Source organism: Nicotiana attenuata, chromosome 3 (genome assembly GCF_001879085.1).
Source record: "Nicotiana attenuata strain UT chromosome 3, NIATTr2, whole genome shotgun sequence".
Taxonomy (NCBI): domain Eukaryota; kingdom Viridiplantae; phylum Streptophyta; class Magnoliopsida; order Solanales; family Solanaceae; genus Nicotiana; species Nicotiana attenuata.
This window is the reverse complement of record NC_031991.1, coordinates 18,102,942-18,168,203: the sequence shown is the minus strand read 5'-3', so window position 1 is coordinate 18,168,203 and position 65,262 is coordinate 18,102,942. Positions and strand designations below refer to the sequence as shown.

At 39.7% G+C, this 65,262-nt stretch overlaps 2 protein-coding genes across 2 annotated transcripts; both read right to left on the bottom strand.

Moving 5' to 3' along the window:
* LOC109224195 (probable carbohydrate esterase At4g34215) lies at positions 24,851–29,451 on the bottom strand. Its single transcript, XM_019388782.1, has 4 exons — positions 29,394–29,451; positions 27,361–27,671; positions 26,822–27,043; positions 24,851–25,030 (listed from the first exon to the last, which is right to left on the bottom strand). Exons 1-4 carry the CDS (start codon positions 29,449–29,451, stop codon positions 24,851–24,853), a joined length of 771 nt encoding a protein of 256 aa, XP_019244327.1.
* On the bottom strand, positions 39,498–42,342 carry LOC109224530 (protein DMR6-LIKE OXYGENASE 2-like). The gene is made up of 3 exons (XM_019389099.1): positions 41,783–42,342; positions 40,567–40,897; positions 39,498–40,092 (listed from the first exon to the last, which is right to left on the bottom strand). Exons 1-3 carry the CDS (start codon positions 42,259–42,261, stop codon positions 39,838–39,840), a joined length of 1,065 nt encoding a protein of 354 aa, XP_019244644.1. The 5' UTR covers positions 42,262–42,342; the 3' UTR covers positions 39,498–39,837.

Below are 65,262 nucleotides of genomic sequence, written 5' to 3'. Positions count from 1 at the left end.
GTGAGTAACAAATGTAAATAACAACTGAAAGTAAGAAAACACGTAAGGCACAAGGCATACTATAATGAAGCAGTAAAACCATTAAAAACGGTAAATCAGTGAAGAGTTATGTAATCCTTTCCCAAAGAATAAACAGGTAACTGACAGGCAATTAAGGTAAAGTAAACAAATAGAAGTTCGCCCCTCAGCACAGTATCCACAAATCCGCCCCTCGGGCAACATTTCAGAAACAATACCAGCCCCTCGGGCTCAATCTCACATCACAATGGGTACCCGCGCTCACTAGGGGTGTGTAGACTCCTGGAGGGGCCCCTTACGGCCCAAGCGCAATAACAAGCCATCTCGTGGCATCAAAACTAGGCCCTCGGCCTCATACCAATCAAGCCACCTCGTGGCGTACATATATCAGGCCCTCGGCCTCAAATCTGTATCAGTGTTTCCTCACAACATAGGCCCTCGGCCTTACTCAATCAAAAATACTCACAAGCCCCTCGGGCAATAATAAAACAGTATTTCTTAGCCCAAACATCATTTAAAATATCATTTTAAGTCTTAAACTGAGTACACATGGATGAGTATGAAAACAGTGTAAAATAACAGGACTGGGTTTAAGTATAAAGTCGAAACAGTGAGGAAATATCAATGAAAAAGCCCCGAAGGGTTCAAATAGTTGGCACTAGGCCCAAATATGGCATCCAGCCCAAATAATGATGATAGCAAATAGTTTTTAATCAAATACGCGATAAAATCATCAATCGGGACGGACCAAGTCACAATCCCCAATAGTGCACGACCCCACGCCCGTCATCAAGCGTGTGCCTCACCTCAACATAGCACTACGATGTGCAATCCGGGGTTTCAAACCCTCGGTACATCATTTACAATCTTTACTCACCTCGAACCGGCTAATTCTCTAGCTCGCGACGCCTTTGCCACTCGAATCGGCCTCCACGCGCATCGAATCTATCCAAAATCAGAACGAGGACGTCAAAATATGCCACGGGAACAAAGCCCAAGCGAAAACAATCAATAAAGGGCACAAATCCCGAAATTACCAAAACCCGACCCCCGGGCCCACATATCGAAATTCAGAAATTCTTACACCAATAGATTCCTTACCTTCCCACGAGTTCATGCATACCAAAAACTCAGAAATCCGACCTCAAATGGTCCATCAAAACCTCAATCATAGGTCTCCAATCCTAAACCCTAGCTTTCCCAAATTTCACCCTTAATTTCCATAAATTCTAGCTCTAATCCATGAAATAATAGCATAGGAATGAGTTTTAGGTCCAAAATCCTTACCTTAATGAAGTTCCCTTGAAATCTCTCTTTCAAATCGCCCAAAAGTCTCCAAGGCCGAAGTCAAAAATGGTGAAATAACCCAAAATTCGCGAAGGACTTCTTTTAATTCTTCTGTCCAGTTATTCCGCATCTGCGGCACTATAGCCGCTTCTGCGGTACCGTATATGCAGTCTTACCTCCGCATCTGCGGAAATCACTTAACGGGCAAACTACCGCATCTGCAGTCAACTCTCTGCATCTGCGCCTTCGCAGGTGCGGTCAATCCACCGCATCTGCGGCTCCTGGCTCTTCCTCTCAAATCCGCTTCTGTGGCTCCCTTTCCGCACGTGCGGCGCCGCACCTGCGGTCCCCAAACCGCAGGTGCGAAAACACCAGAAGCAGCAATCTCAGCAGCTGCAATAACACCTCAACCTCTCCGTTAACCACCCGAAATCACCCCGAGGCCCCCGGGACCTCAACCAACAGCACAAACATAACCTAATACCTTATTCAAACTTGTTCCAATCATCAAAACACCTCAAACAACATCAAATCAACCAAAACACCTCGGATTCAAGCCTAAGTTTCTAAAAACTTCCGTATTCCGCTTTTGATCAAAAACCCAACCAAACCACGTCCGAATACTTGAAATTTTGCACACACATCCCAAATGACACAACGAAGCTACTGCAACTCTCGGAATTCCATTCCGACCCCTATATCAACATCTTGCCTACCAACCGGAAATCGCCAAAATATCAACTTCGCCAATTCAACGCTAAATCTTCTCCGAGCCTCCAAAACCCATTCCGATCACACTCCTAAGCCCCAAATCACCTCCCAAAGCTAATCGAACCATCGGAACTCACATCCGAGCCCTCTAACACATAAGTCACCGTCCGGTTGACTTTTTCCAACTTAAGCCTTCTTAAAAGAGACTAAGTGTCTCAACTTCACCAAAACCAATCCGGATTAAATCTGACCAACCCGATATCATAAAACACGGATAAACAAAGCAATAAGAAGCAGAAATGGGAGAAACGGAGCGGTAACTCATGAGACGACTGGCCGGGTCGTCACAACCGGTTGGCTGCATTGCTGGGAGACCTTGTTGCTGCTTTCAAGAGACTTTTGCTCTGTATCAACCCTGATTGCTTCGCACCAGTACCATTTGTATTTATGGCTTAATCAGCCTTATCCCAACTAGAGATCTTTGCTTAGGAGACTTTTCTGATACCTTGAATGGCTTCTTGCTTTTTGAGCAATTTGTTTGTTAGAGAGAATCACAACTGGTAAGTGCCTTTTGCACGATGTGCACACTTCATAGTCCTTGATCGATACTACAGAGAATCCTTGATTAGCCTTGAGGTTATCTTTGCTTGCTTTAGCCAAGTAGGCTGGAAAAAGTCTTTTGAGGGGGAACCTTTGCATGAATCCTCAAGGCATGTAGACTGTAACAACTGAGTGTGCTGGCCAAATTTACTTTGCGCAACTCAAAAAGTGGTAGCAGATTTTGAATTCATTTCTTGCTTGTTTTAACAAGGACTGACTTAGAGTGAAGAGACACAATGATGCAAAGAAACGGTATTAAAAAGAAATTCCCTACCGGGAAGGACAAAAGGAAGAGTTTTTTTTCAAAAACTAGACTTAATGATCATGACATGCATTTAGGATTTAACGGTCTGATCAATCAAACTGATCAAATCTTCCATTTTACCATTCTTATGACCTTTGAAGTTGGGCTTGTTCGTGCCAATTCTTTGCATCAGCTTCTTGACTCATTTTTGACTAGTGGTGACTCGAGGGGTTTTCACCAACAAGTCTCTCTCATTTATTTATCTCTACTTACCTTCGCCTTATAGTGCCCGTGAGGGTTTTACTAGTAAGACTCTCTCATTTTCTTTTTATTTTCTTTCCCCTTCGTTTTTTCTTTTGTGAGCAACTTGACAATGTCCTATGTCGTGGGACAACTGTTGGTCATTACATGCTTCTCTTGGCATCTTGAAGGCATATCGGGAGGTCTTTATTTGGAAGTTTTTTGGATAGGGTTGGAAAGAAGGGTCGGTATGAAGGCTCAAAGCAGACTCAAAATGAGGGGTTATAGACTTACAACTCTGGGAATAGATTCTTTCAAAAGTGAAATAAAAATTTTGCCCCTGTTTCAGATACTGGGGATTTTTTTTGTTTTTTTTTTAATTCTTATTTGGTTAGACCGAACTGTGTAAGGCTGCCTACGTATCCTTTTTAAAGGAATCAGATCAAACGTAGTTCAAACATCTGACCTAACTATTTTTTTCTCATCTTTCTTTCTTTTTCTTTTCCTATATATATATATATATATATATATATATATATATATATATATATATATATATATATATATATATATATACATATATATATATTTTTTAAACAAGTTGCCCCAGCTTGTATTTTCTGGGGAAATGGACCTTTGACTGTTCTTTTCTTCTTCTTTTTTCACTTGAAATTTCTAAGAGTTGCCCTAGTTAGTACTCTTTGGGTATGGATTTTATTTTTTATTTTTTTGGACTTTTAACTCTAAACTTGATTCCAAAAGATGCCGGTCAAAGAAAATAACACATGCTCAAAAGGAGTAAGAAGGGTATAAAGTATTTGGAGAGCAGAAAAAGGGCCTCCCAGCCTCGAGAATGCCAATCATGTTAGCCCTTCGCAATCACGACAGAGATTGACATATTGCTTTCTGGGTCTTTTTTAGTGTAAAGCTGTATGAGCAATACTTTTCTCACAGTGAGTGACCCTTGTCAATTTGGGTGACTTTTTCTTGGATTTTGCCTTGATGTGCATTTTGCCACTAAACTGATCCATTTCAAGTTGTCTAGAATACACTTTATTTTGAAAAATATTTTCTATCTCTTAGTGCTAAACAGACTTCAACCCGTCCTATCATTCTTAAGCCCGATCTTCTCAATGATTCAAAAGGTAGAGATCCTTAACTTCCATGAGCATGAGTGCTTTGGTTCCGTAAACCTTGGCTCATGCTTATTTTCCAAATGTTTCATGTCTTTATTCATCTTCAAAAGTGCATCTTTCTCACTTATCCAATTCAAGACTAAATCAGTTTTCTAAGATTTGGCCAAAATTTTGCATGCATGTCATGTCACTAGAACTAGCGTGAAAAGAACTATGCACAAAATGGACATAAATTACTGACTGCTTTTTATTGAATAAAGGATAGCAGGGTCCGATAACACAAAAAGAAGAAGAAAAAAAGACGACAAAATAAGCTATCATGTCTCCTTAATGGCTAAAAGAGGAGTGATTTTCCAGTTACTAAGCGACATATTAGCCACAAACTTGCACATCAGCATTACTACGACATTCAACCTTTTTATTCCTTTTGATTCAGCATTCAAATTTTGACTTTTTGATAAAAATATTCCCAATATTGGCTGTCAGAATCAGGACTGACGACATGGGAAATTTCAAAGCAACTGATTTACTAAAGGACTTGGAAAAATTCTCATGTCTCCCCATCATCAAATCATCCCGAGCAGGCCATGTCCTATTGCTCAAATCTGGTATAGTCAACCCCACATTTTCCTCTATTTTTGATTTTTCAACTCCAACTTGCCTACTTGCCTTTTCATGACCTTGGATCAACAACAATGGTTCTTGTTCCATTGGCTGAGAAGATGCTTTTATTCTCGAGGGATCTTGGATTGTTCTTGGTGACTCACCATTGCCCACTAACAAATTGACCACCTTTAACTAGCTTTTATTTCAAAACAACAAGCTGTTAGAATAAACACTCTCTATTTCTTTCTGTTTTCTTTTCACTTTTCTTTCTCTCTTTTTTTCAAAATCATTAGATCGAATCTTATGTGGATTGCCTACGTATCATGTGGGAACATGAATCAAATCTTGCGTAGTTCGGGAAGATCAGAAATAAAGTAAATAAACCAACTTTTTTTTTGGATTTAAATTCTTTTTAAAATTTTCGAAAGAAAGACTTATAATGAAGAAAGAAAATATGGAATTTGATTTGTTTGTTTTTAGTTGAGAATTTTTTAAAATAAAGACGTCTAAACAATTTATTTTTTTTTGAATTTCGAATATTTTTTTTATTATTGTTTTTTTGGAATTTTGAAAGAAAAACTTCTAAAGAAGAAAGGAAATATTTTTGATTTATTTAAATTTGGGTATCAAAGAAAGACTTCTCTAAAGAAGAAAGTAAAGGAAAATATTTTTGGATTTTTTGAAAATTATGGGCCGGAACAGATGAGGTTTGCGTACGTATCTCACATCCGGTGAGAATCAGACCCGCGTAGTTCATCTAGAAGCGAGGAATTTTTCAAAATCATAGTCTATTTTTCAACAACTTTTGAGTAAAATCAGACCAGTTCGATTTTTGAACACATGGATTTTATGAGAACCAGGTGAATTTCACTCCCTTATTCTTCCTCTCTTGGTTTTTTTTCCATATTATAAAAGCCGGTCAACATACAAACCAAATCAAACAAAAGTACAAGTATAACGTAAGATGTATCAGGATGGTTTTTTAATTTAGGTACACCTATCCTAGACAGACCCAACCCCTGTGTTGAGTCCCCAAAGTCAAATGCATGTGATGCAAACTGCAAATAAGCATACCTACTAGGGATTCGACATGAGGTTATGTCATTCTAGGTTGGACCCTGGGGTGTATTGTTCTAGACCTGGCTTACCTGAGCGGACAACTCGAGCCGGAGGGGGGGGAGGGGGCAACGCACCGGGAACCAAAAGGCCATCCGGCTTTGTAACTGATCCGATCCTCGTTCTAAATTAGGGTATGACACTAACAGAAAAGAAGTCACACCAGCGTGCACTTCTAAGAAGATTTAGAAGACTCAGAGAGAAGAAGGGTTTCATAACAGTTTATATATAGTTCAAGCAATATCAAAGTGGTAAAAAGCGGCATTTAGCACATTAGGCTCAAACACGTAAAAATATCAGATAATAAACAAAAGCCAACTATAACAATTATCCTAAGCTCGAATTTTGAACCTTGAACCAGAAGTTCTAGGTTCTTGTCCCTAGCAGAGTCGCCAGAGCTGTCACACCTCCTTTTTCCCGAGGGATAGGGAGTTTTTCCAATTAAAGCGACATTAATCGAAATGGGATTGTTTATTTAATCAGAGTCGCCACTTGGAATAATTTATAGTGTCCCAAGTCACCGGTTTATTTTAAATCCCAAATCGAGGAGAATTGGCTCTATTTTTGGTCCTCGAACATAGAAGACCGGGTAAGGAATTCTTTTAACCCGGGAGAAGGTGTGAGGCACTCCGGAGTTCCGTGATTTTAGCACGGTCTCTTAACAATTAATAATTGGCTTAATTACCTAATTTATTACATATTTAAAACCTAATTTGCATTTTTAACTTTTTAACCGCTTTTAATAGAGTTTTAATTGCTTTCAGAATTTATGAAATTTATTTAAATAAGTCGTGATTGCGTGCACTTATTATTTTTGTACATATTGTGAATCGCGCCACGTGAAACGCACCCGCAATTTACAATATTTTTATTTTTATAATTATTTTGAAGTTGATTCAAGTCACGCAAACGTGCACTTGAAGTTGGGGTTACGTATCATGACTATGCCACAGGAATCATACCCATAGTCACGATAATTTATTAATCACGCCTACAGCAAGCTACGATATTCATGATTTAATTATTTTTATAAGTTTGAGATTACTATAAGGCCATGAATTAAGGATGATGTGGTTGTGGAAAAAGTGTAGGATTCCATACTAAGGATTGTTTACGAGACCAATTTTATCACTAAGTAATAGAAAAATATTTACAATTACTCATTATGGGAGAAATGTGGGCTAGCTTATGAATTTTATTATTATGGGCATGGGAGAATCTTGTCATTTGGCCCAGTTCTGTGTTCATTAAGGCAACATAAGGACCACTATTTTACAACTGTGTGTCTAACTATATGTATAAATGGCTACTTATACTAAAACCTTATTGAGACAGACATCCAAATCCCAAACCAATTAATCACGAAACGCAGCAAAAGGTTTAATTGACAAATTTATTATGGTAAAAGGAAACAAAATAGAATAAAGTTCGGAGATATAGAAATAACACCAAGACAGCAAACCAAACGTGAACCTCTGGCTCATCAACATTGAAAGCATTTTAATTAGAATCTTCATTCATGATTAGAAAATTAATGAAACTAAAATATCTAAATTAACATGTCCAACATAGTTTCCTTCATCTCATATTAACACAATTAAACAGGTAACTCAATGAAACACCATTAAGGCTAGTTGAAGTATGAAATTTATTTAAAGGTAGAAGAGAATTGACCTTTATAATTGCTTGACTGTTTCCTTCAAAATTCGAACAAGAATGAACCTCTGACCGGAGCCAGAACCGCTAAATGGAGACCTCACCGGCGAGATCGAACTGCGACCTTGAACTCGACCAAAGCTATGGATGGGGACGTTAGACTGAGAAGTATCAGCTACAACAAATAGGTTTCGGGTTGTTGTTCCAATGGATTTTGGGGTTGTGTGGGTTAGAGAAATATACTTAGGGAGTACTTTACTTTTTGGAAGTTAGGACGGCAGAGAGCTTTTCTTTTCAGGTATGATCATTGCCAAATCTTCTTTTATTTGACAATAAACAAGAGGGTCCAAATTCAGTGGTTCAAATCCGGTCATCGTGTTGAAATGGACACCAATTACCATCCTTCTCGTTGTTGTTGCTGTTCTTCTATGCACATGCTTAATCCTCCAAGATAATTTCCCGTAATGGGTGGGCGGCTGCTTCTCTTGTTGTGTATTAGGATATTAAAAGGTTGGAGGGATTGGGTTCTTTTTATTGGTTTTGGATTCTTGAGGAAGAAGGAGATGTGCAACGGCTTTTTTTGCCTTAGCTCTCTCTTTGCCATCTCTTTTGTCTCTGTTTTTGTGCAGGTTGCGGCTGAAGAGATGGAAAGGGTGGGGAATGGCTGGCCTATCTTGTTTTTAGAAAATGAGAGCTTTTAAAAGAGTTTTCCAAAATAGGATTTTGGGAAGGAAGAAATCTGATGGGTTATAGGCTAAGAAGACTGGGCTTGCCAAGTTGAAGAGTATTGGGTTATAAAATTGGCCCTTAAATTCTACAATTCTTGCTATTTGGCTAATGGGAATATTAATTTCTTTTCTAAAATAACACCATAAAAATATAAAATCAATCCTAATTAATTAAAACAACTATATTATGACATGAAACTATTTTCTGGTATTTTCAAGGATCATACTAAAATAAAAATGGGCTAAAAATAATATCTTTCTAAAAATACCTAATACATGAATGAAATAGGAAAAATGGAACTATATTTTTTGTGTTTTCAATTTTATATTTTAAAACTAAAATCGAAGATAAAAATATCTATAAACTCAAATAAATATTAATAACACTACGAATACTAAATATAATCTTTAAAAATTGCACGGGTCAAAAATTACGTGCTTACACCTACACATGATGGTAAAAAGTACTTTGTCACCATAGTTGATGATTGTAGCAGATTTACTTTGGTTTTTCTCTTAAACTCTAAGTCAGAAGCAATTGTAGTCCTAAGAGATTTTCTTACTCAAGCAAACAATGTATTCTCTACTACTGTTAAAATTCTAAGGACTGATATTGAAAGTGAATTTTTTAGTACAGAGTTCAAGCATTTATTGTCTAGTCTTGGTATTGTCCATCAGAGTACATGTGTTTATACACCCCAGCAAAATGTGGTGGGAGAAAGAAAACATAGAACTATTTTGGAAATGGCTAGATCTCTCAGATTTCAAGCAGTTGTGCCTCTAAGATTCTGGGGAGAATGTGTTGCTACGGCAGTGTATTTACTCAATAGATTATCTTCTAAGGTAATTGGGTACAAATCACCTTTTGAGAATCTATATTTGCATCCACCTTCTTTATCTCATCTCAAAGCATTTGGTTGTCTGTGTTATGAAACAACTCCTAAAGTTTTGGGCAAGTTTTCATCTAGAGCAGTGCCTACTGTGCTCTTAGGTCACTCCTCTACTCAAAAGGGGTATATACTGTATAGCTTGCACTCCAAAACCTTTATGGCCAATAGAAATGTTGTGTTCCATGAAGCTGTGTTTCCTTTCAAGCATGTTAAAGATTCAGGAACTCTGGTTTCCCTGTCTTGGATCTGTTATCTCCTGAGTAGAATGCTGCAACTCCTATCTCCTCCTCAACACCTACATAGAAGACTCAACTGAGCCTGTTGCAGATCAGATATCATCAGAGTCCCCTACAGAAATTCCTTCCCTCACTACAAAAACAACTGCCTCTGAACCTATCATTCCTGTTGTGAGTAACTATTAGGATGATGCTAATTCTGAAACATCTACAATTCAATCACATCCTTCTGAGTGATGTTGCCCAAACTCACACCACTAATTGGGATTGTGAGGCGGTCGATGCAACGATAAATACCCAACACGAGTCGAGGTCGATTCCACAGAGAGCTTTATGTAGGATTAGGTATATACCAAGTCTAGTGTATGATGTGCCTAAGATTGCACTTCCACATGCTTGGTTGTTTCTTTCTACTTCTAATGATTATGCTAATGATTGTAATTAAAAAGCTAAGAGATAATGTTTTTGGTATTGTTGTTTTTCAAGTTGATAAAAGATCTAGGGTTGTAACTTCCGCCTAGATGGTTACCTAACGGATCGAGAGCTTTAGGGGATGTTTGGTTGATAGGGATACAAAATAGCAGTCGCACGCGATTACTCACTCTATACCTCTCGGTAGTTAGAGTGATTTTGCCCAATTTGGCTTTCTCAAGTCCAAATGAGTATTTCACGAAACAAGAGATATATGCTCAAGTCGGGTCTTACTATCTCTAGATTCGACCCTTTAATTGGGGCTATCAATTTCTTGAGTTCTCACCAATTTCTTGTTAGCCAAGTTTTTCTAGACTTAGTCTCTCTTTCTCAAGTAGAGACTAAGTCAATTAGGCATGAATCAATGTTTGCAACCATCAATTCTCAAATTCAAGCAAGAACTAGGCTAAATATCATATACCCAATCATAAACAAGCCCTAAATCAATCACCCATTAAGTACCCATACTAGGGTTGGGTCACAACCCTAGCTATGGGTTTAGCTACTCATGGAAAATGCAAAAATTAAAGAAGAAACTAAGATAGAATTCATAATAGATGATTAAGGGAAGAAAATCTAATGTTAAAATGTTAAACTAATACAAGGTTACCCAATACAGTAAAGAAAAACGGTTATCTATTCTCACGTGCACAAAAATTAACCTAAAAATGACAAAGAGATCTATTTGTACCCAGCTAAAATTGTCGGACAAAATTGTCCCTGCGGAGGTTATGCGGTTGCACAATTCTGTGTGCAGTCAGCACTTTGAGACTTGGCTTGATAGGTTGGACTTCTGCGGCTGCAAAATTCTGGGTTGCGGTCGCACTTCTTCAACTTCTGGGAACCGCACATTTCTGAGTGTGGCCGCACTATTGATTCTGCAGCCGCACAATAATGGTGCGGTCCGCACTTCTTGACCTTAGGCTTTGGCAATGGGGGACTTTTGCGGACCGCACATTTCTGAGTGCGGCCGCACAATAATGGTGCGGTCCGCACTTATTCATGGCCCAAAAATCCATCTCTCTGAATCTCATCTTCTGCGGCCGCACAAGAATTGTGCGGTCCGCATTTTGCATGGGAAAGCTGATAGAGGCTGCCTCATGTTCTGCGGCCGCACTCAATATTATGCGGTCCGCATTTTTGCCCTTTTAGCCTTGTTTTGGTCCTTGTCCAAAATTACTCCTTCTTGAGTTGATTTTCATCTCTTTAGCTCATCTTTCAGCACTCCTACAAGAAAGCACATTTCGTTAGTTTTCGGGAATACGTTTAAGCAATTTTGAGCTAAAATGAAAGTAAAAGAGTGCAAATAAGTAGTCAAAATCCCTACTTATCAACTCCCCCAAGCTTAAGCTTTTGCTTGTCATCAAGCAAATAAGGTAATTCCCACCTCTACAAGACAAGAACTATTTCACCTGGCCTAAGGTGAATCAATCACACATCAATTCGGACCAACAATTACTCACAACACGTATGCATTATCAAGAATGCAATGATTTGACTTTTTGAGTACAATAGTTCTAATGTGACACTAGAGCATCAAGAGTTTACTTTATTCATCAAGGAAGCTCGCTCTATCATGTAGGTCATTGTGGATTCCAAACTCCTCCTCATCTATTATCCATTGGCATAACTCACTTTAGAATGTAACACTCAATTCAAGGATTATGAAAAGTTCACTCATCTCTCTCAAAAAAAGTCACAAGTACCGCTCTAAGTACCATATCCTTGCCCCTCATGTAAATCACCACTAATGTAAGCTCACTCAATTTGAAATCATGTAGGGCTTTGTCCGGGATGTAATAAAGGCTTTTGGACCAAGGTAGGAATTTCTGGAATAGAATGGGTTCATCTTTCCTTAAGCACTCCATTTTCTCTTTTTGGCTCATACTTTATCGACTCTTTGAGTCATTTTCTTTTTCCTCGGGGGAACTAGAGAGACGTAACGTCACTCTTTCTTGGTCATGATATTCATTTTTCTCCTTCTCTATTTACTCTGTGTCTTTCATCCTTGTTTTTCTTTGAATCCCTTCAACTTTTCACTTTATTCACTTTCTTTTTGTTCTTTCTTTCTTTTCTTTGCCTTCCCTTTTCTTCATTTCTTTCCTCTTCTTTTGTACCTTTATATCACTTTCAAACTCTTCGTCTCTCTCCCAAACTTATGCTTTAGCCAATTGTTTCTCAAGAATGCTAAGGAAAGATCAGGTGCCAAGAGGGTCATTACAAAATGGATAAAGGCTTGTAACATAGTTATTGAATGGAAAAGGGCTTAGGCTCAAATGGGTTGACTAGGGATATCACATTGGTAGGCTATGGAAGATTTCAAAGTTGATCAAGGAGAGCCTACAATCACTTCTCAAGCCAAGCTACACTTAGAATTTCGCCTAGAAAACATTCGGGGGAAGTTTTAGACTATTAGCACGGGTACTTGGACTTGCAACTAATTATCTCACCTCTCACGCTGCTAGATTTCTAAAGAGAATCGGTGTCGAGAGCCCACAACAACCCTAGTTTAGATTGAGAATCACAAATGGCTCGACTGAACCACTCGATGACTACTTAAGTCAACACAAGAGTCAAAAGGTCACAACTAGAGCTATTTTCTGCCAACAACATGTTTTTAACCATAAGACCTTAGGTAAATGTGTTGGTACCAAGTGAAGCATGCTTGAGACCCTTTTATTCATTACTACTGTTTTTGCCTAAACACAAAAGAAAGAAAACGGACGCAATCCCTTAAGAAGGTTGTCACGCCATCCATCATTGGGAAGAGCCACCCAGTTCACACAAAACCCACCTTTGGAAAGAACCGTGGAATTAAGAAAACCAAAGGCTTATTGCTCACTTAAAAATAACAAGAAGCTACCAAATCAAAAAGAAGCTACTAAAGTAAATAAGAAGTTATACTACTAAGAAAAACAAACTAAAGAAGCTAATGAAATAAACTACGGATAGTAAGACAAATGAATATGCACACCGAGGGGAAAATGAATATATACATCAAGGGAAAAGTGAGGAATATATACATAACCAAAGAGAAAATAAAGATAAAAGAAAAGGAGTATTAGAGTTATTACAGGCCAAATGTCAATGTAACAATGAATCATCCAAAATAGACCACCTCTTGAATAAAAATAAGCATTGTCCTCAATGCTTAACAAAATAAGAACAAGGGAAGAGAGTTAAGAGAGTTCTCTATGTGGTCTCAGTCTGCATGGCATCCTCAGCACACTCTGTCTCCTCCAACTGTATCTCATCATCACCTGGCCGAGGGACAACTGGGTTGCTGAGCATCTGGAGCATCTCCTCAGCGCTGTGGGCAGTAAGGTCTAGCTCTTCAGGCTGGCCAACTGCTGCCTGTGATGCCTCAGGTACTAATGGTGCTGCTGGTGCTAACTCCATCAGTAAATCCAGTGGTAGATCTCCGGCAGATGCAATCTTGGCAACTTCTTTTCTTAACCTATCCAACGACTTCTTCGAAGCCTGAGACTTCCGCATTTTCTTTACCTGTTTTCCCAACTCTTCAATGACCTCTCCATGTGCCACCAGAAGCTCCATAATGGTCTTCAAATTTTCCAGGATCTTTGACAATGTTTCCTCCACTGACGGAGGTACCTGTGGTGCTGCTGGGACAGAAGACTGTGCTGCAACAGCACTGGATATGTCAAACAACTTTGAAGTAGCTGTCTGCATCTAGTTGTTGAGACTCGCTAATGTTTGGGAGACTCACAGCGCAGTCTGTGGATAAGTGGATAAGGCTGGCACTGGCAATGAAGCTGATGGTCTAGAAGAAGAAGGTGGTGGCACGTCAGTTGTCCCGGTAGAAGGCTCAGCTGCTGTGGAAGGCTCAGCAGCTGAATCAATAACCATTACCGTTGGCTCCTCAGACTGGCCAGTGGAGGTAATTGCCTTACCCTTGAACTTTGGGTTGTCAACACCCTGCAAGCGGTACCATGAGAAGGGCTTCTTGGCCTTTACTTTTGTATCAAATGTCCTCGGCTCCACCTTTGCATCGTTGAAATACTCTGTGAGGGTGTTTGGGTAAGGGTAGGATCTTTCATCTTTTTGGATAGCTAATGTGATGTTGGTTGACATTGTGGAACCCATATTGATCGGGTACCCAGCCATAATAGAAGCCACCAGAACTGCTCGGGGAAGTGGGCGGTTGTTCTCATTCAGACACGGGTCGATACGGCCGCACACGAAGGTCTGCCACCTTTTAGCTTCAAAATTTAGGGTGGCCTGGAGGATAGGAACCCCTGCTGTGATCCACGGGGGTGGTGGTCCTCGAGCAGCCAAAATCTCAGCTAGCCACGGGCGAGCTGCATCACCCATAGCCAGCTTTTCCAAATACTGAACTTCCTCTACTTCTTGAAAACCCACATAAGTGTTCAAAGAGCAGGAGTGGAATCGGACTTTCAGATTTCTCACTTTTGTTATCCTTGTACCCTTCTTAATGTGAGACACATTGGCATAAAATTCTTTAACCAAGTTCTCATTTGCATCAATGACACTGTGGGTGAACCACTTCCACCCCTTTCGCTCCCGGAACTGTCTAAGGACAGTTGGATTGTGAATATCCAAATCCTTCATTAAGAATTGTCGCTCAAGTGTGAGCGATCTCTGGGGCCACCACTCTCTGAATTTGTTGAAGGCGGTTAAGCTGACGAATCTGTCTTCCCACATCTCTTTCTTCTTCGACCTCTCAAGGCCACCAACTCGAGTGTCACCTCCTCTACCATCATCATCATCTAAATCAATAGGTGCAGGTGGAGTATGTGTAGAGGAGGGCTCTGAACCCTGGCGACCAATATCTGAACCCTCAGACAAACTTGCTGAGGTGGACGATTCGTCACAAAGTCGGTATCTCCCTTGAAGTTGCTGTGATTGGGTTTCCGGCTGTGCTTACACAGACTTTCCCTCTGAAGATTCCCTAGACAAGGCATATTCACTGCTGTCTAAAGATTTTGGGACTCTATTGGCAAGTATTCTTCTTGCTTATTACTTTCTGTATGGCGAGTGGTAGGTTACTCTTGCCTTAGCCTCGGCCTCGGCCTCGGGAGGGTTCAGCCCTCCCTTTTGATGTGTCACCTCTCCCACGTGATCTAACCATTGTCTGCAATACATAGCAATAGGAAAATTAGAGTTGAAGGTCAATTGTGTACGCAGATGCATGCACGACAATTGCAGGAAAACAGACTCAGAAGAGGCAATGCAGACCGCACAAAAGTGAGTGCGGCCTCAGACTGCCAAGTGCGGATCGCACAATTTTAAAGTGCGGCCGCACATCTAAAAGTGCGACTGCACAATTTTGAGTGTGGCCGCACAATCCCAGGTTCGGACTATTGGGTCTCTGAATTTCCCACAGTGCGGCCACACACATTTTTGTGCGGACCAACCACTTTTTTGCGGACCGCAAAATTTTGAGTGTGGTCCGCACTTTTCATGCACAATTTTTGCCCTAACTTTAAGAGTGCGGACCGCACAATTTGAAATTACGTAGCATTGATTCTGTGGTATGAAAATTTTAAAAATTGAGACACGGTATTTGCAATTAAACATAATTCCTGATCTACCCAGACCCTAATTAGCATACATGAGAGTACCCGCTTGATTCTAAGCACATATGACTAATCAATTAACATTTTAGGCTAAAAATAACCCTAACACAAAAGAAAAAAAACTTAGAAAAATTAAAAAATCCAAGAATGTAATGAACATACCAGAGATGAAGGATGCAAGAAAGGATCTACATTGATGAAATGAGTGTGAATTATGAAACAATTGGATGTGCACTGTGCTTGCTTAGGCCTCAAGAGCTCAGAGTGTGTAAAGTTATGAATAGTGCATTGAAGTTCTATTTATAGGCTGACTCAGTCGCGCAAGAGTCAAGCTAAGTGCGGCCGCAAAATTTTGAGTGCGGTCCGCACTCTTTACCTGGACCTTTGAAGGAGCTCTGTGGTCCGCACAAAAGTGAGTGCGGCCGCAGAATTTATGCGGACCACACAATTTTGTGTGCGGCCGCAAATTGCTAATGAAATTTGACAGGCCAATCTTCAGAGAGCTTGCACTTTTGGTCTTTCAGTTGTGCGACCGCACACAGAATTGTACCGCAGAGTGATTGTGCGGTCCGCATAATTAGTGTGCGGTCCGCATTTTTGCAATACGTTGCCAAAATTTTCATGCATAGTCCCTGAAATGCACACCCATTCCTGCACACTTCAAAACTAGTTAGCACAAAACAAAGCCTATCTAATGAAGAAGAACAAGAAAAAGAAAACAACACATGGGTTGCCTCCCAAGAAGCGCCTGATTTAACGTCGTGGCACGACGCAGATTACCAATCATTTGAAATGAAGAACCGCCACGATATGGCTATCATCAACTTTGCCAAGATAGTGTTTTACCTGGTTCCCATTGACTCTAAACACCTCATCATTCTTGTTTTTCAAATCCAAAGCACCAAAGGGGGTTACATTCACCACTTCAAATGGGCCACTCATTTAGACTTCAACTTGCCCGGTAACATCCGTAACCGGGAATTGAACCATAACACGAGATCACCTTCTTTAAACTCTTTGTTGTGGATGTACTTGTCATGAAGGTACTTCATCTTCTCCTTGTATAGGGACGAGCTTGTGTAAGCATGGTACCGGAATTCATCTAGCTCATTCAATTAGGCCACCCTTAAGTTTGCGGCGACATCCCACTCAGGGTTCAACTTCTTCAAAGACCACATGTTCTTATGCTCAAGTTCCACTAGAAGATGACACGCCTTCCCAAATACCAATCGATATGTAGACATCCCAATCGGTGTTTTGTAGGCCGTTCTATAAGTCCAAAGAGCATCATCAAGTTTGCTTGACCAATCCGCCCGGTTGACATTCACAGTCTTTGACAAAATACTCTTGATCTCCCGGTTGGAGACTTCAACTTGTCCGCTTGCTTGAGGATGGTAGGGGATCGACATTTTGTGAGTTACACCATATTTTGTGAGTAAGGTATAAAAAGATTTGTTGCAAAAATGTGAACCCCATCACTAATAATGGCCCTTGGAGTACCAAATCTTGTAAAGATGTTCTTCTTCAAAAATGCCACCACATTTTGAGCTTCGTTGTTGGGTAAAGCCACTGCTTCAACCCATTTTGACACATAGTCCACAGCTACCAAAATGTAAGTGTTCCTACAAGATCTCACAAACGGTCCCATGAAATCAATGCCCCACACATCAAAGATGTCAATTACCAAGATGGTGGTGAGGGGCATCTCATTCTTCTTGAAAATTCCACCAGTCCTTTGACATTCATCACAACGCTTGACTAGATCACTAGCATCCTTGTAGAGAGTAGGTCAATAGAATCCACAACTCAACACTTTTGTTGCCGTTCTAGCTCCACCATGGTGACCACCATATGGTGAAGAGTGGCAAGCCTCAAGAATTCCGACTTGTTCCTCCTCCAGCACACATCTTCGAATCACACCATCGATTCAAATTCGGAAGAGATATAGCTCATCCCAATAATAGTCAAGGCAATCCCGTTTGAGCTTTTTCCTTAGGTTTGAAGATAACTCATTTGGTACAATGCCACTCACAAGATAATTTGCTAAGTCGACGAACCATGGCATCCCAGTCATTGAAATAGCTAGAAGCTGCTCATCAGGGAAGGAATCATTGATCTCTAGGCCATCATGTGGCCTCCCCTCCTCCTCCAATCGAGACAAATGGTCCGCCACTTGATTTTCACTACCCTTGCGGTCTTGAATTTCTATATCAAACTCTTGCAATAGAAGCAGCCACCGCATTAATCTTGCCTTAGAATCTTTCTCGCTCATCAAATATCGAAGCGTCGCATGGTAAGTGTGAACAATCACCTTTGTACCCATCAAATACGGGCGGAACTTCTCCATAGCAAAGACAATAGCAAGTAGCTCTTTTTCGGTCACTGTGTAATTGACTTGGGCATCATTCATGGTCTTTTTAGCATAGTATACCGGATGGAAGATTTTGTTGATACGTTGCCCCAACACCGCTCCAACCGCTACATCACTTGCGTCACACATGAGCTCAAAAGGCAAGCTCCAATCCGGTGCGGTGATAATAGGAGTAGTAGTTAATTTGAACTTGAGCAATTCAAATGCCTTCATACAATCTTCTTTGAAATGGAACTTGGAATCCTTCTCCAAAAGTTTACACAAAGGGTTTACCACCTTGAAAAAATCCTAGATGAATCGGCGATAGAACCTCGCATGATCCAAGAAGCTCCTCACTCCCTTCACGGATGTAGGGGGAGGGAGTTTGGAGATCACCTCAATTTTGGCCTTGTCGACCTCAATACCATGCTTTGAAATTTTGTGGCCGAGGACTATGCCTTCCTCGACCATCAAGTGACATTTCTCCCAATTCAACCCAAATTTGTCTCCTCACATCTAGCCAAGATCTTATCCAAGTTGTTCAAGCAATCATGAAAAGAATTCCCAACCACAGAAAAATCATCCATGAAGACCTTAGAATATCCTCCACCATGTCGGTAAAAATAGCCATCATACACCGTTGAAAAGTCGCTAGTGCATTACACAACCCAAATGGCATCTGTGAGAATGAAAAAGTACCATAGGGACAAGTGAAAGTGGTCTTTTCTTGATCCTCCGTAGCAATGAGAATTTGATTGTAGCTGGAATACCCATCGAGCAAACAATAGAAAGCACGACCGGCCAACCTATCGAGCATTTGATCAAGGAAGGGAAGTGGAGAATGATCTTTTCTTTTAACTTTGTTGAGCTTGCGATAGTCCATACACACCCTCCATCCGGTCACCGTCCTTATAGGTATTAACTCATTCTTGTCATTGGTAACCATAGTCATGCCCTCTTTATTTGGGACACATTGCACCGGAGAAGTCCATGAACTATCAGAAATGGGGTAAACAACCCCGGCATCCAACCACTTTATGATCTCCTTCTTGACCACCTCTTGCATTGCTTCATTTAGCCTCCTTTGATGTTCAACAAAGGGTTTGGCACCCTCCTCCAAAATAATCTTATGCATGCAAAAGGCGGGGCTTATGCCCTAGATATCCGCCAATGTCCATCCGATTGCTCTTTTCCTCCTTTGTAGTACCTCCAATGTGGACTCTACCTGCATATTAGTCAAACAAGAAGAAAGAATAACCGGTAAAGTAGAAGAAGGGCCAAGGAATTCATACCTAAGATGAGGAGGCAATGGCTTTAATTCCAAAGTGGGCGGCTCCTCGATTGAGGGCTTTGTTGGAGGAGTCTTCCCATTTTCAAGATCCAAGGATAACTTGCGGGGTTCATAAGTGTACGACCCCATTCCTTGCAATGCATTCACACATTCCACATAGCCTTCTTTCCTCATCATCAAGGTTGAGCAAAACGGCTTCCAAATTATCCTTAACATTCATTGTGGCACTAGCATCATCAATAATCACATCGGTCACCAAATCCACGAACGAACAAACTTCATTGCTATTCAGTTGCCTCATAGATTTACACACATGGGAGATCACCTTTTCATCACCCACCCGGAAAGTGAGCTCACCGACTTTCACATCAACAAGAGCCTTCCCCGTAGCAAAGAAAGGTCTACCCAAAATAATAGGCACCTCATAGTCCACTTCACAATCAAGAATCACAAATTCCGCCGGGAGGACGAACTTGTCAACCCGAACCAACACATCATCAATAATAACCAAAGGTCTCTTCATTGTACAATCCGCCATTTTCAACCTCATATATGTGGGTGTTGGTTGACCAATTCCCAAAGTTTTGAACACCGAGTAGGGCATCAAGTTGATACTTTCCCCAAGATCACATAAAGCTTTGGCAAAGTCGGCACTTCCAATAGTACAAGGGATTGTGAAAGTGCCCGGATCTTCCAACTTCAGAGCCATTGAGTGCACAGCAGCACTCACTTGATGTGTCATCTTGATAGTCTCACAATTCATCGACCACTTCTTGGTCACCAAGTGCTTTATGAACTTTGCATAACCCGGCATTTGCTCTAAAGGCTCAACCAATGGTACATTGATAGAAAAACTCTTCATCATGTCAATAAACTTTTTGAGTTGGCTCTCACTAATTTGCTTTGCAAGCCTTTGAGGGTATGGAGGAGGAGGCCTTGGCATTGGTACCTTAGCCTTTGGCACTACCAGTTCTGGCATGTTTATTACGTGTTCCTTAGACTGGTTCACTTCTTCTTGCGTCTCCTCCACATTTTCATCAATACCAATTCTCACTTCTTCATTAGTTTGAACCACATTGCTTGGACTTTCATCTTCTTGAACCACTACATCATCATCCATAACTCTTCTTTAATTTGAGGTGGTTGCATCTCCACCTTTACCACTTCTTGTAGTCACGGCAATAGCATGTCCCGTATTATTTCCACCCTTTGGGTTCACCACCGTATCACTTGGTAATGCCCCCTTAGGACGAGTGTTCAAGGCTTGCGAGATTTGGCCCAATTGAACTTCCAAATTGCGAATAAAAGTGTTGTGAGAGGCTAGTTGAGCATCAGAGTCGGCATTCTTCTCCATCATTTGTTTAACATGTTTTCAATTCTTCCCATCTCATTATTGGAAGAGCTCAGACCTTGAGAAGGATAAGGGAGCGGGTTGCTCGGTTGTTGAAACATCGGGGGCCTTTGAAAATCCAACCCCTGGTTGTTGTTATTGTTCCACCCTCCTTGGTTATACCTCCCCAATAGCCTTAATTATTTCCACTTCAATTGCCTTGGTTATTTTGTCCATTGCAATTTTCTCGATTGCCTTGATTGTTCCAATTCCCTTGGATGTTTTGATTGTTCCAACCACATTAATTGTTTGAGTGCCAATTTCCTTGATTTCCTTGTGGTCGCCATTGTTGTTGACTTGGGCCTCGATTGTTGTTTCTTTTCCCTTGGAAGTTGTTCACATATTGTACTTCCTCATCTTGCTCATTGTATTATCCATCTTGATCAAATCCACTATCATTTTGCTCATAATTTTTAACCCGGTTTTGCACTTGAGGACCTTTTTGTCTTCGCTTGTTTACCATCATACACACTCCTTCCATTGCATTTACTTTCTTAGGACCTTGCACCTGTTGAAGTTAAGCTTTGGCTATTCGATTCATTGTGGTGGTCAACTCGGCAATTGCTTGCCCATGATCATGTAATTCCTTGTGCAAGTGAATCACATTTGGATAGCCTTGAGAAACGTTTGCTCTACTTTGCCAAGCCGATGAAGTATCCGCCATCTCATCAAGAATCTCACAAGCTTCCGCATACAGCATTGTCATGAAATTTCCACCGGCAAGCTGGTTGACCACACATTGATTGGTAGTATTGATCCCCCTATAAAAAGTCTGTTGAATCATAGCCTCAGTCATGTCATTGTGCGGGCACTCTTTCACCATTGTTCGGTACCTTTCCTATATCTCATGCAAAGGCTCGTTAGGTTATTGTTTAAAAGCTAGAATCTCATCCCTCAGAGTTGCCATATGCCTGGGAGAAAAGAACTTGGCAATAAATTTCTCGGCCAATTCATCCCATGTATGGATAGAATGATTTGGCAACCTCTCCAACCAATCCAAGGCCTTCCCCCGTAGAGAGAAAGGGAATAGCCTCAACCACAAAGAATCCTCAGAGACGTTGGTTTGTTTGCTCCCCCAGCAAGTGTCAACAAACCCTTTCAAGTGCTTGTATGCATTTTGATTCAGAGCCCTGGTGAAGAATCCCCGTTTTTCCAACAGAGTAAGCATGACATTTGTGATTTGAAAGTTTCCCGCCCTAATGCGGGGTGGGATTATGGCAGTTGCGTATCCTTCATTCGGCAACACCCGGTATACCTCCGCTCTTGGAGGAGGTGGGGGTGGAGCGGGAACGTTGTCTTGAGGCGGGCGGCCTCGTCTATTTCCTTGAGGTTCAAGAGGAACCTCATTAACTTGGTCATCATCCCCGTCACCCCCCAATGGCACGTTTCCAAGAGGATCATTGTTGTTGAGAGCCATTGTATCACCTAGAATTGCTTTACAAAAAGATTAGTAACTCGAAGGAAAAGATGACAAATCACACACAAAACCAAATATATAGCTAAGTCCGTTTTTATCTCCCCGGCAATGGTGCCAAAACTTGATGTCGCCCAAACTCACACCAGTAATTGGGATTGTGAGGCGGTCGATGCAATTATAAATACCCAACACGAGTCGGGGTCGATTCCACAGAGTGCTTTATGTGGGATTAGGTATATACCAAGTCTAGTGTATAACGTGCCCAAGATTTCACTTCCACATGATTGGTTGTTTCTTTCTACTTCTAATGATTATGCTAATGCTTGTAATTAAAAAGCTAAGAGATAATGTTTTTGGTATTTTCATTCTTCAAGTTGATAAAAGATCTAGGGTTGTAACTTCCACCTAGATGGTTTCCTAATGGAATGAGAGCTTTACGGCAAGTTCGGTTGATCGGGATACAAAATAGCAATCACACGTGATTACTCACTCTATACCTCTCGGTAGTTTGAGTGATTTTGCCCAATTAGGTTTTCTCAAGTCCAAATGGGTATTTCACAAAACAAGTGATATATGCTCAAGTCGGGTCTTACTATCTCTAGATTCGACCCTTTAATTGGGCTATCAATTTCTTGAGTTCACCCCAATTTCTTGTTAGCCATGTTTTTCTAGACTTAGTATCTCTTTCTCAAGTAGAGACTGAGCAGATTAGGCATGAATTAATGTTTGCAACCATCAATTCTCAAATTCAAGAAAGAACTAGGCTAAATATCATATACCCAATTATAAACAAGCCCTAAATCAATCACCCATTATGTACCCATACTAGGGTTGGGTCATAACCCTAGCCATGGGTTTAGCTACTCATGGAAAATGCAAAAATTAAAGAAGAAACTAAGATAGAATCCATAATAGATGATTAAGGGAAGAAAATCTAATGTGAAATTGTTAAGCTAATACAAGGTTACCCAATACAATAAAGAAAAAACGGCTATCTATTCTCAGGTGCACAAAACTTAACCTAAAAATGGCAAAAAGATCTATTTATACCCAGCTAAAATTGTCGGACAAAATTGCCCCTACGGAGGTTATGCGGCCGGACAATTCTGTGTGCGGTCCGCACTTTGAAACTTGGATTGATAGGTTGGACTTCTGCGGCCGCACAATTCTGGGTTGCGGCCGCACTTCTTCAACTTTTGCAGACCGCACATTTCTGAGTGTGGCCGCACTATTGATTCTGCAGCCACACAATAATGGTGTGGTCCGCACTTCTTGACCTTGGGCTTTGGCAATGAGGGACTTTTGCGAACCGCGCATTTCTGAGTGCGGTCTGCACTTCTTCATGGCCCAAAAATCCATCTCTCTGAATCTCATCTTCTGCGGCCGCACAAGAATTGTACGGTCTGCATTTTGCATGGGAAAGCTGACAGATGCTGCCTTATGTTCTGCGGTCGCACTCAATATTGTGCGGTCCGCATTTTTGCCCTTTTAGCCTTGTTTTGGTCCTTGTCCAAAATTACTCCTTCTTGAGTTGATTTTCATCTCTTTAGCTCATCTTTCAACACTCCTGCAAGAAAGCACATTTTGTTAGTTTTTAGGAATACATTTAAGAAATTTTGAGCTAAAACGAAAGTAAAAGAGTGCAAATAAGTAGTCAAAATCCCTACTTATCACTAAGCCTCTTGAAGAATGCAGGAGATCCTCCAGACCAAGCAAGCCACCTGTGTGGCTGCAAGATTATGTCACCATCTCTAAAGGCTCAAAATGTACTTATCCCATCTCCTTCTATGTAGACTACTCTCACATCTCTCCAACTTTTAGACTCTCTCTCACAGCCTAGTCAGCTCTCTCAGAACCAACTACTTTCAAAGAGGCTGCTACTGATCCTAGATGGGTGAGCAGTTGGAGATTGAAGCACTGGAGGACAATCATACCTGGAGCATTGTAGATCTTCCATCTGGAAAGACACCTATTGGTTGTAGGTGGATTTACAAAATTAAGTATAAAGCATCTGGGGAGGTAGAAAGGTTTAAAGCTTGATTTGTTGCTAAGGGATACAGTCAAAAGGAAGGTTTGGACTATGGTGAAACCTTTTCTCCTGTGGCTAAGATAGTTACTGTCAGATCCATCATTGCATTGGCTGCCTCTAAGCAGTAGTTGATCTTTTAGATGGATGTTCATAATGATTTCCTTAATGGAAATCTCATTGAAGAGGTCTATATGCATATACCTGAGGGGTTTGCTAGACAGGGGAGACTCACAAGAAGGTCTGCAAACTCCAAAAGTCCCTTTATGGACTTAAATAGGCCCCAAGACAATGGAATATGAAGTTGACTGAAGCTTTACTTCATATGGGATTTCAGAAAAGTCATTATGATTATTCCTTGTTCACAAAGAAGGATGGGAGTGATATAGTAATCATACTGGTGAAAACTGAGTGATATAGTAATCATAATATGTGATAGCAAAGTAGCAATCCAAATAGCTGCCAGTCCAATATTTCATGAGAGAACAAAACATATTGGCATAGATTGTAATTTTGTGAGGGAAAAGCTAAGTGAAGGACTGCTGAAAACTGAGTGTATTAGTACAGAAGCTCAACTAGCAGACCTACTCTCAAAGGGTCTGGGAAAAGTTCAACATGAATACTTGCTGAACAAAATGGGATTGAAGAACTTATTTGAATCATCAATGATGGGTAGTGTTGGCTAGCAGCTAAGTGACAAGCTGATAGCTAACTTTAGTTAAGCTTAAGTGTAATATTAACTAGAGTTAGTTAGCTAGGAGTTAGTGAAAGCCGGTTAGTGTTAAAAGTCAGTTAGTTTGTTAAATACTGTAGAAGATTGTACAGAACTTAGTTTTTGAAAAATGAAGTGAGCTGGTCTCTTCTTCTCTCATTCTTCTTTCATTGTCTCCTTCTAGATTCTTCCTTCACGTTAGCTTTGATCACCATTTGCATGGCTGTTAACAGAACCAAATAAGACAATAGCCACATGCTCCAGAAATCAGCACAGGAGGCCTTTGGAAGAGGACCAAATTCGCATAGACGGTAACTTGTAAATGATGAAAGGACCCTCACAGATTCCTTCCAATGTAAGACGAATATAAAATTACAAAGACCAGTAAATTGAAGAGAAACTCGGTAGGGGCCTAACCATGCCTTACACGCCAAACCTCTACCTATATGCTAAACACTATCCCCACCATTTCAATTCATATGATGTAATTTGATTTGACACAAAATTTAAGCAAAAAAGAAGACTTTTGAAACATATGGTGCTAACGAACTTTGTGTGGGGGGAAATTTTCATTTCTCATCTCATGGAAAACCCTTTTCGCTTTGCTTAGCCTTATCCCCCTCTAGAGGTATTTTAGTGATATGTTCTATAGGAACTGGACGATCCTATTTGGTCAAATACGTAGCGACAAACTCCTATATTCCTTTCATTACGGTATTTCTGAACAAGTTCCTGGATAACAAGCCTAATGATTTTCTTCTTGATGAGATCGATATTGATGATAGTGACAATCTTGATGTTAGGGGCAAAATTTTAGTAGGCCATAGGAAAGTGTGTCATCGAAATTGAAACGGAGAAAATATTTGACAAGTCATTTCCAAACATTAAACCGTTCAACTCTATTTTAAAATTGATCATGATCCTAATTGTTTCTTTTCCTCTTATTCTTCTGCTAAGATGATAATTTTTACGAGTTGATTGCCTGAATGGTCAATCAACTTGTGGTAATTCATAAGAAATGAGTTCTAGCCTTTCTTTCTTTTTTTCCTCTTCTTATTTGGGTTTGGTTTTTTCGTGCATAGAAGTGCAAAAGCAAACAGCAAATTATGTAAGTGCGAAATAGACAAATCCAAAGAGATAATTAAGAAAAACTTAAGTGAGAATGAGACCTTAATTTGCAAATGAATTCAGTAAATGCCGGAGCACGCAGAGAGCTATTCCAAAGATCGGAGCTGCTGGGGTCGAGATGTACTTTTGTGCCGAGTTACTGAGGGGCAATTACAACAACAAGAAACAGCAGCGCAGGGGAGAAAGAGTTGAGAAGAAGATGGACAGGAGGGTCTTTTCTGTAATTTTAGTTTAGTTACATTTTTTTGTAAAATTTACACGTGAGTCGTGACACTCACCAATTTGTCCGTTTGACACATCAGGGCGATTCCAACTCAGTATAATCTGCCGAATTCTGGGTGCACGGGACAAACTTATGCTAAGAAGAGGTGCTTATCTGATCACTTAAACAATTAAGATGCTCATTTAATTGACTGCAGGTAATAACAAGTTTAAAGGGTTAAACTAGGAATGTTAAATGTGTGTGTTGGATCAAGTTTGGATAAGCTAGAACGAGTTAAATCAGTAAAGTTGTCACTTGAGAAACAGACCATAATCCAACAAACTACAGCTTGGACAGGTTGGGTTATTTAAAACTTTATGAATTAAAATTGGCTCTCCTAAGGTGTCAAATAGGTGATGGCATCTTTAAGCTGGTTAAAAAAATTAGTTGAATCAATAAATATTAAAGTCTAATCAAGATAATTTGAGCAGCAATGTGTCATAATTCAACCATCAACTCAAATTTCTGCAGCGAGTTAAGGAGTTTGCACTTTTATATGCCAAAATTTGACTCCCTCTTGAACTAAACTAAATGTTATTCACATACCCTTTATGTTTTTGCAAAAATATAGAGAAAACTAATGTTTTTTCCTTTTCTTTAATTGAACATTTAAAATGTGACTATGCATCATTGAAGTAGCTTGTATGATCATATTACAGAGCATATTAAACACTGTTCTTTCTGAATGTTACACAGGTATAACTCTTTTTTTTTCTTTTTTTTCACAAATAATTGAAATACTCTTTACACTATGAGTGTTAATAGACGAAGATGTGGTTGAGATTGTCTGAAGAAGAGCATCAGCCATCATCTGGCCTAAGAGGACTTGGGAAGAAGCAGTAAGGTGTAAATTGTCATTTTGCAACTGCAAACCCTTGGCATCAACTGTTACTACATTTGGAAGGTCAGGATTTAGCTGTGCTTCTCTCACTATCTCTGTGTAATGCTTTCCTCCTGAAGCTAGACCCACCTACACACATGTTTGAAAATTAAATGTGTTACCAAGTGAGGATAAAAATACAAGGAGCGCCGTGCCCGATGTGAATTCGAATTAGCCGGACCGATAAACTTACTGGTTAAATCGAAAAATAAGTGAGGATAAAATAAAAAATAAAAAGATTGCATTATGTACTCTCCTTCTCATGAATAACACTTTTGTTATGCGAATTTCTGTGATACACTTTACTTTTCGAGATAAAACTTTCTAACTTAGCTTTACCGAGAGTCGTTAAAGTTTATAACTAAAATTTGCATGCAATTAATCAAGAACTGTTGATTAAAGTTTACCTGGATAATCAAGAGGTCTGGTAATCCAAGATCACTTCTCAAATCAGTGAAAAATTGCTGCATTCTTCCTTTATAAGCAGTAGCATCACTCATTCTCATGGTATCACTCTCCCCTTGATACCACAGCATTGCTCTAATCTCTCCACTTTCTTCTTGCATTTTTGCAGCCGTGGCTCTCGTCACCAGCTGATTGTAAAGGAAAGCCCCCTTTTGCCATTCACTTATTTTCTTCCCTGCCAATGCACATGGGACCAACCCTACTGTCCCAAGACACGACGTCTTATTTAATAAAGAATTTGCAAAGGGCATACCTGCAGAGACGAATATATATAGGATTTATAGTAAGTAAGTTCAAAATGACTCTAATTTATCCATACATATACATAAGCGTAAAACATTTTTTGCGTATGCACTTATTAGAGGTGACAAAATCAACATAGTTTTTAGTGTATCTGTCTAACCTGTCCTAGTTTAAATGGATTTGATTATGCCTGTTTGTTAAGTTGACCCAATGGTTAACTCACAATGACGCATTAAACTATTGGTCAAAATGCCATGCAAATCCAATCACAAAAATTAAATTTAGAGATTGAGAGTTATGTAAATTTAGAAGAATTTTAGCTAATAATTTTTTTTCAAAGAAAGAAAAAATACATTAACATTCAATTTTTTTTCTTTCAAAAAATTAAAAATAAAGAATGGGGAAGGTTGGTTTAAGTTAGGGGTCGGGCTGTGCCCGTTATTTGACCCATTTTAATCCGAAGCAAACTTTGGGCATGTTAGGGTCATTGACCACATTTCACCTGCCAAAGTTTGACTCAGCTTAGGGGTGTGCATTCGAATCGGTTTATCGATAAATCGAATCGATTATTTGTTATCGAAATCGAAATCGAAAAAACCGAAACCTTATTGAAACGATAACGATAAGCATATGTACAAATCGATAATCGATAAGTAATTATCGATAAGGGTCAAAATCGAATCGATAAATCGAATGCACACCCCTAGACTGTAGACACTTTTTAAATGAGTAATTACCTATTTGTGTATATTAATATAACATACAGAATATATATATATATATATTCCGCTACTATTTTGAAAGTGGCTATATAATATTATTTTCCCTAATCTATACCATTTCCTTTACCCTAAGTCCCTTACCTTATTATTTCCTCTACCACATTTAAGGAATGAATCATATTTAAAGATCAAGGGAATGAAGTTCAAATTAATGAAAAACAGAATTAGCCGTGATGATGTGTTTTGTTTTGTTTTATTTTTTTTATACCATTGGAGTGTTGGTGGCATACATTTGATCCCTTACTTTAGTTTTGTTGCATGTGCTTGTTGACACAATTTTTATATTATAAATGGTGTTCGTCTTATTTTAGCTTCTTTTTGTCCATATTAGTTAGGCGCTTTTATAGCAATATACTTTCCGTGGAATCCCGCAAATTTTCTTATTGGTGTAATCGATAACCGAATCGATAAGCCCCCAAAATCGATAAATCGAAATCGAAAAAATCGAAACCTTATTGAAACGATAACGATAAGCATATGTACAAATCGATAATCAATAATTAATTATCGATAAGGGTCAAAATCGAATCGATAAATCGAATGCACACCCCTAGTAGGGTGTAGCGGGAGTACAACCAACTCAATAAGTAACAAGTCCAACCTTTGGACTGAAAGAACTGACAAGTTCGGATAATATGGTCCAAATACATAATTAAACAGTACGGAAATTTATAGAACATTTGACAATAATATCTCAGAGGAACTCATAATTTGCAGGTACCAGTACTGGAAATGTAGACATGCTTCCAGGTTTAACAGTTAAACTCAAAATAGATAAAATATGTCAAGTTTGAATAATATGAGATATATGACATCTCTACATCTACATGTCAATATGCATATCGTATGTGATGCAATATATTGGAAGCCTCACGTACTCACACTCTCAGAGTACTCAACCTGACTGCCTTAATTCTCACTCATCACACAAAAATCACTAAGCACTGTACAGGGCAGATCCAGCCCAAATGCTAACAAATCCTGATGCAGCGCGCAACCCGATCCCATCGTGAATCAATAGCAACTACGCTCGCTGTGGGTGTGCAGACTCCAGAGGAGAAGATCCAGCATAAGCGTTATAGAAAGCCAATCATGGCATAAGTGAATAAAGCCTATTGCGGCGTGCAGCCCGATCCCATAAATATCACTCACAACCAGGCCCTTGGCCTCACTCAGTCATCAATCTCTCCAGTATCTCGGGCTAACAACCCTCATGTTAAGTAGCCCAAATCAATGATACATGTTGTGACAATGTATGAAAACAGAGATAGAGATATGATATGCAATGATGAATGCGACTGAGTACATAACTGCAATTAAGCAAAGGATGACCACCATGGGTCCCAATAGTACCAGCATATAGCCTAAACATGATTTTCTAACACAAATCACAGCTCAAGTGCCCTAACACATAGAGTACAATAATAATATTCAGATAAGATAGATACACAGTTCCAAGGAATCGACTGAATTACAATTACTACTGTGCACGCCCACACGCCCGTCACCTAGCATGCGCGTCACCTCAACACCAATCACATAGCACCTAATTTCAGGGGTTCATACCCTCAGAACCAAGTTTAGAAGTGTTACTTACCTCAAATCGTGCAAATGTCTACTCCAACAAGCCCTTGCCTTGGGAATCGCCCTCCGAATGCCTCGAATCTAGCCACAAATAATTTGATACGATTATCTCAAGCTATAGCAATCAATTCCATATATAAATGCTAAGTTCTTAATCAAAAGTCAAAAAGTCAACTCAAAAGTCAACCCCCGGGCCCACGCCTCAGAATTCGTTGAAAGTTCAAAAATCCGAACACCCATTCAACCAAGAGCCTAACCATACAAAAATTACTCAACCTAAGCTTCAAATCTTAAGTACCTAAGCTTCAAATCTTGAGACTTAGTGTCTCAACTCATTCCAGAATATCCCCGGAATTGAACCAACTACTTAGGTATGTCACATAACAACAATTGAGCATAAAATAAGAAATAAATGGGGGAACGGGGATACGACACTCAAAACGATTGGCCGGATCGTTACAAGTTTATACTGGATGGGATGAGGTTATTTGACATGGAATGAGTGTTATCGGACATGATTAAGGTATGTTGGAAGGATAATGTCACTAGCTGGCTAAGATATTTGGCTATGGTTCTTGTCGAGCAAGAGAAATCCATAACTTGTTGATCTGATGAGTGGTTATGAGGTTATGCATGTTTCCTCTATCATTGGCAGTGTATAAAGGTTTAGAATAAGGTTTTATTTGATATGAGGTTTGTTACTAGTGTCGCATTGGTTATCGAGCAACTATTGCGGTCGGAAGTTATTGGAATAAGTATTTGTTGCGCCCCAATCTTGGGTAGCACGACCGGCGCTTGACCGGGAAATCCTAGAAAAAGCAAGCCTACCTGATGACTTCTACCCAACCTTACCCATGAATCAGTTTAAAAACAAGTAACAAGAATTAGACATGAGAAAAATAAAGAGTACCACGTCCTTTTTCCATTTCTTATAGAAGCTTCATTTACAATTTCCAAAATTATACAAGTTCATAGTTATGAGGGAAAATATGTTTGACAAATACAAACATTTCTATTTCATTGCCCCAAATCGAACACCACCCATAATATATCTACAGACCCTCTAAGTGTGATAGAATAGTAGTATGGAAGCTTCGGTAACAAGGCGTCGACTATACCTTAGAACACAATGTACAATACCACGTCACCTAAGGCCCGGATCAGAATAGGGCTCATCAAACCTGCTGAGCAGAGTGTAACTGCTAACGAGGATCAAAGCCACATGCTGAGAAATTACCTACATCCATAAAAGATGCAGAGCCCCCAGCAAAAGGGGCGTTAATATATATGGAAAAGTACTAGCATGTAGAGCAGACAAAACATCATATAAAAGGCAAGGTATATCAGAGAGAGGTAAATGATACACATCCAAAAACAATGAATCAAACCATATGATCATAAGCAAGTGAGCCACATGAGCTATGGTATGGGACAACCAGTATAATATAAATGGACACTATGTACCAATTGAGGACATTGAAATTGGCACCTATTATTCGTGCTGGCTATGCGTCTCACCAGTCCGTCCATAGCCCACTCTTACTATGCACCTACGCGTTTCACAGATCGTCCATAGGGCTCACCTAATCCTTGGGCTTACTATGCACCTCACTAGTCCGTCCATAGTCATCTATACTATGCACTTATTCGTTTCAAAGACCGTCCATAGGGTTCATCTATACCATACACCTATGCATTTCAAACACCGTTCATATGGTTCATAACACATCATTATGAACATGACCATATATAAACTAAAAGAGACATGATTAACATTACATTTAAGGTTATAAGTTCTTGGATCATTAGAATACTTCATGTTCATGCTCATCATGGAGAAACAACTTATTATATTAGGAAATGGACAAAAGTCCTTTTCCATAAGGTTCATCATAATTTAGCATAGGACATCTTTTTTTTCATCTCGTTATGTGCTCACTTGTCATCTTAAGGTCATTAGCTAAGTTCATGATTCTTGGGACATAATGTCAAAGTTGATTGCATTCTTAATTTAGAAGCATACACACCGTGATTCGTACCATTAGAACATACAAGGCCTCGTAATTCTCATTTGGGCAAGTGGCCATGTTTCTTGGTCATACTATCACTTCCCTTATACTTTCCATGGAGAATCATAGAACATTTAAAACATTTAGGAACACCATAGCTTTACTCATGAGAGCGTAAGAGCTTATAACACATTGAAAACATTAACAAGGAAACTATACCCATTTCATTTGAAACCTAAATTAAAATCATAGGCATTCATTAAATCAACCTCGTTTGAAGTACGGAGATAATAAGGATGAGGCAAGTTAACATGATAAGAATTGGTATTTTGGGCAACCGTACTTGGAGTTCACAGTGAGATCATAGAATCCGATTCTACGGAGGGAGTTTAGCCAACATACCTTGCTTGAGCTTCCTTTCGATTACCACAATGTCCCAATACTTCTAGAACATCCAATAAACTAAATATATGACAAAATTGAGCCATAATTAGGAAACAATTCATGGTTTCTGCTCATTAAGGCATTTTATCAAGCACGAGGTGTGCAGTTTGACTACAAGGTTTCTATGGTGGAATCCCTTCATCCCTCAACGAACCGTTAACCCATTTTAGTTCAATAACCTTTCCACCACCCTTGTTGGTACATGCATGCACAAGGAACAATTCCCACACCCAAGAACCATACTTCTCAATACCAAATACTGAAATTTAGGAGTAGGGAGTAGAACCTTACCTTTTAGATGAACACTTGTGAGTTGCTCCCTTGAATTCCCAAAGCTTGAGCAAGAATTTGAAGCATGGAGATGTTAGTGCCCTTCCTTCTCTCTCTAGCTCCCTTCTCTCTCTCTAAAATACCAGATTTTTGCTCCCAAATGACCCTAATGTCTTTTTGTTACAATGAGGTCAGGTTATAAAAACACAAAACCAAACTCAGATATGTGGTTGTAGAGTGCACAATAGAACAGGTATGCGGTTCGCATAAGGGACCGCAAAATCATCCTCCAAAACTGGATTGGTCGAGTCAGGCCTGCGGTCCCCAGACCAATTATGCGGGCCTCGAAATGGACCGCAGAATCACCCCTCTGGAATTTAACATTTTGGATTTGTGATGGATGTGCGGCCCACGAAATGATTATGCGGTCGCATAATGGACCGCAAAGTGAGCACCAAAAGTTGGATTTCTTTTTTGTTTCATTCTACGGTCGATCTGCGGTTCGCAAAGTGGTTCTGCGGTAGCATAGTGGACCGCGTAGATACCATGCCCTGCAAAAATTATTCTTCCAACTCCCTAACGCATTGCACAACCCACAAAGTCTGCACCGCGTCTAACACATTAGCCTAGCTCGGCATCACAAAAGCATAAGAGCTCAAACGCAGGCTTATATTAAAAGGTCGTGCCGACCAAAGCGCGTAAGAGCCTACGAGCCAGCCTATTGAGCCCCAGGGCCATACTATGGATCTAAGGATCCCTTTCAAACCAAAGACCAATTCATCCAGCTAACAGCCAACAAATATCAAGGCTAAAGAAATGCGTGAAAGACAAAAATACGAGGCTTCATTTTATACATGTACGCGAGGGAATACCAGATCCATTTACAAAAGTTCTCCGAGAACACTACATACAAAATCAGAAAGGGAAAGGCCTAATCTACGCCCCCTCCTCGAGGACTACGACCCGTTGGCCTGTTTCTCGTCATCCTCGGCATCGGACAGAAGGGACTTAGCACCATGTTCGCTCGCCTTTGCCTGCTTCACCTCTTCCGAGAGGTCAAAACTCCTAACACTGATCTCCTCGAGGGTTTCCCTTCGAGATTTGCATCGGGTATACTCCAAGTTCCTGCTCTCATGATCGAGAACCCTTCTCAACTCAGCTCGAGCATCGACAACGTCCTTCAAATAGACCGCCACTTTCTTATCGGCCTTAGTATGGCTCATTACGGCTTCGGCCCAGGCATCCAAAACTTCAGCTTTTACCTTCAAAAGTTCAGACTCAAGCTGCGTAATCATATCTGTTTGGACCAAACCGTTCTCGCGAGCTAAGCGGAGTCGAACCTCGAGGGTGGAAGCTTTAGCCAGAGCGCCTTTTTCTGCTACAGTATGAGCATCTGTCCGAGCCTTTAACTCATCGTATTCACGTTTGTCTTGACCAACTTCACTCCTAAGGCGTTCCAGGTCTCTAGTCTTCTTCTGTAGCTAAAATACACGAAACGTCAGCCTCAACAATAGAAAAGGGAAGATGCGCCCCATCTAGAGCAATAAGTACCTATTCCTCGAGGTATGCTTCGTAGTTCAGGCTTCGACTCGCCTCGCACCGCAAGTGCGCCAAATCATCTTCTCTCTCATCGCAAAGAAGCCTAAAGGACTTCTCCCCTTCCACGGCTTTTCGCAGCATGGCCTCACGACGAAGCAGCTCGGACTTGAGCTTATCAAAAGCCTATGAAAGAAAAACTCGACGAGTAAAAACTGCAAGACTATAAAATCAACACGGATGGCAAAAAACTCACCTCGGAATAAAGCTGCTGAGCTTCCTCGAAAGTTGAGCGCGAATCTACTAATCCAGCTCCACCTATCTCGAAAGAACCCAACCCGACGGGAACATGATCGCTCAGCTTGTGCGGCTCCTGGTTTCGAGCATCCGGCACTTCGAGGGGGGAAGACACATTCTCGCCAAGCCCCCAGCATGGACTCGTCTTGCTGTAAGCACCGCCACCTTGTGAAAGCCCCTTTTGCTTATTATTATCGCTCTATAGCCCAGAAGCTGGCGATTCTTCTCCCCCTCCAAGAGGGCACGGTCTCGCTCCTAAGGATTCCCCGACAACTACGGTGATGAGGTTAGAACGCGTAAAAAGAAAATGCCCTTAAAGGATCGAATCACACAGCGCATACCATGGTGTTTGGCCTTCCATCTGCCCTTAGACAAAACTTGTAACTTGCGCTCATTGTAAGTCGAGCAAGTCGCCAGCTTCCAAGCCCAGTCCGTCAGGTCGGGGACCTCGCACGGCGTCCATGAAATTGCTATAGAAAAGGAAAGGAAGGCGCATTCACAAAATCTGTCTGTGTCATAAGCAAAACTACGAAGGTACGAGTGTACCACTTACGTGTAAAATTCCACTCCTAAGGGAATGGCAGAAACTCTACGGGTATAACATCAACGGTCCGTACTCAAACAAATCTGCTCATCCACTCCCGATCTCCGTCTTCTTCATCAACGGCACCAAAAGGTGTGGTGGATCAGCATAAGGTTAGCAGACCTCGATGATGAAAAGGTCGATACAGCCTGATAAGATGACTGAGGGTGAATTCAAGCTCTACTTTCTCCGCAAAGAACCTCATCATCAATATTATCCGCCAAAATGACAGGTGAATCTGCGCCAAGGTGACCCGGTATTTCAGGAAGAAATCAAGCACAACCCTATCAGGGGGCCTAGTGTGAAGGGGTACGTATATACGTTCAAAAACCCCTCAGCATGATCCATAATGCTCTCTCCTGGGGAGAGTACCCGCAGTACTACCTTTTCCCCCCATCCGCAGTCTCTCCTTACTGACTCAAGATGCTCCTCTCCTACTAAGGAAATAAATTTCGAAACATACTCCCTACGACCCCAAGCGCCTTGGTTCGAAAGGCCTTCAAGGGCGGAACTCCACTCTCCTCGCCGAGCGGACCTTGGTGTGGCAGCCATAACTGTGATAAAACTAGAAAATTCGAGCAAAACCCTCAGAATCGAAACGGTGAAAGCCTTGACACAAGAAAAGAAAGCTCCACGATGGAAGACAACTACTCAGAATAGTAGAATCATCAAAAGGGGGAGGCAACCTTATATATGGAAAAAGCAGCGACTATCCACCCGCCTCAAAAGCCGATTAAAAATACTGGTTGAAACATTTCTCACTTTGGGAAAATATGCCAACAGAATCGCCTCAGTCATTTCGTAACCATGTCATACACTTGACGCCGCCATACGACGTTTTGGGGTCAGCGACCCCCGCATTAACCAAGTTCCGAGATGGTACCCGATCTCGAGGACCACCGTCAAAGAGAAGATAGGCACCGGGAAGCCATTAGCATCACTGCACGACCGAGATGGTACCCAATCTCGAAGATCTCCACCAAGAAGGGAATACGCTCCAAGGAGCCATTGACATAATCCTAAGCCTCGAGATGGTACCCAATCTTGAGGACCTCTCTCAAAAGAAGATAAGCTCTAAAAACCTACTCATATGGGCTTGGCCTCAGGATACTATCTGAACCCGAGTAAGCCCCCATCCTAGATCTATCTGCGACGCCTTAAAGCGATCTACACTAAGTTCAAAGCAAGCTTCCAGGTAGCCCGAGCTTGAGCGAACCTCGCTCGAGGACTGCTCCCGAGAGCCTAACGGCAATCTTTATTCTCAGACTTCCAGGGAAGTCCCTCCGTCGTGGTCTATCCCGGGGTCTAAAAGGCTAAGTCCCGTGCTGAAAATTCGGAGCCCCTACTCTCGTTCAACTCGAAGCTAGGGATCCCGACGGCCCGAGTTTATCAATCCAATCCAAGATCAGTCCAAGGAACGGCAACAGTTTCCACAGGGAAATGTGTTAATCAGTCAAAAGCCAGAGAAGTACTTACGCCCGGGCTCGGTATTCGTACCGGCCAGTAGAATCACGCATTCAGATTCTTCATGAGTGCAAATAAAGGGAAATAAAGCATAAATCAGAGACAAAAAAAAAAGAAACATCCTTTCCATTAATAACAATGCTAATAAAGCCTACGAGAGGTCCTTACACATGATTACAAAGCCCACGAGGGGTCCTTACACAGAAACAAAGAAGCAAAAGAAAATACATACAATGAAAACCAAGAGTCTAATCTATCCTCAGCGACAGTATGTTCGAGCACCGCCTCCTCGACGGCCTCATCTCGATCTTCCAAAATGACATCTTCAAGGGAGAAGATGAAGGAGAGGAAACTGATGCAGAAGAAGCAGAAAAAGATGAAGAAAAAACCGTCTCTCTCCAAAGAACAAAAGATTTTACCGGGCCGAGAAAATCACGGCCCGGTAGAAGACTTGGCGAGCGCCGGCCCTACCTGCACGGCTACTTCGAGTCCACTTCTTGGGACCTTGAGCCATGCAATTTAACGACCGGTAGCACCACTTCACCCCACGGAAAGCAAAAGGGATGAAGTGCCACACCAGGCCGGGGTAGGAAGGTGAGCAGTGGTGTATAGTCCAAACACCCTCATGAGCAGCGGTGTAGAGTACAAACATCTCCCTAAATCGGAAAAAGTTAGCCCCCTATCTCATCGCCTCGAGCCAACGACGACAGCAGTAATAACAACAACAACAACAACAACGACAAGTCAATGCGATATCGCTCGATAAGGGAAAGCCTTGAAAAAAGGCCATGGCATGGCTGATGGGAAAACTGCCATGTAACCTTAAGGCCGTGGGCCTCGAACATGGGAGATAACAATGAGTGATGATGAGGAAGTGATTCTAGGGGACTTCCATTTATAGGGGGTGGCAGTGTAACCAGCGGCCCAATTAATGACTTTGAAAGACGTATCAGCAGGCGCAATCAATGCGTTTTTTGTGAACTGAATCGACAGCGATATTGTCACTTTGGGGAATCAGAATCGGCAGTACATTGAATGACACTGAAAAGATGAACCGACGAGACGCCTCAGTTATCATGAAGGCTTACGTCATAAGTATGACATCATCACGGGAAAGTTCGATGAGATGAATATCAAAATCGTTTCTTATCGTTCCACTTTAAGAAACGTTGGGACTATCTGTATGCGGTAAAATCGGAGGGTCCGATTTTCGGCCATTATAACGCCTCGTAAGCAAAGCTCTCCAAAGGCTCGGGACTACGGTCGAGATTTACCCCGAAGGGCCATCGATGTCCAACCTCGAGACGGTGCAAGTCGACAGCTATAATAAAAAAGTGGGAAGTTCCCTAGGCGCACGACTGGGGCTGACAAAGCCTAGAGGTCTAGACCTGACCCGTATCAGGGCATTAGGTGGCTATCCCTGCACCATATCTTTGTATTTAATGCATTTGTACTATGTTACCCCTCATATATAAAGGGGATCCTTGTCATTTTGTAGAGATCTGATGCTCAAAACTAAATACACAAGAACATTCTCTCTGCTCTCTAACATATTCTCTTAAGCTTCTACTTCCATTTATTACTTACATTCATTGTGTTCTATTTATTGTTCTTCATTCATTTCTTATCATTGATCATAAAGAGTCATCATTGAATTTATCATAACTGTTAGTCCCTCCATCGACTACCCACGGCAAGATAAAGGACTCGACCTCGAGGCCCCGAATAAGCAAACTCGAGGCCTCGCTTGACAGCCTATTGGTTCGGTTATCATCTTGTTTCCAAGCTCTTATCTCGTTTTCTAATCTCTTACTTAGAATCCATTGCCTAACAACTAGCATAAAAATAGATCACATATTTTTAGAACCACAAAATCAAATTTAATTGTAATTACCATTTTCACGGTAAACAGGCATCCCATAGTGCTTTAGGGAGTTGTGGTCCTTATGTGCCTTATTCTTGGCAGCCAGCTTACAGCGCACCATTATCTCCTATCAGTGCACCTCCGATTCAAAGATATAACCGTAGTTATCCGACCCGTTCGGGTGAGTCTCGATTTTAGTAGCCACAGCAACAGGATGGATGTTTTGAGTGGTGGTTTTTGGCATATTAGGAGGAACTGCCCGAGATTATTGGGCAGCACGCCATAGCAGTGTTCTCGTGCCATGGTTTCGGCACCGGTTGCACCACCGCTCACCCAGCCAACTAAAGGCAGGGGTCAGGCAGCCAGAGGTGGAGGCCAGACCGCTAGAGGTGGAGGTCAAGCCGCTAGAGATAGAGACCAGCCAGCTAGAGGCTATCCTAGAGATGTAGTGAAGAGTAGTGGAGCCCAACCCTGATGTTATGCTTTCCCAGCCAGGTCTGAGGCTGAGTCATCTGACGCTGTTATCACAGATATTATTTAAGTTTGCCATAGATGCTTCTGTTCTATTTGATCCGGACTCTACTTATTCCTATGTGTCATCCTACTCTGCTTCTTATCTGGTTGTGCCTCGTGATTCTTTGAGTGCTCCTGTGCATGTGTCAACACCTGTCGGAGATTCTATTGTTGTAGATCGTGTCTATCTAGCATAGACCTCCTACTCCTCGATATGCCAGATTTTGATGTCATCTTGGGTATAGATTGGCTATCACCTTATCATGCTATATCGGATTATCACGCCAAGACGGTGACATTAGCCTTGCCGGGGTTGTCTCGATTAGAGTGGAGGGGGACTTATCATGGTATACTGTATGATCCAATTCATTAATTTTGGTTACAAAGTTCTCACCATGTACAAAAAGACAAGATTGTATCCTTTTTTTCAAATGTATCTTGTGTTTAAAGTGGCAATAAAATCGTGACTCCACTGTTTAAAAAAGGATAATAAGAGAATTTGATTTAACTTAGGTTTATAACAATATACAAGAGGTGTGAAATATATTCTGGATAACATGGCCCTAAAAATTCAGAGAATATCAAGAACAAGATAATGAGGCAGATCAAGAACTTTTCGACTCCAGTCATTGCTTTTCTTTATGTTACTTCGAAAGTAGCTGCTAGTACTTATATGAAGTACACCGATGCGTTATGGCATGCAAAGTAGAAAGAGATCCTTGCAGCAGTTATTTATATTGCAGAGACACTTTTAAGTTCATGGCGCAATAGCTGAACAATTAGTGGCAACACATACAGACAATGTATGTTAGGCAGAATAATGATTTGTTTCAAGCCCTGAAATGATAAATTTGAATGTTTTCAACATCATGCTTCTTGAAATTGCTGTCCTTCCGCATTGTGAAAAATTTCCCCCAGTTATATGCCTTATATTTTGCAGGATTTTTCTCAGTCACCAGCTCCTCCAAGGGCTCGACCCATGTATAGTGTGCTGGGTTGAGGAAGAATGGAATTGAAAACCTTTCTCTTTCAGAGTTCACCATCACCCTATGTTCCACACTTTCATATTCTTCATTGCTCCAAACCTGTATAACCGTTGCCATAGACCAATTACAGACGGTTTAACTTTTATACATCGATTGTGTAAAACAATTTCTACCCTATTAGGTCCCTTAGAAAAAAACTACAGGTTCTCGAAAATAAAATAGCTAAGTCTAAAGGCGGATTCAAGATTATAATTTGATTGGTTCGATCTTCAACGTTCTTAATATTAGTTCGCTATATTGTAAGTTCAGATATAATATTTCTTGAAATTTTAGTAGGTTTTCACGTACAAATTTATACCGGGCATCCAGAATACTAGGTTCGGATGATCCCAATACTGAAGCCTGAAGGACCAGATCTGCACCTGCAGATAACCTACTACAACCTATTAGATTACACTAGTACTGAAAAATTATTATATTGTCGGTGTATGTATCATTAATCCATTACGTGCTAATAATTCTATTTCTGTACATTCAAAATAAAAAGTAAAGCAACAAGTTTAATAAGTGTACCTGGATAAGGTCTCCAATATTTATAATATAAGCATGAGGAGTGGGTTTGACTCTAATCCATTCTCCATCTGCTTTACTCTTTACTTCAAGTCCTCCAACATTATCTTGAGCAAGTATAGTGAGAGCCCCAGCATCCTTATGTCTACCAACTCCTAAAGCCAGATGAGGGATAGGACAAGGAGGGTAGTGATTCAGTCTAACAAAACTAGTTTGTTCTTCATCAAAGAAACCATTCAACCTATTTGCAGACAAGCCTAAGCTGAGAGAGATGAGCTCCAGTAATTTGTAAGATAGTTTTTCCATTTCTTGGACATACACTTCACATACCTCCCTGGAAATGAACATATAGTAGGTATTAGTTATGGATGAAGCTCTAATTAATTTGTGCAGCATATATAGTTTGATGTGGTGCAATTTGCCGGGTAGCGTAAATATAGTAAAATTATGATGAGGAAAGGATTTATATAACGATCGCTATAATGTTACCTTCTAGTAACAACTACTCCCTCCGTTTCATATTAAATGAGGTACTTTCCTTTTTAGTCTGTTTCAAAATAAATGACATATTTCTAAATTTGGAAATAAATCAACATTAAACTCCTCATTTTACCTATTTTACCCTTAATGAGAAGCTTTTATAACCACACAAAAGTCATGACTCCACAAAGCTTTACCCCTTAAGCTTTTAAGACCACAAATTTCAAAAGTATTTCTTTTTTCCTTAAACTCCGTGACGAGTCAAACTATCTCATTTAATTTGAAACGGAGGGAGTATGTATAGTGTCGCTACAAGAAGTATAACTTTTTAGCATTTCCTCCGTCTCAATTTAATTATGTGACAGTGTTTGACTGAACACAGAGATTAATAAAGAAAGGTAAACTTTTGAAACTATGGTCCCAAAATAGATATTTATGTGATTATGAATCATCTCATTAATGATAAAAGAGAAAATTTAAAATTATATTGTTTCTAAATAAGGAAGTATGATATTCTTTCCAAGAAGAGACTAAAAAGAAAAATAAAACTATCACTTTTTTTGTTGTATAATTTTTAGTTTTCACAAAAACCCTTACTTTTTGTGTGGCGTCAAAGGATTCACCAAAGTTGGCGCGAAAAAACTCACTAGCCTGTATCGTTAGCCTTTGAGGCATATTATAATGAAAGAGATGAGGATCTCTAATTTTCTTTTAGGCATAAATTGAAAGTTAATATTACCTGAACTCTGGTGGGTAGTCAGGCCATTGGCTGTTCAACTGCTTCAGTTGTTTGTCATCAAGATCAGGAGAAAATGGTATAACAGTTGGATTCTGTAGAGCAAAATCAAAGACTTCTTTCCAGTCCCTTACATTCTTGGTGTGCTCAGTATCATAATATCCTAAAGGGTTGAACTCATCTCTCCCCACTTTTCTCTTATCTTCCTTAGACAAAGCAAAGAATTTTCTTGATGCCAACTCCATTTTTTCCCTGTGCTCTAAGGGTACCCCATGATTTATCACTTGAAAGAATCCCCATTTCTTTGATGCATCGCCTATCTCAGCCACAAGAGTTTCCAATTCCTTGGAGTATTTCTCAGAGGAGAAATCTGGATAATTCAGTATTGATAGATCTATAACTGGAATGCCTTCAGCTTCAGTTATGGTGAGTTTAGGCCTGTGTTCGACATCTTGAATGAATGCTGGATCAACTTCTCCCATTGCTGAATTATTTGTTAATTAAATGGTAAGTTTGTTTCTTTAGGGATCACACTTACTGAGGTTTTATATGCTTTAACGTTACTGGAAATATCGGAGAAAGTTAATGTTGTCACAATAATTAATGACGATAAATAGGTACAATACATTGAACCTGGACGCAATTTTGTCACAATTTAAAGTTGAATGTTGATTTTGTTTCGGAAAGGTCATGTACTCATATTCTTGCGTCAATCACATCGAATGATTTACCTTACTAATGGCTTTATAAGAGAATTTTTCTTTTTATTTGGTTTTTACACTATCACAATAAAAACCAATGATTTTATCGGAATTTATTTTTATATTATATTATAATATATATATGTCATCTAGGGGTGTGCATTCGATTTATCGATTCGATTTTGACCCTTATCGATAATTACTTATCGATTATCGATTTATACATATGCTTATCGTTATCGTTTCAATAAGGTTTCGATTTTTTCGATTTCTATTTATCAATTTTGGGGGCTTATCGATTCGGTTATCGATTGCACCAATAAGAAAATTTGTGGGATTCCACGGAAATTATATCGCTACAAACGCGTCTAACTAATATGGACAAAAAGAAGCTAAAATAAGACGAACACCATTTATAATATAAAAATTGTGTCAACAAGCACATGCAATAAAACTAAAGTAAGGGATCAAATGTATGCCACCAACACTCCAACGGTATAAAAAAAAGAAACAAAACAAAACACATCATCACGACTAATTCTGTTTTCCATTAATTTGAACTTCATTCCCTTGATCTTTAGATATGATCATTCCTTAAATGTGGTAGAGGAAATAATAGGGTAAGGGACTTAGGGTAAAGGAAAGGGTATAGATTAGGGAAAATAATATTGTATTGCCGCTTTCAAAATCATAGCGGAATATATATACATTCTGTATGTTATATTAATCTACACAAATAGGTAATTACTCATTTAACAAGTGTCTACAGTCTAGGGGTGTGCATTCGATTTATCGATTCGATTGACCCTTATCGATAATTACTTATCGATTATCGATTTGTACATATGCTTATCGTTATCGTTTCAATAAGGTTTCGATTTTTCGATTTCGATTTCGATAATAAATAATCGATTCGATTTATCGATAAACCGATTCGAATGCACACCCCTAATGTCATCTATAAAAGCACTTTACTATAACAGTCAAAATATATCGGAACAAAAGAGGTTGTTTCTCATTTGTGTTTTATGAATAATTTTCTGCTTGCTCATTCATTCAATAATTATCTTTGTTTGTTTTAAAAGGAATGATATTGTTACTATACCGGAAATCTTTTCTTTGGCAATAACTTTTCCTATAATACTATAAGAATTTTATTCATAAGAGCTCGTGCTTTATATAGTAGAACTTACTATGCTATTTGTAAATACTCCCTCCGTTTAAGCTTACGCAAATGTTATCACTTTTCGAGATTCAAATTATAAAAACTTTGATTAATATTTTGAACTATTTTTTTGTCATATTCACATGAGGAAAAACACAACTTATAGTATTTTCATATAGTTTTTAAATATTCGTATTTGAAATTTAAAATATTGAGTTAGTCTAATTCAATTTACCTTCAAAAATTGATCAAATTAACTGTCGAAAAGAAAAGAAAAAAATCACATAAATTGGAACATTAGGAGTAATATAAAAAATTAAACTAGAAAATCAATTTCCTAAATCCTACTCTAGATGAAGAACGGACGTGGTAACCATCGTTTTCCGAATATTATCATTTGGGGTGGGGTGGGGTGGGGGGGTGGGGGGGGGGTTGAAAGGAGCGCCAAGTACATTTTTCTTCATTTAATGTTTGTATAATTACTCAAGTCCAATTTATGGAATTAAACATGACTTACTGTATATAATCATCATTTACCTAAAATTTATGCCAAATTGCTAATTCTAATTTATGAAAAATTATTAATTCTTCATTATTTTAAGGAAATTTTACGCCCTATAGAAAAGCTTAGTACCCTATTTATTTTAAATAAATACCATTTTAAAAATGACATCCTATAGATATCTTTTATCCTTTATAGCAAAATATCTAATTATAGTTACATCCTACGTTTAAGGCACCATATATGCTAAATAATATTTTTCTCTCTCCTTTTTAGTCTTTTCTCTCGCATAATCATAGTAAATCTTACTAACCACATTCTCTCTCTTTTTGCATACACTTTACTCTCTTCTCCCACAAACCCACGATTCATACTTCTTCTCCTACCCAAATTCGCTAGGTCTCCGGCATGTAATCTTCAATCCAACGAGTAAAGGAAAACAAAAAGAAGATCCAACAAACAGACAGTTTTTATCTTAACTTTCTCCCTTTTTTCTATCTGAATGACGAAATTATGCCTCGTAGATACAAATGGCAAAACTTTGGTATCAATTTTGTTTTGCCTTCCCAAATTCTTTACCATTGCTCTTACTGCCTACTATTTCCTCTTTCCATATCAATCTGTAGTCATAGGTTGACTGATGCAGCACCTGAAACGGGCCTTTCTTATTGATTCTGTTTCCTCATGATGCGGCTAAACATTGGAATCAAGTTACTGCCAAATATTGGAATCAAGTTTTATTTAGTTTGGGCTTTGGTTATTTGAAGACGATGAAACAGTATTTGTGCTGCAAAAGATGTTTGGTTAGGGCTGCAACTCGACGAGACGACATTAGGGTTGTTCTTGAACAAAGATGACGAAGTTTGGGGTTGAACAACTTGAAGATTCTATTACCTTTTTTAAGTGTATTTCAATGTATCTCGCTGTATTTTATTGTATTCATTGTCTTTTTTTCATTGTATTTCATTGTATCTCGTTGTATTCCATATATTTCATTGTATTCACTGTTTTTTTTTAATTGTATTTCAATGTATTCCGTTGTATTCTATGTATTCATATATTTTTTCACTTAATATAATTTATGTATTCAGATGTATTATATAATTTTCTCTGAAGATTGCTATGTTTTTGAGGGTTTCTCCAATTGAGAATCTTTTTTATAACTGAAAATACAATTTTTGTGTGTTATAATTGTATTTGTTGAGTTATATTAGTAGTCTATTATGTTAATTGATACACTTTCCGTTTTAAACAGTGTAATCCCCTGTTTCACGCCATGAATACAGTCGAATACAGTAGTCTGTCCAGTCAATCTCATGTTTCACGCCATGAATATAGTCGAATATACTCGAATACAACAATTGATTAGCTGGACGACTTCCCCGATTCACGCTTATTTTTGCTACTATATTCATGAATACAATAGCTTAAATACATCAAATACATCATATAACCATAGGAAAGGTATCTATAACCCGTAATATAGCAAATAATATCTATAAATGGCTAGTTACTACTAAAAGATAGTGATTTATGAACTGGATCCATTTTCGCAATGACATTATTTTTTGGATTACTGAGGTCCCTTTTTCAACTGTCTCGATTACAGGGATTTATATGAGTTACGACATTAGAAATATCGTACAAAGCTGTGTTTGTCAGTTGTCACATACATTGAACCTGGACGTGAGTAGCTTTATCATCCAAATTGGAAGGTTGCTTTGATTTATTTTATTTTATTTTTTCATGGCGAAAGCCTACCTCATTAATCGTCAATGAACACAATCGTATCATATGATATATAGCGTAGACAATAAATTGCGTCGAGAAAATAAATTCAAGACCAAAAAATATCCCAACAATCGTAGTATTTTATTTCGAATATTTGAATGTACAATCTCTATGATTCCTCTAATGCTTCCTTCCAATAGTAAATAAATTCAAGGGTCTTTGAGCTTGATCTTGAATCTATATTTTCTTCCACGAACGATGATCTTGTTCTTGAGCTTGAGCTTGATTGCTTGAACTTGATCTTGATTCGTTCTTCGTTCTTGAGTTTGAACTTGATTTCTTGAACTTGAACTTGATTGCTTGAAGCTTGAAACTTGTAGATAAATTTGCGGCGTTTGATCCACGAGCTCTCTCTTGCTTCTTGTTATAACTTCTGGTGTCTTTTCTGAGTTATGAAGACCCCTATTTATAGTTGTGGAAGTGAGGAGTTGTGATAAGAACAAACTCTTTCCGACCAATCAAATTGAAGTGTAACATGGCCGCATTTGATTGGGCAGAACATGTCACTTGCACACGTGGCGCGATTTAATTGGCTTTTCTGTGTGACTGGGCATGCCTTGTCATTTTGACACGTGGCATGGTCCTATTGGCTCTTTCGCTTGACTTGGCGCACCACGTTATTTGACACGTGACACCAAATTGGGCCTCTAGGAAGATGACATCTTGGACTTAATGAAGTGGGCTTATCACTTTAGCCCAATTAAATGGGGTAGCCCAATGAATTAAGACTTATTTATTTAATCCATATATATTGGACTTATATAGTTAATTCAATTATATTAGCCCATAATATATACTTGGACTAATATATCTTGAATTTAAAATATGGTCTAAATTATTATATGAATTTAATTTTAATAAAATTTATATGTCCACAAATGCCCCCGACTTCAAGACTTGACAGGTTTAAGCATATCCAACTCCAAAAGGCGAGGCTTGAAGTATTAGCAAAATATTTATTTTGTATGAATACTCCCGGAAACATATTCAAGTAATGTGAATTATGTTTGTATTTCACAATACATATTAATCACGTGGACTAGTGTAAGCATGTAGGCCAAGCTCTTTTATTTGATTTGGAACTTTTCCTCACATTAGTACCCTATACCAAACATTTGTTCTCATGGAAAAGTAACACAGAGGAACCCACGTACACGTAGCATACAAACATCATATTTGCATATTCCCATATGACTAGAAAATAGGAAATCGTGAGCTTCAGTTAACTTGGACTTTGTCGTATACTAGTTTCTGATTCCCGCTTGAACTCGAAGAAGCTAAGTAGTCATACGATTAGAGACGACTAGGTAATTCCGTGAAATTACACCGCTGCCTTAGCAGTCTAAGTTCTTTTCGGGAACTGATTCCGCGATTCCCACATCGACACTTTCACGTTTCAGCAGCCGTCTCTGACATCTATATAAACCCTATGTGCTCGTGTTTATTGATTGTTGGGTTTTTAAGGTATTTAACTAATATATTAAATACTTAAAAGAGGGTGAATGGGAAATGGAGGGAAATGAAATTTTTGAGTGAAATTTTAAGTTCCCCCTCCCTTGGCAAATGGGCATTGTCCCATATTGGAAGAGGAAGAGGTTTTTTATGGGTATATAAGCAATTGCTCTTCTTCTAGCTCTTAAAGAGTTGAGAAGAAGGCAAGCCTCGCGCCGTCGTCGCTCGCTCGGCTCGGCTTCGGCTTCGGCTTCGGCTTCGGCTTCGGATTTGGTCAAATGATTGATTGATTAACTTTTTGGACCAAATTTATTTGTTAATAGTAAAATATTAACAGAAATGTTATTAAATATTTATTTTAATAACAAAATATTAATATTAAATATTAATATCCCTCTTTATTATTGAGTAAATGGCCATTTATGTTGTGGGCGTTTTGCATAAACAGCCATTCTGAAGAGACCCAACTTTGGCTATAAATACAACACTATTCTGCTCAGAATTTTAACTACAATTTTCTGAGTTTCCTCTCCTTCTTCTGCATACTTTTAGCATCAAAACAAAGCAAAAAGTAAGTGTGATTTGCTACCGAACTTTGTGTTCGCTGAAACACTGGGGTTTGAAGTACCACTACACCAGTGTGTAATTCGTTCTATCCTGGGAGGAAATAATCCATAACCTTGGGTACTAGGAGGGGATTAAATTCCTTAAGGAAACATTGTGAATTCAGTGGGCTCGAATTGGTTTATGTCATTTCTGTTTATATTCATTACTGTTTATATTCATTTATATTTCCAGAATTTATTTTACAAATACAGTGTAATAACAAGCATCAGTTCGCAGTCTTCGCAAGCCACTTGAGTTTAGTTTTATAGACTCGGTAGCATTAACGAGAAGGTAATTTCTTATTCTTTTCTTGTTTTGTTGTCTTTTTTTTTTTTTTTTTTTTTTTTTTGTAGTTCAAGCGAGAAAGATATGTTCTTGTTCAATAAGATGATCCACGCATGAAGAAGTCTGTCTTAAGGTGTGAGGGGATGGGTACTCATCCCTGCCCAAATATCGGAGAGATTACTCTCAATGTGCCCCGACTATTGGAGAGATTACTCTCAATGTGGCCCGACTATCGGAGAGATTGCTCTCAATGTGGCCTGACCATCGGAGAGATTACTCTCAAAACGGCCCGACTATCGGAGAGATTACTCTCAATGTGGCCTGACTAATGGAGAGATTACTCTCGATGTGGCTCGAATATCAGCGAGGCCAACATAAGGTGCAAAGGGACTCATATGTCCACCTTAAGATTGGAAGAGTTATATGTCCACAGAATGTGGCTTGACTATCGGAGAGATTACTCTCAAAACGGCCCGACTATCGGAGAGATTACTCTCAATGTGGCCTGACTGTCGGAGAGATTACTCTCAATGTGACTCGACTAACGGCGATGCCAACTTAAGGTGCAAAGGGACTTATATGTCCACCTTAAGATTGGAAGACTTACATGTCCACAGAATGTGGCCTGACTTGATCCCGTCTTGTAGTCTCAAACGTAAATACTCGGGGATCTCTCAGTATCCTCAATATGCGTGCTAGGGATCTCTTGGTATCCCGAGGATCTCTTGGTATCCTCAATATATATGCTGGGGATATCTTGATATCCTCAATATATGTACCGGGGGATCTCTTGGTATCCCGCACTACAGTCAAAATCAATATATGTGCAGGGAATCTCCTGGNATCTGGCCAACTTAAGGTGCAAAGGGACTTATATGTCCACCTTAAGATTGGAAGACTTACATGTCCACAGAATGTGGCCTGACTATCGGAGAGATTACTCTCAATGTGACTCGACTAACGGCGATGCCAACTTAAGGTGCAAAGGGACTTATATGTCCACCTTAAGATTGGAAGACTTACATGTCCACAGAATGTGGCCTGACTATCGGCGAGATTACTCTCAAAACGGCCCGACTATCGGAGAGATTACTCTCAATGTGGAACTTACTATGCTGTTTGTAAATACTCCCTCCGTTTAAGCTTACGCAAATGTTATCACTTTTCGAGATTCAAATTATAAAAACTTTGATTAGTATTTTGAACTATTTTTTTGTCATATTCACATGAGGAAAAACACAACTTATAGTATTTTCATATAGTTTTTAAATATTCGTATTTGAAATTTAAAATATTGAGTTAGTCTAATTCAATTTACCTTCAAAGATTGATCAAATTAACTGTCGAAAAGAAGAAAAAAAATCACATAAATTGGAACATGACTTACTGTTTCTTCATTTAATGTTTGTATAATTACTCAAGTCCAATTTATGGAATTAAACATGACTTACTGTATATAATCATCATTTACCTAAAAATTTATGCCAAATTGCTAATTCTAATTTATGCAAAATTACTAATTCTTCATTATTTTAATAGCACAGAACCATAACGCTAATTACTAAATTACCTAGAAAGCTGGATCCATTTTCGCAATGACATTATTTTTTGGATTACTGAGGTCTCTTTTTCGACTGTCTCGATTACAGGGATTTATATGCGTTACGACATTAGAAATATCGTACAAAGTTGTCTTTGTCACATACATTGAACCTGGACGTGAGTAGTTTTATCATCCAAATTGGAAGGTTGCTATAATTTATTTTATTTTATTTTTTCATGGCGAAAGCCTACCTCATTAATCGTCAATGAACACAATCGTATCATATGATAGATAGCATTACGAGCTCTTTTCTGGCTGAACACAATCGTATCAAAAGATTAATAGATTATAAAAGATTTTTTTTTTACTCTAACTAGAATTAGTACCGCAGGATTTGCGACGGACATGAAAAGAAACTAACGGTAGAAAATTTTATATATCAATGTATCAAATATGTAGAATTACGGTTAAAACATACCCGCATCGGGTGTTTACATCAAACCAATAGATATAAGACATGTGTCTTTCATATAGACTTCAATCATTTAACCATAGTAAATTACATGCATTCTCTAATTAAATTAATTAACCATAGTTAATATAGTTTAGTGTAAACACTCGGTGTGGGTAAGTATTTACCGTAAAATTACTACTATTGGGTCTTAAAACTGAAACTATCACCCGTTCTTTAATTCGTTCAGTTTCTTATATCTTAAATTTATTCCGTAAAGTTAAAAAATACGTGATCACGCCCAACTAAGCCTTATAAAAAGGACTAAGCGGTCGCTGCAAATATACAATCCGGTACAGTCCGGAGTCGAATCCCACAGGGAACTAACCTATTTACTACAACTTTTAACACTGCTAATGAATATCTCAAACAATCCCCGGATGCAAGATTTTTAATGGATAATGAGTAGAATTTAATTAACTAAGGAAAAAGAATAATAATAAAACTAGCAATAATCAAGAATAGTGTTGAATTCAATGGTAAAATGGTGTAGGGTTATTGATTTCCCCAATTGTCGGATTAATTTCTGACACGTTACCTATAGTCTTGCCGTAATACTCTATAAGAAATATGAGTTCTGGGTTATCGCAATTATCTCTCGATCAATTACGATAATTTGCTAGAAGCGTTCTCTCGAACTACTCTAGTTAACAATTTATGCAACTCAGAATTATCCCACCAAAGCTTCGTTATCTCTAACCCTGCTTTTAAATTCAAGTAATTAATCTCTTAACTTACCCGAAAGTGGTGTTGTTCAACAACAATCTAACCCAATGTTCTTTCTCAAGCAACACAAGGCAACTAGACATGATTAATCAAGGGCCCTTTCAGTTAATCACAGGAAAACACATAGTTGAATAATTATAGAGTAAGAAACGGCTTAATTATATCAAAACGTAATCAAGACTTCATCCAACAATTTGTTCCATCAACCCTAGATTAGAAGTTTAGCTACGCATAATCATTTTCACAATCATAATTATATAATTCATTCTCAATGATAAAAACAAGAAGAAGAAAGGTAAAAACTCTATGCCGAATTTTCCGCCTTGCTTCTTGCCTGTTCTTGCCTTCAAAAAAACTTCAAAAACCTTGATATCCTCTATTTGGGCGAGCTAGCTTCTTATAGGTCAATGAGAGTAGTCCTGGAAATTACACAATTGACCTTGCAATGTTTGGCTCCGAGCACCCAGTCTGCGGCCGCGAATTGACCGCGGATTCGACATATGTTATGTCCGCGGCCGCGGATTGACCGCGAACCTGGGCGCCGATTTCATCCTTTCTCTTTCTTCTCTTTTCTCGATTGTGTTGTCCTCCGATTGGCCTTCCATGCTCCATATTGACTCCGAAACACTCTTTTAGCTTTCTCCTAGCTCGGAGTGGTTCCTGCAAAGCAATAAACTCGTAATTAGAGCATTTTGTTATCTTTTACAATCAAACATAGGTAAAGCACGGCCAAATTAGAGTGTAAATATTAGCTAACTTGCATGATTATCATCGATTATCAACACCCCACACTTAAATCATTGCTCGTCCTCGAGCAATCAAACACACTCTACAACGACCTAACTTCACTGAGCGACTCCCCTAACTCCAAATACCAAGAACATTTCACAAGAATTGAGCTCAGTAGTGTAACATCTTCGCCTCAAGAGCTAACTCTCTCATGCCACGCAAAATTCCTAACTTTACTCACTTACTCTAGCGCAGAGGTTAAGACTCACCTTTCCTTCATGAAGTGCCCTCTCATAAAAAATGAGAGTGGTTCCACACACAATAACATTTTAGAACAATTAGGAACTCAAGATAGAAAAAATTCACTCACTCTCAAAAAGAACATTAATATGCGACAAAAAATGCACCATAGGCTTGCCCGTAGTGTATTACTCCACTAATTCGAGCTCATTCAGTCTAGGATCAATTAGGACTTCATTTAGTTGTAATGTAGGCGGACGGGTAGGATACATTTAGGTATAAGACTGACTATACCTCCCTAAGCACTTTAATACATAACCTTTATCATTTAGAACCCACACCTATGTCAAACCATAACTCCACCTTCATATCACTATATATTAACTCCATTCTTCTTCAAGCACAATTACATCAAGAGCCACCCCTTATCAAGGAATATGTATCTTATTTATTTATTTATTTTTAATCACAACAATACACTATTATTTTCTTTCTCTTTCACTTCAAGTGGCTCTTACTTGTTCAAAACAGTGCAAATTTCTCCTTATTTCATTAGTTGCACTCAAAAGCCAAACCACCCACCCCACACTTTAACTTTTACAAAGTTCAGAACAATTCAAGTGCTCATGAGAGGTTAAGGGTTCAAATTAATGATTAAGGTAAGACTTGTAATGTGTTGCCAAAGAAACAATATTATAGGCTCAAAGGGGTTAACTACGATACATAACAATTAGGCGGGTAAAATATATATCTCTGGCTTAACAAAGAAACACCTATATCATTTCCACGACTGAACAAACTACTATTTCTCTTTGCAAACACACAAGGCAAGTTCTAGGCAACCAATACAGTGCATAGAATATAATAATCCTCACACACACATGGCACATGACTCACTCCAGATTGGATCATCGAAACGCTCTAGTCAAAGTACTTAAGCCAAATTAAGAACATACAAACTCTAATAAGAATCAACAACTGAGCCTAAGCGTCACACTAAAGTATCTACTGTATTCAAGGCATAACGACGATAAGGGATCCTCCTTCTATATCAGCCCTTAGCCCACAAGTACCTAAAAAATAAAAAATAAAAAAACTAACTAACCCGGTTCAGACAAAAACCCCTGGAAAAGAATCACGGTCAAAATAAAAACCAAGGGGTAATTGATACACTACCTACAAAAGAAAATCTTTTTTATTTAATATATCGACTTAGACCCTCAAGAAACCCGTCAAATGATATCCGTCGTCGGGACAAGTCGAACACATTTAGACTACTAATCAAAAACGAAAATCAAGCTAACCAACGAGTACAATCAAATTAACCAAAGAGTACAATCAAACTAGAATCAAGCTACATTCCTATATATACACAACATACCAACAAAGTAACCCCCACCCCACATTTTAAAAAAATGTCATGTCATCATGTCATAAAATAGAAAGTAATGCGAGGCAAAGGAACTTCCCTGGAAGGTCAATCTTGATCAGAGACCGTGTTGGGTTATAAGTGACACGCTCTCCCCAACGCACGCAGCCAGCCCATGATTTTATTCTCTGATTTAGCATTTTGGGTGGCCAAGGCATCAACTCTAGTCCCCAAGTCTGTGACTATAGTCCGCAGCCCTGCCACTTCCTGCTCTAAGGCTGCCAGCCGTGTGACCCGGCCAACCCCAGATGGCCCTTCGGCTTCCACAACATGCCCATGGGAGGGCGACGCAGCCCCCACTTCATCCTGCTCATCATCCCCCTCCTGAGATACTTCAGAATCGTCACTATAAGTTGAACTGGCTCCCACTGCCTCTTTCCCAATGGTCACCTTGGAAGCTCGGAACATGGTTTCTTTCTTCACCTTGCCATCTACAGTCGGGGGGGGGGGGGTTCTCTGCTACCCCTACAGCCCGACACAATCGAGTGACCAGAGATGGGAAAAAGAACCCATACCTTCACAGTGGTGAACGGGTGAACATCTCCGAGTGAATAACCTCGGCCACATCAAAATTGTGGCCATTCATAAAGCACTAGATCAAAGCAGCTCGCGGTCCACGACTTCAGTGTTGTTGTGGGACGGCAGCAATCGACTTTTTATGATGTACAACCAACACTTTCCTTCAAAGGTGAGTGAGGAGGAGTGCAACTTCGATCCCTGAGTAACCCACACTACCTCCTTGTGCGGTTTACAGATAGTTTGGAAAAACAATTCCCACCGTGTGGGTTCTCGCTTGTAAGTGTCATAGTAATTCCTCTCCCCAGTAAATGCAGGCAAGCGATACACTCGTCTGATAGCTTAAAATCGAGGCATTCAACCTCTTTTGTCGCACCATGCAAACGTGATCCTCATGTTCGGGACATTTGGCATAGAACTCCCTAAAAAGCAACAAGTTACCATCCTCCAGCTCTTCGAAGAAGATGTCGAGCATGCGCTTAGTCAGCTCCCTAAACATATTGGGGCACTCAGCCTGGAGGGAACCCCTTTCAATTCTCCCTTCCGGTACCGGCTTTCTAATACCCTTTTCAATGAAACGGTCTTGAGCAGCTCTAGAGACAAACAGGGTGCTATCAAACTGCCCTGAATTGGATGATGCCCATGCCTGGGATGATCTCATGGTACCTACACCACAACCACAATTATCAAGAGACAGCGGAATAGGTGACCCAAGAGCGGTTACTCAGACATCACGCGCCCCCTGTGTCACAATTTATACTATAAAGTTCATTGGGGAAATTCAACAAACACCTCATGTGCGTGTGGCCCAATGTACCAAAGGACCCAATTAAACCCTCATGCCTCACAACTCAACAATATTTTTCCAACCCAACCAACCTAATGTCTTCACATATCATAATTATACCAACAAATACACATCAATAAGAGTACCTAGAATTCTACTTTCTTACAACTACAAAATAAGAGACAAAGAATGAAAAGAAAAGAAACAAAATCGAAAAGAAACAAAACAAAAGAAACTAAAAGAGGAGAGTAGAATCATGTACGTACTTGAGAACCTTGTGATGATTGGAGATGAAAGAGTGGGTGAGTGGATAAGAGGTAGAATAGAAAGGGATTTGGTGAAGAAAGGGGAGGGGGAAGCGTTAGAAATTGGGGAAGGGGGATGGTTTTGTTTTTGTTTTGTTGTGTTGTTTATGGTTAAGAGAAGGGGGTAAAAGAGAAGAGGGGGATCCGATGGGGGGGGGGGGTTTAATTAAAGACATAAAGACTAAAACTAATTAAAGGGGTGAAGGAGGGGGGGAGGGGATTGAAATTTTTTTTTACCTGACGTCGCTTAATCCGCGGTCAATCCACGGCCGCGGACAGAACTCTTGCAGAATTTGCGGTCTATCTGCGGTCAGATTCGCGGCCGCGGATTAGGCGTCTAAATTTTTCTCTTTTGTTTTTTTTTGTTTATGCCTACCTCCGGGATACTTACGTAACCCCGACGAATACAACAAATCAATGAGTTGCCTCCCATGAAGCGCCTGATTTAACATCGCAGCGCGACACATGCATTGATCATCACTCCTCATTCACGTACTGGGGTTCTTCCAAAGTTATTACCACTCTATCCCCTTTTTCTTCGGCCATTCCAAGGTAATGTTTCAACATTTGCCCATTCACCGTGAACTTATTTGTCCCATCTTCTAATTTAATCTCCACAGCTCCACTTAAGAACATTTGCACCACTCTGAAGGGTCCTGACCGTCGGGACTTCAACTTACCCAAAAACAATCTCAATCTCAAGTTGTATAACAACACTAGATCTCCGGGTTTGAAGTTCCGATCCAAGATGTGCTTATCATTCATTAGTTTCATCCTTTCTTTGTATAGCCTAGCACTCTCAAATTCTTGGAACCTGAATTCCTTGAGCTCATGTAACCCAGTGATTCTGCTGGTGCCTGCGGTCTCCATATCCAAATTCAACTGCCGCAATGCCCAAAGTGCCTTATGTTCGAGCTCTATCGGAAGGTGGCATGCCTTTCCAAACACCAATTCGTACGGTGACATACCAATTGGAGTTTTGAATGTTGTATGGTATGCCCACAATGCATCATCCTGCTTCTTCGCCCAATTGGTCCTTGTTGCATTCACTATTTTTGTAAGAACACTTTTAATTTCCCTATTTGACACTTCAACTTGCCCGCTCGATTGTGGGTGATAAGGGGTGGTCACCTTATGACAAACTCCGTACTTTTCCAACAGCCGTGCGAACGCTCTATTGCAAAAATGGGTTCCACCATCACTGACTATAGCTCTCGGGGTGCCAAAACGTGTGAAGATATTTTTCTTTAGAAAGCCTGTTACCCCTTTTTACATCACTGGTAGGGAGACCCACCGCTTCGACCCACTTGGAGACGTAGTCAACCGCAACCAATATATATTTGTTACCATACGAGCTGACGAACGGCCCAATAAAGTCAATCCCACACATGTCAAAAACCTCCACCTCTTGAATTGTGGTCATTGGCATCTTGTGACGGCGAGAAATGTTGCCTGTCCTTTGGCATTCATCGCAACTTTTGACCCAAGCGTGGGCATCCTTGAATAGAGTTGGCTAATACAAACCCGATTCCAACACCTTAGTTGCTATCTGCATTCCTCCAAAGTGTCCACCATATGGTGAAGCATGGCAAGCCTGCAAAACAGAATGTTGATCTTTCTTGGGGATACACATCTGGATCATGTCATCTACACATATTTTAAACAGTAGAGGTTCATCCCAATAATAAGACCGACAATCGCGAAAGAACTTTTTCTTTTGAATTGAAGAGATATCATAAGGTACAATACCGCTTGCTAAATAATTAGCAATATCAGCATACCACGGCATCTCCTCCATTGTCACTACTAGTAACTGTTCATCCGGGAATGTCTCTGTTACATCCTCAACCTCTACCTTCCTTTCAGCTCCTTCCAACCTTGAGAGGTGGTCTGCTACTTGGTTCTCTGTCCCTTTTCTATCACAGATCTCCAGATCGAATTCTTGTTGCAAAAGAACCCAGCGAATCAAGCGTGGCTTTGACACCTTCTTTGCTATCAAGTACCTAATTGTTGCATGGTCAGTATAAACAATAACTTTTGAACCAATCAAGTATGACCTCAATTTGTCGAATGCAAAAACTACAGTCAATATCTCTTTTTTCTGTCACAGTGTAATTGAGCTGTGCACCGCTTAGCATTCTGCTTGCATAGTGAATTGGGTGCATCAGTTTATCCTTTCGCTACCCCAAGACTGCTCCTATAGCATAGTCACCTGCGTCGCACATGAGCTCGAACGGTTGCTCCCAGTTGGGTGCAACAATGATGGGTGCAGTCACCAATCTCTTCTTAAGCTCCTCAAATGCCAACCTACAATCATTAGAAAACACAAAGTTCTGATCCTTTTCAAAGAGTTTACATGAAGGGTTAGCAATCTTAGAGAAATCTTTTATGAATCGCCTGTAGCACCCGGCATCCCCAAGGAAACTTCTCACAGCCTTGACCGAAGTAGGTGGTGGCAACTTCTCAATCAAGTCAACCTTAGCATGGTCAACCTCGATTCCTTTACTGGACACTCGATGCCCCAAGACTATCCCTTCTTGTACCATAAAATGGCACTTTTCCCAATTCAGCACTAAATTTGTCTCCACACATCTTCTGAGCACTCCTCTTAAATTATGAAGACAGTCCTTCAATGAATCCCCAACCACGGAGAAATCATCCATAGCACCTCCATAATATCTTCAACCATGTCAGTGATGGCTAACACACACCGTTGGAATGTAGCTGGTGAATTACAAAGCCCAAAAGGCATTCTCCGAAAGGAAAATATGCCATACGGATAGGTGAATGATGTTTTCTCTCTATCTTCAGGGGCTATTGAGATCTGATTGTACCCCAAATATCCATCCAAGAAATAGAAGTGAGATCGCCCAGCCAACCTGTCCAACATTTGGTCAATGAATGGCATGGGAAAATGGTCCTTCAGGGTGGCTGTGTTCAATTTCCGGTAATCCATGCAAATCCGCCATCCCGTGATTGTACGAGTTGAGATCATCTCGTTCTTCTCATTTTGTACGATCGTCATTCCTCCTTTTTTGGCACACATTGAATAGGGCTGACCCAATTGCTGTCAGAGATGGGGAAGATGATACCCGTATCTAACCATTTGATCACTTCTTTCTTCACCACCTCTTTCATATTCGGTTTCAGCCTTCATTGATGTTCTTTGGAAGGTTTGTGCTCTTCTTCCAAGAGAATCTTGTGCATACAAAAAGTTGGGTTGGTACCCTTTATGTCCGCCATGGTCCAACCAATGGCAGTCTTACATTCCTGTAACACCTGTAGGAGTTGCTCTACCTACACAACTAGCAAACCGGATGATATAATAACAGGTAAAATAGAATTAGGCCCTAAGAAGGCGTACCTGAGGTGAGCTGGAAGCGGTTTCAGGTCTAACTGTGGTGGCTCCTCTATCGATGGTTTCGCAGGTGGTGGTGTTCATTCTTCTAAGTGTAGGGGCTCAAACTGGGGTTCCCTTGTCCAGAACCCTTGACCTTCGAGAGCCGTGACCCACTCTGCCAACTCCTCACCATCCATATTTTCCAGATTCATCAAGCAAGCTTCTAACGGATCCCTGACATTAATAGTCTCATCCTCCTATTATAGTATCACATCTACGGCCTCCACTAGTGAGAAATTTGCAAATTCACTAGGTCTCCTTATAGATTATTGAACATTGAATATGATTTCTTCATTGTTCAACCTCATTTTCAATTCCCATTCTCACAATCAATTAATGTTCTCCCAGTGGCAAAAAATGGCTTGCCTAGAATGATTTGTATCTCTTCATCCACTTGACAGTCAAGAATGACCAAGTCTGCAGGGAATACAAATTTCCCCACTTGAACAAGCACATCATCAAGAATTCCGGTCGGTCTTTTCACTGTGCGATCAGCCAGTTGCAGCAACATTGAGGTTGGTCTAGCTCTGCCAATGACCAGTTTTGTATATATTGCCAAGGGCAAGTATATACTGGCTCCCAAATCACACGATGCTTTAGCAAAAGCATAACTCCCAATGGTGCATGGGATAGTGAAACTACCTGGATCAGACACCCTTTGAGACATAGGTCTTATCACTACGACGCTGCAAGTCTGCGTCAGAGTTACAATGGACAGGTCTTGGAAGTCAAATTTTCACGACATCAGGTCCTTCATCATTTTTGCATACCCTGGCATTTCCCCCAAAGCATCCATCAGTGGAATATTCAATTGAATTTGTATGAGCATTTCCATGAATTTCCTGTATTGATCATCTTTCTTTTGCTTTGCCAACCTCTGAGGGAATGGTGCAGGAATCACCTTCTGCCCAATACTTTGCATCTTTTCCTTGCAGGAAGCTTCTTCTACTACCTGTTCTGGGAGTTGTTCACCTTCCTTCTCCTTACCCTTGTCAACCTGTGCTTAATCAATTACAACCTCGGTGAGCTCTGCTGACCCATCGGTCTCTAATGTAACTTGGGAAGATGGAATAGTTGACGTTGTCTCTCTCCTGGATTGAGCAACTTCTTGCTCCCTGTCTAAATTTCTCCCATTCTTGAGACTCACTGCCATGAGCTGATTCAGGTTCTACTCCTTTAGATTAACGTTTGTATCTGAAGGCAATGTTCCTTGTAGGCGATTGTTCAAGGCCATAGACAGCTATCCCAATTGAGTTTCAATGCCTTTGATTGCTTAATCATGTGCAGCTAACTTCTCTTGCATCTTTCCATTTGCCCAAATAAGTTGTTGCAGCATACTCGTGATTTCGATCATGTTACTATCCTGCTGCTGATGAGGTGGTTAGTAGGTCAACTCTTGCTGGTGTTGCTGATTATAGCCAGGTTGCCTTTGATAAGGTATGACTTGTCCTTGTGGTCGTGCTCCTCCTGGATTGGGGTTGTGCTGTGGCTGGTTCGGTCTGTACTGCTGGTTTGCTGTTGGTCTCCATTGCTGCCCACCTTGCCTCTAACCTCCAAAATTATTGACATAATTCATGTCTTCTATTTCTCTGGTTGTCATTCTCTCTACTCCACGAGCACACATATGACTGGTGTATGCAAGGAGTGCACAAGCCTCCATTTGTGGTATCCACAATGTGCACCTGTTTTGTACCCATCTCATCTATTTTCTTTGTCAGCAAGTGTTTCGCCCCCTCTTTTCCTCCCTGCGGAGAAAGTTCGGGTTTCGACATTCATGGGGGAAAGACTCGTTTCCTTTTGGGATTTGGGTATTTGATGAGTCGCCACCTAACAGATTATGGTGCGTGAGGGTACCTAGAGTGGTTAACTCATGTAACTAGTTTGCATTACCAGAGATTAGAGCAAGGGCTCGAAATAACCTCGAGGGGAAGGTGTTAGGCACCCCTCGCGGTCCACAACGGTGGGTCCCGGCTGAACTTCTATGAATAAGTCATTTTGAACAAGCAGTTTCAACACATATTTGCAAATGAAGGCATGTTCTTTACATTCTAAACACAGGTATGCTTCAGGTAATGGGAGCAAGAGAAAGGTTTGAACAACTTGCACATATGTAAAGAAAAGTAAATTCATTTAGACAACGGGAGTTGGGAAAGAGGGGTCCTAGGTTGATTAGCCTACAGGATCATACCACATAATGCCCGGTAATCACTCCTCAATGAGGGGCTACACGTGACATTAGCGCGTAGTCATCGTATCTTTACTACCCAATTCCCTCCCTTTGGTCATAGCCTAAAGCGTTCTAGCAACCTTGAAAGATATTCTATGCGTGCACTACCCGTCCCTTCCTTGTGGCCCTGGAGGTATTTAGGACCTTCAATTTAGGTAATTCTAGACCATCCTAAGGTACTTAAAGAAGAAAAATCTAGGCATCAACCAAAACAATTAGGACTACACCAAAGAGAGAACAATTAAAGGCTCACATTTACCTCCACAACAGAGCAAACAAGTGCACGTCTTAAACACAGTTTTCGAATATTTAAGAGGAACTCTAGAACAGGATATCTAGGTGAGCAGTGAATATGCAGTATTGAGTTAGGACCAAGGTGTAAAAGAACTTAATCCATTTGCCTACTGATTTTAAAACCTGTTGAATATGAGCAGTCTCAAGTACAAGTCGTAGTTTTATAGATTGCAGAATTTTAGTCGCCCTACAGGCTTGCCTAAGCGTATAATAATGATGTCCTATGAGCATGGTATCTAATCATTGATCATGAATGCAGTAAAACAGTAAGCAATTCTAAAACAGGCGATTTGAATCCTATAGGCATGCTTTCTAATGATATTGATTAATGCAGCATTTAAAACTTATGAAAGAAACGAATAGACTAGTTAATGATTCAAAATCTACAAACATGAGTTAAAGTTAGACTGATTTTAGATCCTGTAGGCATGGTTTCTATTAAAGCTGATTTAGACCCTATAGGCATGATTTCTATTAAAGCTGATTTGGATTCTATAGGCATGAATTCTAATTGTGTAAAAGTAAAGCAAGCAGAATTTATTTGAACTAAACAGATCTTATAGTCATATTATCTAACGAACACATTTGAACCAAACGGGCCCCTATAGGCATGTTTTCTATTAAAGCTGATTTAAATCCTTTAGGCATGGATTCTAATTGTGTAAAAGTAAAGCAAGCAGAATTTATTTGAACCAAACAAATCCTATAGGCATGTCATCTAACAAAAATACATTTAAATTGAAATGGACCCTATAGGCATGTTATCTACCCCAACTTTACCCACAGTATGCGACTACCCTCCCTTTTCACTAGTCACCCCAATATTTGTGTACAATAATTATTACAGACCAAGAATTCAATATAAATTGCATAAATAGAATAGAAGTTAAGCTATAGGGAGCCTGAAGCAGGCCCAAAGCAATCCCGGTCTACCAAGCCTTCACTAGTCTCAGATGCCCAAAGTTTCATAGCCAAATTCATGTCTAGGTGCGTCAGAGTTCCCTAAGGACCTCAAGGATCCTGAGCACTGCTCACACCCAGACTTTCCTCAAACAAAGACTGATTAGGTGCAACGTTGAAGTGCCAACCCTGATATGCCAGAGTTCGGAGAGATCTCAAGGGTCTCAAGGCAGTACACATACCAGAGGGGCGGGACTTAGTAAACTAAGAGTAATGTGAGAGTGCATAATGATTTGAAAGAGTTTGATAAATAGTATAAAGAATGTGTTAGGAGTGAAAAGAGTTTCTGAAAACCAATACCAATTTAGAGGTAAAGATAGTTTGAGGAAAGCATGAAAAACAATTTTGCAATCAGAATACAAGTCACGGAACAAACAGCCTTACAAAAATACTTTGACAAACAATTTCCACACAAGGAAAGAATGGTTGGGGAACACATAGAATACACCTTAATGGAGCACATAAACAACAAGATGCATAGAATTCACAAGGGATTCTACAGAACTGATAGGTTAGATAGCATGTAGTATTGAAACTAGGATCGCAGCAGAAACATGTTTGAGGACACATAAACTGCAGTTACCCTTAGCAGGTAGAACAGGCAAAGACTTGTATGAACATAATAGGCAAGTATTCACAAGTGTAGGCATGCTAATTATACAAAAGCAAAGTTTAGGCATGCTGGATAAACAGTAGTCAGTCAAACAGGCTAGTTACATACGCCAGACATGTTAAACAAAATAGTGAACAGACAAGTAAGGTGGGGACATGCTAATTGTATATTTGAATAAAGCAGTATTTGGCATGTCGGTAAGCGTAAACAAAAGCAGGAATGAATTCAGGAATGATGAACTAAGACAGTAAATAAACACATAGGTTTGGATTCTGAAATTTTATCAAAAGCATACCAGTTAGAGAAAGAAAAAACAAGATGTAAGACAGATGTTGCACAATTTCCAGCCTTGGCTTGTAGCCGGCTAGAATAACAAAAGATCACAAGTAGCAGAGAGGGCAGAAAGAGTTTTTTAGAGTGCAAGAGTGTGGAGGAACTAGTGTTCGTGTGTTTCAAAAGTCAGAATGGGAGATTATATAGCACACAGCAGAGTAACAGAAATAAGGCAAAGAATAACTAAGAGTTCCAAATAAGGTATGCAAGTAAAATTAAACAGTTAATTGGGGCTAAGCCCAATCAAATAATTAAACAGAATTCGGAAAGCATCCCTTAAATTAAGGAGAATCAATTAACAACCAAGTTACAAGTTCAATAAGGTAAATAAATCAATCAAAGGCCCCCTAGGAGTTGGTTAAAGCAATTGATCCCATAAGTCAAGCAAATAAACCAATTAAGGCAAGCAGTACCAGTCACGAGTCACAAATAAGGAAAGAAAGTCATAGAGAAGTACCAATCCCGGGAAAACATAATTTGAACCCTAATTAGGCAAACAAAATCAGTCAGTCCCTTTTAATTGACATAACTAAAGAATAATCGTAGAATATTGAAATAATCATGTGAAGTCAGCAGAAAACCTAGGGATTAAAACATAGATAGGAAAAATCGATCGAACAAGTAACGAGAACCACAGTCAAACACTTAAGAAATTTAGCATAAAACTTAAAAGGATGAAACCCTAATTTGAAAACACTTAAAGAAGAAAACTGTAAGGCGTGTCAATCATACAGAGATTCGAACAAACAGAAGTCATAGAAGTCAAAAAAACTGAAGTATTGTAGCGTTTAAAAATCGGTCAGTAGTAAAAGGGGTAAAAGAACCCAGAAAATTAGCCATGGAAGTTTAAATAAAACGTTTCAGATAGCTAGAGGTTCAAGAAAACAAGTCCTAATATAGTAAAAAGGATTAGACATCGATTGGCTAGTAAAGAAGTAAAGGAACTTTTTAGGAAAATCAACGATGGACTAAGGATCGTTCCAGATCTACGGAGATCTGAACTGATTCAAGTCCAAACCTTGGGTTTCTTGAAGAAAAGAGAGAGGGTAAGAGAATCTGGCCTTTGAATCAAGGATTTGAACCGTGAAACTTCGATAGAACTCACTCACACTCCATGGACAAACTATTGAGGAGCCTTAAATGAGATCTGGAAAAGATCTCTTCGAGGTCCTTCCACAAGAAACCACACAATCGAACAACCAAGGAGATAAGAGACAAGTAGAGGCTTCGTACAGCCAAAGGACGCCATAGATCGGGTAGGAATCACATGGATTAGGGCTGGTTTTGGGTAGCGGCAGCTAGGTTTAGGTTTAGGTCTCAGAGAGAATTGGGGAAGAAAGGGGTTTGAGGGCGGCTGTTGGTGAGAAATGGCTAGGTTTGGGGGTGGGGGGTCGTTTGGAACTAAAAAATGAAAGGGTCAATTGTGGCCGTTGATCTCTGTGATCAACGGCCGAGATTGAAAGGGTTTGGGGCCAGATCGGCATTAAGGTTTGGGCTAGGGTGTATTTTGGGAATGTTATGATTGAATTAGGATTGGGGAGGGGTTGAAATTGGGCTGATTTAATAGGCTACGTCCAAATGAAAAAGTGGCTATTTGTTAAATACGTAATTAATTGCCAAAACAATTTTTAAAATGGTTAGTAAATTACAAAAAATGATTTTAATGCATGGAAATGTTTTAAAGTAATTACATAATATTTTAAAATATAAAAGGCTATTATCCGGTAAAAATAATCTAATAATGCATGCATAGGCTATAATTGCAAAGTAATTGCAATTGCATCCTAAAAATACAAATGTGGTTATTTGTGTAATAATTGAAACTTAGTACAGATGCAAATGATAAAATTAAGCCACAAAAATTATTATAGAACTATTTTGTGATGTAATCAGTGATTGTTTTATAAATAAAATGCTGGGATAAATTAATTAAAATATTTTAAAAATGCAGAAATTGTATGAAAGATACTAATTGGTGCCAAAGCATAGTTTGAAAATATTACGGGAAAAATTGGGTATCATTAGCTGCCCCTCTTTACCCGGGAAGGATGAAAAAGTTTCCGGGTAAAGACATGATGGCCAATTTTGACCGGATGGGATGTTTTGAAAGATAGAGGCCGGACTCCGGTCTTTGAGCAGCCTACATATCCCTGGTTTTACATGAATCAGGCCATGTGTACTTCTGGATTCATTGGCGGAATATACCGATGAAGTCATTACAAGAATGGACACGAGATGCAAGAGCGGTTATGGTGAATGGTCAAGTTTGAGATAGTTGAAGGAACTGGAGCGAGGTTGCTCCTGCTAGGATAGCGGTTGCATATTGGTCACCTGCACATAAAGAGATGCTACAGACATGTATTTGTGC

Excerpts from the sequence above, each read along its gene's own strand:
- LOC109224195 (XM_019388782.1), bottom strand. The coding sequence starts at position 29,451 with ATGGGATCGGGTTGCGCGCTGCATCAGGATTTGTTAGCATTTGGGCTG. Across the intron at positions 27,672-29,393 it reads ATTTGGGCTGGATCTGCCCT|GTATGCCCTTTGCAAATTCT; the intron begins GTACAGTGCTTA and ends TCGTCTCTGCAG. Across the intron at positions 27,044-27,360 it reads CAGACCTCTTGATTATCCAG|GTGGGTCTAGCTTCAGGAGG; the intron begins GTAAACTTTAAT and ends ACATGTGTGTAG.
- LOC109224530 (XM_019389099.1), bottom strand. The coding sequence starts at position 42,261 with ATGGGAGAAGTTGATCCAGCATTCATTCAAGATGTCGAACACAGGCCT. Across the intron at positions 40,898-41,782 it reads GACTACCCACCAGAGTTCAG|GGAGGTATGTGAAGTGTATG; the intron begins GTAATATTAACT and ends GTTCATTTCCAG. Across the intron at positions 40,093-40,566 it reads ATATTGGAGACCTTATCCAG|GTTTGGAGCAATGAAGAATA; the intron begins GTACACTTATTA and ends ACGGTTATACAG.